The sequence below is a fragment of the Acomys russatus genome, chromosome 16, assembly GCF_903995435.1.
Source record: "Acomys russatus chromosome 16, mAcoRus1.1, whole genome shotgun sequence".
NCBI lineage: Eukaryota > Metazoa > Chordata > Mammalia > Rodentia > Muridae > Acomys > Acomys russatus.
In genome coordinates, this window is record NC_067152.1 from 33,923,407 (window position 1) to 33,995,268 (window position 71,862).

Here is a 71,862-nt window from a genome sequence, read left to right on the forward strand (position 1 = left end):
TCCTCTTTTGCATGCCTCAGGTCCAGTTGGACAGGGGAGTCCATGTTGCTGAAGATGCCACACACTTTGGATACAGGATGGTGTTGGAACAGGCCTGGAAGCCTCCTGCCTGAGGACTGTCCCTCAATTGTAGTGGAAAGCGCTGTGCAAGCTGCCCAAAGAAAAAAACAATCAATAGTCTTGCCTACCTGTGAAGCCTGCGAACTACAATGCCAGCACAGGAAGGTGTCCACAAATGTGGAATATTGGTATTTGTATTTCGGGGTTAACCAATTGATGGGGTGTGTTTCAATCAATCAATTAGTTCATTTATCTATCCTATCTATCTAGTCTCTATCTCTATCTACCTATCTATCATCTATCTATCTATCTATCTATCTATCTATCTATCTATCTATCTATCTATCTATCTGTCTATCTATCTTCTTATTGAGATGGGGTCTCTATTAGTCCTGGTTGTTCTGGAACTCACTATGTAGGCAAAGCTGGCCTTGAACTCACAGAGCTCCACACGTCTCTGACCTCACCATCCCAAGTTCTAGTATTAAAGGCATACACCACCACGCCCCTCCTGGGTGTATTTTTAAAGGAACCCATGCCTCTCCTGTATTTTGTGGCTGTTGAATGAACCCCAGCTTAATTTCTGTGGGCTTAGTTCCATGCAGTTGCTACATTTGGCCACTAGATGGGGCTTCTCCCTTTGCTTCTGAGCAGGCTCCTGGCACTTTTCTCTACACATGATGTCATCATTTTCTGGACTTAATCAAACCTTTATTGTTAATAGGTCCCACAAATGCTCCTCAACATTTGGGTCTCAACCTAAACATCACCTCCTGAGAGAAATGTTTCCCCATTTTCCTCTACCCGATCCTATTTGATCTGTGTCACTGCACCTACGGCAGGTGTGTGTTGATATGGCTCAGTGCCCCAGACTTCCTACACTGGGCAGTCAAGGATTCTGCCCAAGCCAGACTCTAGCTCACAGCAAGAACTCAGGAAGATTGCATGGGGTGGGAGGGAAGATCTCTCAGCATCAGTGTAGCTGAAAAGTCCAGTGAGGGTGCGCAGACCAGACTCCAAGCATCAGTCCCCTAGCCCCACCAGCCAGGTGGTTTGGAGTGAGTAATTGGGAGTATCCAGAAGTCTGTCTCTTAATGTGTGTGATAGGGAAAATTGCCATTATTTTTCTGTGTGTGTGTGTGTGTGTGTGTGTGTGTGTGTGCACATGAGTGAATGTGTGTGGGCATATGTGTGTATGAGTGTGTGTGCGTGTGCACATGAGTGAATGTGTGTGGGCATATGTGTGTGTGAGCGCATATGCGGAAGGCCCAAAGCTGATGTCAAGTGTTTTCATAGCTCACGCTCCACCTTATTCACTGAGCTGGGGGTCCCTCAATCACTGATCCAGTGCTCACCAATACGACCAGTGTAGCTGATTAGCCTGCTTGTGGGATCTTTTGCCTCTGCCTTCCAAGGAGTGGAATTACAGGTGGGCCACCATGCCTACCTGGCATGTACATGGGTGCTGGGCAATCGGAACTGCAGTCCTCACACTTGGACACACATGCTTTAGGTCATCGTCTCGCTTTCTCCGAGCTCATCAATTCAGCTAGGCTGGCGGCGCACAGAGCCCGGAGCCTCTGCTTGTCTCTACCTTCCTAGCAGTGGGATTGCAGGCCTGCACCACTGGGCCAGCTTGCTCTGGGGTTTGAACTCAGGTCCTCATGCTTGCAAGGTTTGCAGCTTACCAACTGAGATGCCTCCCTGGTCCCTCCTCTCTGGTTGTCCTGAAAACCAACTGTGAGACGACTCACATGAAGTGCCCACTCTGCCACCTGGCACACGGCTGGCGTTCACTCAGCATGGTGGCTTCCCAACCTTTCCGGAGAACATGTTGAAACAAACGCAGAGTGCACACTAAAAACTTGACCTAAGGCTGGCGAGATGGCTGAGTGGTCCAGAGCACAGGCTGCTCTTCCAGAGGACCTGGGTTCAATTCTTAGCAGCCACATGGAGACTGATAACTGCCTGAACTCTAGTTCCAGGGGATCCGACGCTGCCTTCTTGCCTCGGTGGGTACCAGGTGGCAAGTGGTGGTGCATAGACATATGTGTAGACAAAGCTCCCTGCACAGTAAATAAATAACAAACAAACGACTCCCGTTTCTTGCTGAGAGCTCTGCTGAGTGTTCAGAAGTAGATTATTGGCTGGGAACGCTGGGCAGGAGCAGGGCAGACATGTGTCTGTATGAATATGGGAGAAGCTGTACTTGAACGCTTCTATGTAAAAATAACTCCCTGAAACTCGCTTTTCTATCACTGAAAAAAATGCTGAGCAATGAGTACAACAGTTATTTTCTGGACCCTTCGCCCACCTCATAGCCTTTGCATACACCTGTCCCCCCAGAAGAAAACTGCCCAAGGCCTTTGCTGGGGCAATCACTCAGTGCTCAGCGTTGCTTGTGAACACCTCTTCCTCTGGGAACACTTCCCAGGTTACAGAGCCCTGCTTCTAGTAGTTTCCCATAAGCTCCCTTGCTCATTTGTCACTTTTTTGCTTATGTGATGGAGTCTGTGTGTGCCTGCTCATCTGTGTGTGCACTGCTTGTGTGCAGTTACACTCAGATGGCAGAAGAGGGTGTCAGAAGCCCTGGAATTACAGGTAGTTGCGAGTTGCCTAATGTGCAAGAGCTGTATACAGTACCCACTCTTAGCCCCTGAGCCGGCTCTCATCTCCTTCCTGTGTCCATGTGTATCCACCCACGGTCTGGCGCCCCCATCATTTGCTGACTGAGAAGTCATTAGGGGACAATAGCTGCAGATGAAGCCATTTGCACTCCAGCCACAGTCAGATAATCCAGAGAAGAAAGATGACCGTGCCGAAGCAGCAGGCTAGACACACTCTGCCCAGAATGTGCCAGAACTTGCTAGAAGAGCATCTGCACTCCGTGCGTTTCCATGCCAACCAGCTGAGTCCTGGCAAGGGGTACTTGTTTCCCTAAATGACGCTCCAGGTCAATTGAAGATGGGTTTCTGCGAAGCCAGAAAACCTGTTTTGAAGTCGAGGAGCCCAACTCCATGGAGCCGTTTAGAAACATGTCCTGGAAGAAGGCTGCGTCTAGGAAGTAAGTGGCAGCCTTCCAGGATCTGTGAGGACCGAAGATGAGAAAGTCCGCCTCCCGACCACTGCTGTAGAAGCCCCAGGGTGGCCGAGAGGCTGGAGACCTAGCTTCTGCTTCTGTGACCACCCTTCCCTGGTAGTCAGTTGACAGTGAAAGTTTTTGAAAGTGGTTGTTAGAGTCTCCATATTGTTTCTTCTCCTTGGCTGGCAGCGATGCGATTTTAGAGCAATGTGCCATGTTCTCTGGCCAAATAAGAGCCTCTGTGCAACTTTTCAGCTTAATTATGACAGCGGTATCTTTCCATCAGGGCGTATCAGCTCTGCTCTAAGAAGCTTGGTGGTAAGTGTGCATGTGTATGTGCATGTGTGTGTCATGACATTTGTCTGTGTATGTACATGCACGTGCATGCACATGCATGTGTGCCTTGTGTGTTTGTGTGCATATGCATGTGTGTGTTATGTTTGCAAGTGCATGTGTGTCATGTGCATTTGAATGTGTGTACAAGTATGTTCATGTGCATGCATATGCATGTATGTGTCCAGTACGTGTGTGTACATATGCATGTGTGCATTGTGCTCATGTGTGTGTTGCAGTTATTTAGTTTTTAAAAAAAATTATTTGGGATTTACAATCCTCCTGCTTCAGTCTGCCTAAGTAAAAGAATTACAAGCTTGTACTATCATGCTTGGCTTGTCAGTAGGGTATTTTATTTTAGCTGATTTTGGAAACAGGGTCTCATATAGATCAAGCTGGCCTCAATCTTGCCATACAGATAAGGATGGTCTTGAAATTTCTATCTTGCTCCCTCTGACTCCTGAATGCTGTGGTTACAGATGTGCACCACCACATCTGGTTTATGTGGCGCTGGGGATAGAATCTAGAACCACATTTGTGCTAGGCAATTGTGCTATGAACTGAGCTTCAACCCAGTCCTTTAGGATGTCAAGAAAAAGTTGCATTTATTTATTTTGTGTGTGCATGTGTGTGGGCTCACAGGTATCATGGCACACATGTGGAGTTCAGAAGACAAGTATGTGGGTTTCGATAATTGAAACCCAGATTTTCAGGTTTGGTGCCAATTCCCTTTGCCAGCTGAACCATCTTGCTGTCCCCACATAGAGGTTTTATTTTTTTTAATGTTTTGAGAGAAAGCACAGAAACGTCTATCAGATTTCCATGATTAAATTATTCTCCGAGTACAGCCATCTAAGGCTTGCTATGGGTCTCTCTAAAATGTGGCAAAGATGTGGACCAGGACAGACCATCTCAGTTGCCGTTCTATTGCTGCAAGGAGACATCAGCATCATGGCAACTCTTATAAGGAAGACATGAATTGGTACTGGCTTACAGTTCCAGAGGCTTAGCTCATGATCATCATGGCAGGGAGTGTGGTCACACGCAGGCAGATGTGGGGCTGGAGAGCAGCTGAGAGCTCTACATCCAGATCCGCGAGCAGCAGGCAGAGAGTACACCGGGCTTGGCTCGAGCATTTAAAACCCCAGAGCCCACCCTCAGTGACACACTTCCTCCAACAAGGCCATACCTCCTAGTCCTAAGTAGTGCCCCTCCCTGATGACTAACTCCCACAAGGGTCTTCATATGCTTGGAGCACAGGGAATGCACACAGGGGCTCAGAAAGAACAATATGAATATTGAAACTTCTACCTGGGTATGTCAAAGATGAAGACAAGGCTGAGAATGGCTCCTGTGGTAGGGATGGAGGAATGTCACTAGTGCATATTATTATTATTGTCCCTCCAGGGAAATGGGAGCATCCATCCCACTCGGCAGGTACAGCTCCAAAATGAAATGGCCACTGGAATCCATAAACTTAACTGCCTAAGTATGTCTTTGGTCTTAGGAGCGATGTGAAACAACAGCAACAACAGCAACAACCACAACAACAAACAACCCACCAAAGCCCTACAGGTGCCATTTGCCATAGGGAGCCTCTAGGAAAGAAACAAGGCCTATGTTTGAAATGTGAAGCTTTTCTGGATGTTTCAGATTGCTTCAAGATAGGATAGAAAGCCTTGGGTATTACACTTGGTCCCAGGCCTTTGTTAGACAGAGCTCTCTTGGCCTCTTTAGGCTGCCGTAAACGCCAAACACAGCAGGTGGGTGTCTTGGGTTGGGATCAAGCTATTGAAATGACCACATTTTCCGCTGTTGCCGAGAACATCCTTGCCTTATTCCAAAGGAAACTGCTCCACAATGCCAGGGCTATGAAGGGAATAGGCCTACATCACCCCAGATTAATGACAGACGAAAGAACACAGCAACAAAGAACTGGCCATAAGAGGGCAGAATTGACACGCTCTTTCTTATAGAACTGGGGAAGAATTTGCATTTTGGAGAAAGGAAGGATTCTTGGATGGGGCTCAGGCTCTGTTGAATGTGCACACGCAGAGTGGATGAGGAATGAATGCAGAGTACTGGCTTCAGGTTCCAAAAACCGACTTCCAAAGTGCCTGTACATGTTGGGTCACAATTTACTCGTTATGTATGTGTGTGTGTAGGCGTACATGCGCGGGCATGCATGTGCCATGGTGTGTGTGTGGAGGTCAGAGGACAACACACCGAAGTTTGCTTTGTAGCACCGAAGATTAAAACCAGGGCCCCTGAGCATGCCAGGCAAGAGCTGTACTACTGAGCTACACTCCCAGCCTCCAAAGATAGACTCTATATTCTTAGAGTCAGAGCAAAGACAGGAGAAACAATAGCAGGTGTTGGAGGTACCTGACCTGAGCCATCCCCGCATGAAAAGATCAATGGGATAATGGGGACATCAATCACTGGCTGCCTGGGACACAGGCACACAGAGCATCACCTGGCATGTGGACTCCATAGAGATTGAGCTGTGGCCATTGAAGTGGGATGGGCCGGGGGGCGGGGGGAGCACAATCTACTTAGCTTCATTCACCTCCCTTTCCATGCCTTCACTTTTCTAGGGACCCCTTAAGAATATCCCAGGATACCCAGAGTCCCTGTGGCAAAATTGAATTGGTCACATATCCACAATCTACCATCTTTTAGCTGTGTGGCCTTGGATAAGTCACTCAATTAGTCCTTCCGCAAGACAAAAGACAACGACGTGCATAGTTAGGTCAGTCATGGACACAAGGGGCCTGTCTAGTGCCCGGCTCCCCACCCTAACCATGCAGCCCACGTCGGGGCTGTAGCCACTCTTATCTGTGTCCCTTGTCGTCTCTGTGGCCGGAAGACAGTGAGAAGGACTGAATGATGCAGCCTGTGGTCCTTTTTGTGGCTGCAGTCAGTTGTGGAAGCAAGCCTGTTGGTCTCATAAGAGGTCCCACAGTTCTAGTGACAATGTGTTGCGGGTGGGATTCCTCCGGAAGCAAGCAGTGATGACTAAATGTCAAGCTGACAGGTCTTGGGACAAGCTCAGTGCCCAAGAGGGGAGCCTAGCTCTAGTACAGACTCAATCCCTATGGGCACCATGGGCTGGGGGACCCTTAGTGTCACTGTGAGTTGCTCTGTCTTCTGCACCTTTGTATTCCCCAATTGTCTGTCATTGATGAAGACTGCCCAGGGAGGACTGCAGTTCCCAAAGGAAGGAGCTGCTGGCGGAGGGTTGTCTACTGACAGCCCTCTCAGCAGTCAGCTAGAAGTTGGGGTGCCATGACACTCCAGAGGGGTTCCTGGTGGGGCTCATGGTGTCTGCCCAACCATGACAATAGTCATTAGCATCATCACCATAGGGTCCCTGCTTGGCTCCGAACATCCTAGGGGGCAAAAGGTGAGCTTAATTGCTGTTGTCTTTACCTGTGACCCCAGCTGGGAGCAGGGGCTTGGGAAGGCCCTGTTTACTGGCTACCTAATGGACTAATGGCCCCCTTTGATGCACAGCTTCTAAGTAACGTGTTACATGTGTAGTATCTAAAACAGAGGCATCACGGAAGATGGAGACTCAGAGAGATCACTGACCAGCTGAGGCAGAGGGAGAAGCAGTCTGCTGTTGTGAGCACAGGACCCTGTGAGCTATCCTGAGCTGCCCATGGAGTGCTGGGGTGCGACAATCCAATCTGTTACTTAAGTTACCTCTTCTTGCCCCCCCTCCCATCTCCTGGCCGGAACCTCCTGTTCTGACTTCAACTTGCCAGGAAGCTAGCTTGTGTTTGAGGGCCCCTCATCACAGACTCCACCTGCCCTGTTCTCCTTCAGATAGTGGGCCCATGCAGGCCCAGGGTGGGGGTGGGAGTGGGGGTTGGAGGGCAAGTCAGGATGAACAGGAGGCAGAGAGCTCCCTGGAGCGGTCAGGGTCTCACGGGCAGGTACAGCTTGAGAACCAGTAATCTGGAAATTAAAAAAAAAAAAAAGTGTGTGTGGTGTTTCAAATTGTGAGCAGGACAGAAAATTCCATGCCTGCCCTTATGTGGCAGTGCCCAGTCAAAACACAGGTTTCTTTACTACCACGGGGGTGGGGGTGTGGAGGGGTGGCAATAAAATGACAGGAGTGACACCTGGATGGGACACCAGCAGGCTTTCAATTGTGTTCCACCCAGGACCAAGGCCTTTGAGTGTCACCCACTGTGCTTTTTTCTGACCTTTGCTTGTGGTATAAAAATATTGCTGCAAATGTCCATAAGGCCTTTGAGTTTTATATAGGTCACAGTGATAATAAAAAGTGTGTTTATCCATAGCCTAGGAAGCCAAGCTACTTGGGGAAGCTGGGAGTCTTTAGAGTGTTTTTAAACTGATTAATTGCATGTGGAGGGGTGGGTGGGTGGGTGTGTATGTGTGCCACAGCATCCGTGTGGTTGTGAGGACGTCTTGTGGGAGTTGGTTCTCTCCTACCATGTGGGCCCTGGGTTTGGTTACTAACCCGTGAGCCGTGTCACTGGCGGGATTGTGGAGTGCTTCAGAGGTATGACGGACCCGCCAGGTGTGGCCCAAGGAACAGCAGGGCATCCTTGTGAGGTCTGGGCTGAAAAAAGGGAGGGGCTGAAGTTAGTGGAATATATGAGAACCCCAAATCTTGACAGAACTACGTTTGGGCTATGAGTATAAGACAATATATAAAATACAAGTGGATTTTGTGTTTAGGCTTGGATCTCATCCTTGAGGTATCTTGTCATGTCCACGTGAATATTCCAAAATCTAAAATTAAATCTGAGATCCCAAACACTTCTGTCCCTGAGCATCGCAGAGTAGAGATATCGGACTGTACGTTGATTGGACAGCTTTCCCTAGGGGAGGAGTTTGAGGGAGGTCAGTCAGAGGATCAAGGACAAAGGGCAAAGAGCAAAGGTCAGACAAGCCCAGGCCTCCGTATCTCTGAGTAGAAAGACGGAGTCAAACAGCCTCTCTTGGACTCAGCGTGCAAACGAGTTGAATCAAGCTCTATTTGCATTTAGTAGGTGTTGAAGACATTGTATTGTCCCCCCGTCATGTTTCCCAAGGGGATGGGGGTTATGGGAGTTTGCCTCGGAAAGAAGGAAGACTCCAAAGGAGCAGGGACGGCGACAGCCCTGTATTTAGGGGGTGAGCAAAAAAACGCACGGAAAGCTACAGATTGAGCTACTGTACGGGGCTAATTATGGCTGCTATTTTTGCGCGTTTGTTTAACAATGTTAATTCGGCGACAGCCTGGTATTATAACATCTCTCCCACTCAGCAGTGACTTTAGCTCCCAGTCACCAGATTCCATTTGCATTTTCTCTGTAAGGTTTGGGGCTGGGAAGCTGGTGACTCACAGCTGTGGTGGCTCCAGGAAAGGCTCTTCTCCCTGTGGGAATGGGGCTGGGGGTGGGGGTATCTCATTGCAGTGTCACCCTGTGACAGGGAGAACCTGACCCGTTCACAGCCTCCCTCAGAACGGTTTTCTAGCCTCACTTGAGGCCTCTTCTATCCTAGCAAAGGATTGATTGTTTTTCAGTCGTTCCACTGAAGCAGCCTTTGGAGAACTTGAGCAGTGGTTGTTTAATGACCCCGGAGCAGTGGGCCAGAAAGAAGAACATGCATATTCATGAACTGAAGACAAGGTCGAAGAACGGGTTTCTGGGGAGGAACCTGCTCAAATGCCTCACCACTGGGCACCACATATCATCACATGGGGGTACAAAACAGGTTGGGGACCAAGACAGAGACGCCAGAGTTTAGACAGGAGCTTCTCAGACAGCAGTAGCCCACCTTATCAATAAAGGAAGAATGCTATTGAAACATCACCATTTAAAAACCACTACAGAGTGAACCTGGGCTCTGCTGGCTAATCATAGGTAGATATGTCATTGGCCCATGAAAAAGTATTAGTACTTGGATCTGTGTCCAAGTAAGTGTCTAGGTTCACATATTAATTCACAGGAGATAGAAGGAACAGAGAGCCAAAGTCACCAACAGAATGGGCATCAAGTCACAAAGTCCCAAGCTGTGGGACACTCTGCAGACAGACAGACAGACAGACAGACAGACAGACAGACAGTAAAGAGGATGAAGCCAGTGATAAGAAGAAATACAAAAAGCATGGCCAGGTATGGTTAATGGGAGACTCAGTCACAAATGCATATTTTAACTAACTGAGAAAGCCAAACATTAACATGGATATTTGGTGAATTATCCACGTATCTATAGCAAGATCTCATTATAGCGTAAAGTCACATGGCTACCATGCATAAACCCGTGGTGCTACTTCTAGCGCTCCCCTGAAATATTCTCACTATTTTCTGTGTATTGTGGGCATTTAGAGGTTGAAAGAGTCCACAATTTTTATAGACATACAGTAAACTAGTCATAGGGGAAATGACCTGATTTTAAAGATTTACTTCTAAACAACCTGGAGTTGAACACACTTGGTCTTCATTGAGGCTAAATGTGGGACAGAGAACATCATGGCATCACTTTTGCTACCAGTTAACTTTTGTGTGTGTTTGCTTGTGTGCACACATGTGTGCAAGTTTGTGTGCACCTGTGCATGCACGTTTGTATGCACATGTGTGGCTCTGTATGTGGAGGTCAGAGGTTGACACTGGGTATCTTCTTCTGTATATTTTGAGACAGAGTCTCTCACTGAGTCCAGTGACTGGCTAGGTTGGCTGGCGAGAGTCTTCTGAAGAGGCTCCTGTCTTTGACTCGCTTTCCCCAGCACTAGGGTTATTGAGGTATACCACTGTGTCTGGCTTTTTTCATGAGTGCTGGGGATCTGAACTCAGGTCTCTGTGCTTGTGTGGCAGACATTTGACTGACTAAGCTACCTCCACAGGTTGTCTCTTCTATTTTTGTATAGGGTTTGAAGGCATCATAGAGAACAGCACTTTTAAAATATTAGATCTGTGTGTGTGTGTGTGTGTGTGTGTGTGTGTGTGTGTGTGTGTGTACACCTCAGGCTTTGGTGTCCCACCAAAGTAGCCTTCTGTTCTTGGGCTCTGAGGATTAGCTGAAGGACATTCTGCTTCATATTATCCCTTACCAGTTCATTCCATCTGTCTTTCCTTCCGTCCCCAGGTCACAGGGTTGACATGCCACAGCAGCTCAGATGTCACAGGTCTTCTGTGGTCATCTATGAGCTCTCTGAAGGATGAAGGGTTCCAACTACTTGATACAGTACATGGCATACCCTCCCTGTGTGTCCTCTGCTATGAGACAGGCAGAATAATGCTTCTGTCATGAAGTTGCTACAGGTACAGAATGCAGCCTGTTGGATGGACACAGAGAGTATGCTGGGCAAAGCCAGGTGCTTCTATGTTGGGTATACTGCCCTTGGACAGCTGGTAGCATCTAAATATTTGGACCGTTACAGTGAAGGATGGGTGTACTACTGGCATATGGTGGATTGAGACGTTGCTGAATATGCTGCCATACACACAGAGAATTTTCAGGCCAAAGTATCTGTGTTCCTATGTTGAGGAATTCTTAGCTGTTGGGGCATGCGCAAGGCCTGCTTGCAGGATTAGAAACCAGAGTGTGTGGACTTGGATGCATGTAGCTCAGTGTTGTGGCATTTGCCGTGATGCAAGGCCCTAGGTTCAATCCCAAGTGCAAACAATAAGTGAAATAGCATCCCCATCTCCCAAGCTTCCATTCTGAAGGTTAGGTGGGGAGCTGCCTGCTCACACCAAGTCCATACAGGGCTTGTGATCTGTTCATTCTTCTCTTTGGTCTTGTGCAAAGATATGATTGATCATCGGGTCTGCAAGGAGAGACAGAGGCTGCGACATAACCAGAGCTTTGTTCAAGGTGAATTGGAACCCAGCAGAATGCTGAATATGGTATTAAATAACAGATCCTGGGAGGTGAGCCACATCAGCAGCTGGCCTCTGGATTTCACTGTCTTGGTGTCTTCAATGGGGTTTTCACTAGGACTTGGGTATAAGGCAGCGATGTGAACTGTGGACAGTGGACCAGAGGGTCACAGAGCCAATCAAAGCATTATCAAAGCACTGCTGACTGAAGAGCACACAGGTGATGAATAACATAAGCGCACATCACTTATGGAACTTAAGATCTACTTGGCCAAGAAACCATAGTACTCACCTTAAAGAGCATATACCCCAACGTGTTATATTAAACACATTTGCATGATGCTCTTGGGCAGTGGCTGGGAAGGAAGGAAGGAACGAAACACTGAGAGCCAGGTCTTGCGAGGACCGCCAGTGGATGTGTACTGTGTTCTGGAGGGCATGCTTAGGTCAGCTTCTGCACTGGCAGTTGGAGCCAACAAGTAAAATGCAGCCATGGAGGACAAGTACTCCATGACGGAAGTTCCCTCTAGGAGGTGATAAGCAAACGGGTACAATGACCAAAATGGTGTATTAGTACTGATTTCATGATTATGAATAGAAATGGGGTAAATTACTACAAATTCTACAGACCATTAAAAAAAATCATCTCTCTCCTTTTCCTTCCAAATGTGGACAGAGTTCATGACCCAGCTTCATGTTTATCGAGACAGGGTCTCATCATGTAGCCCAGGCTGGCCCGGAACTTGCTGTGTAGCCCCGGCTGGTCTCACACCACACCAACTCTTGTGTCTCACTCAGCCTCCCCAGTTCTGGGATTACATATGTGCCCCAAACCAGACCTGTCTCCACGAATAAGAGCATGGAGCATTCTCCCAAGGGACGAAGCTGGGAGAAATTCCTGGGGTGGGCCAAGGAGAGAAGCAGGTCTATAGTGTTGTCACCATAGAAGGGGAATGACTGACAGTGTTTCTGTGGACTCTGACCACAGACATTGGCGCTCTATCTCTGTGAAGGTCCTGACACCTACATTCTGAGGACTGACTATCCAGCCACCGAATAGCTGCTTCTATCCTCTCCCTTTAGGACTCCTGGGTACCCCTTGGGAATTTCCCATCATCCAACTGAGCGGGGGGCGGGGATCCAATTCAGATTGAATTTGATTTGGAAAGCAAAGATGATGCTTTTTACATTTTAGAGTGGTCGGGCCAAGTTCATTCTTACCGTATGAAGTTTAACTTCCTTCCTTTTTTACTCTCTTTTGTTCTTTTGTTTTCTCCCCCCTGCCTCTCTTCCTCCCACCTCTCTCTTTCACGGAAATATTCCTTCCTCCTGTCCAGTCGAGGATCTGCTGACACACTAGCCTGACCAGGAGCCACAAGTCTTCTTCCAGTTGTCAGTATGCAAGAGTGGGCAAGCCTCCAGCCCTGAGCGGCTTCAGCCTGGAAAATGCCGGATTGCACCACGGCCCTTTCAGTATGGGTTGACGTCATGAGTAGAGATGACACACAAGGAGTTGGGAGGCTATTGGGGAACAGTGTGTCAGTGATGTGTCACCATTCCTTTCCACTTAGTGAGAGCTTTCCCTCCCTCTCAGGTTATGGAGATGATACATTTGCCAAGCTGGGCATTTGGAATCCCAGATGCCACACTCTCTCGGGAGTGTGGCATCCCTCAAATTTGTACTCTGAGATCCCAGTCTCCAGTAACTCAGAATGTGAGGATATTTGTACATAGGTACTTAAATGATTATATTAATAGTGATTGAATTTATTGGAAAGATCTCTAATCCATACTTGATGTTTTTTAAACATTCTTTAAATAAATAAATAGAAATAAAACTTGCAGAGCCTTGCAATTATTATCAGCTTTGAATAAGTCTATAAACACCTCACCTCCTGGTGTGTGTGTGTGTGTGTGTGTGTGTGTGTGTGTGTGTGTGTGTGTAGATCAGAGGTCTCTATGTCCAGTGTCTTATGTAGTCATAAGACTTTTTTGAGACTGGATCTCTGACTGAACCTGGCGTGTTGGCATAATATTTTTGTGGACTATGTATGGTTTACCCTTGTTCAATCAAATGCTGATTTCTCTACCCCACTATCTGGTTTCAGTCTGGACATGGCATTATAATGTTTATTCTAAGAATCTCCTACTTCAAGTTTGTGTAAACATGCCCATCATTTGTTCTCTGTTCTGCTAATAAAAATGCCAACCAGCCAATACTGAGCAATACAGAGAATAGGGTGGGACATCCTAGTGCAGGGAAGGGTGGGGAGAGAGAGAGAGGAAGTAGGAGATTGAGGCATGAGGAGGGGACCAAGAAGCATCAGGAGAAATAAACTGGAGTTATGAGATGATTAAAATGCAAGAATGACTGGGAAATTTGGCTGGGAGGAAGTTAGACCAGCTTGGAGATTTAGGATGGAGTAATTATTGCTCAGTATTATGCTCTAGGCTAATTAAATAAATCATAGTTTCCATGTGTCATTACTTGGGTAAATAGCTGGGCTAAAGATAAACTGCCGCCTTACCAAATTTATGATTTATATCATATTAATAATACTTCTACATTAGGGAGCACCAAGGTAGTTAGAATGCTTGGCTACCCAGCAAGCCCAAGGGATCCTTCTACCTCTGCCTTCCCAGTACTAGGGTTACAGATATGTGACACCAGGTCTGGCTTCTTGTGTGGGTTTTGGGGATCAAGCTCAGGTCTTCACGCTTGATCCACAAGCACTTGATTGAGCTGTCTCCCCAGCTACCAAGTTTCTAAATCTGTCTAGAAACGTCCTTAGGTCTCAGGATCCTTCCATGCATAGGATGAAGAGGGTTAAATGTGAGCACGCTGACAAAAACCTACCATGCAATATACACTTTGGTGAAGGCTTTAGGTGGATGCTGGTGATAGAGCCTGATGATGTCCACTTGTGGGGGTGGATGCTGAAGCCGCGGGGGTCTTAACTGACACTCACAAGAGCTTGTATTTGAGTTCACAAAATTCAACCTCACAAAATTAAAGCTCGACTTCCGCAGAGATTTTGAGCAAGAACCACTTTTCTGAGGCCCAGCCACCTGCTCAAATGCTTGTGACATGACTCCTGTCACCCTTTATCGGGTGAATGCCAAGCCTGAGAGCTGACCTTGATAGTGAGAGCATCGAGACTTTCTGTGGATTTCATAGATGACACTCACCTGGAATCTCTCATAGGGCAGAGACTTAATTTAGCCTCTATCATTCTCTTAATATAAGACAACTTAATTTGAGGAGGCTGGGTTTTTTGTTTTGTTTTACCATTTTTGCTGTGTTTGGATTTTAAAATAAATATGTACTTATATTTGTTTGATATGTTTGAGTGTTTTGTCTGTAACTGCACTACATGTGTGCAGTGCCCATGGAGACCAGTAGAGGGCATTGCATCCTCTGGAACTTAAGTTAGACCAGAGTGAGCCAAGACTTCGGTGCTGGGTACGAAACCCAGGTCTTCTGCAAGAGCAGCAACTGCTCTTACCCACCGAGCCATCTTGTCAGCCCTCATGATTGAGTTTGGAAAACAGTAGATTAGAGAGCATTCTCTTACTGGCTGTACTGAATCAGAAATGGTTGGGAGGTATATGAGTGTGGGTGGATTTAAAATAACATTTGACTGAAGCTCTGTTTATTCTGGACCTGGTGATGCACGGTCTCTTTATGGCCCCGAAGCCCTCAAGCCTGGTTAATTCATAATGGATGAGTACAAAATGAATTATTCATAAGGCAGCAGTGAAGACTGGCTGAAGTCCTACAGTTGGAGCTCTGAGACTACAAGGTCACCTTGGAAGATCTGCTGGCCCTCCCCAGGACTTGGTGTCCATTCTTGGCCCTGGCCACAGGAAGAAGAGCATCTTGGCTCCGGAATGCCTAGCTCTTGCCATCCTGGTCCTCAAGGGCAAGCTGCTGTTGCATCCTAATGGACGTCAGCTTGAGGGATGGCTCTGGAGCCAAAGTCCTGGCCTTGAACTTGACACCTTGCCCATAGACACAGCCTGTCTGAGCAAGTGAGGCCAGTGAAGGCAGTGAGGGAGCAAGGATGCTACTGGGACCTTTGGCCTCCTTGGTGGCCCACCTAGCACTCTTTTATCCTTTCTTTCCTGCATTTTGTAAGAAGCCAGTAATCCCGAAATGGACTGTAAGAAGATAGTTCTATTCCCATTTCTGGTGGTAAATTCCAACAGATCCAGGCTCAAGTTCTTGACCCTGTGGTCAGAACTCTCTGTGGGGGGGTAAGGGGGGAGCTTAAAAATATCCAGATATTTAGAACCTCATCCTTGAAGCCTAGAGTATGTCATGACCTTGACATAATCTGAAAGTTGGTTAGAGACACAGCCCACACCCAGGAATAGCATCTGGATCTTGGGGCTGGGAGACCATGGGCAAAACCAATCATGACATGATATGTTTTATTTCCAAGGTGCTTGGGCACTATAGCAGATTCCAACTTGTGCTACAACGGAAGGCTGTGTTCCTGCACTTAAATCTGGGTGGTTTGATTGTGACTTTGGGCCACTTCCAAGGCTTCTTCAAAACCAGCAATATGGCACCTGGCCATCTCGTGGGATATTCCTTCTTAGCTCCCAGCTGTCAGGCTGTGAGGAAACTCCCATCTGTACATGGGTGTTCCAGCCAACAACCTCAACTACCACCTGCCAGTGAATCTCAGTGGCCAGACTAGTTAACAAGCAAGCCTTTACAATAACAACAGCCACTGCTCAAGTTAACTTCCTGGGAGACCCTAGGCAAGAACCACCTTTCTAAGGCTCAGTCACCCCTTCAAATATTTGTGACATGACTCCTGTCACCTTAAGTTTTGAGGGATATCAATAGGTTGACATCCTATTCCCCTGACCAGAAAGTGGCTCAGGAGTGGGTGTGTGACCCAGAATTGGCCAGTGGGATGTGAGGTGAGTCAGTGGGGCTTGCTACTGGGGACAAAAGAAAGGGTACCCCATACCTCTGCTGGAGCTGTTACATCTTCCGTATGGTACTTTCTGCCACCCTGTTGCTGCCAACCCAAGGATAAAGTTAACTCCAGAAAGAACAAGGAAGGGATGACAAGAGATGGGTTTATACACTTGCATATGTGATACAAATATCTTGATCAAGAAAGATTATGAGTAGATTCTGAAATCGGTTTATAGGTGAACAAGAAATTATGATAGTGGGTGTGGTGTTGATACATTCATCCATCCCGTCATGGGAAAAGAAAGGGACCAGACCCATTGTGACGTCAGTGCACATGGCCCATTCCAGGGTGGGAACGCCCCCTTTGACTTGACAGCTCAGCCTTAGGCTAAGGATGGCTCACTCTCCCAATACCACGGTCAATGGTCAGCTTGCTGGTAGGAGTAGACTCTGTTTTTCTCCCCATGTGTACAAAGACCAAGCCTGGCAGTGACAGAGAAGTGTTTGAGAGAGAGAGAAAAGTGCATCGCAGGTGCTAAATAATATTGACAAAAATTGGAGTCAAGCACATCTAAACACTTGTCCAGCTTGAAAATGCCACTCAACCGTCTCCAAACAGACTCTGGCAAACAGCAGTGAAAGCGACTCAGTGCTCATTGGGAGGTGCTGACAGAGTGGGAAGCAGGGGCCTGCCAGTCACTCTCAGTTCACAGGCAGATACGGAAACTGGCAGACAAGAGCAACGTGGACCGAATCATGGGAGGTGTGGGTGTGGAAGTGGTCGTGGAAACCGTTTCAGCTGAGCTTCTCAGAATAGAAATGGGTTGCCCAAGGTTCTGCAGTGAGTCAGTCAGTGACTGAACCGAGAGGGGAAAAAAAAAAAAAAAAAAAAAGAAAGAAAGAAAGAAAGAAAGAAAGAAAGAAAGAAAGAAACTCCTTCTCCTTCCACTGTCTGTGAAACCCATGGAGGAATCAGCACATTAGGGGCTGAGCTGTGCCCTCTTCCAAACTTGTGCCCTGAGATCCCACTCTCTCCAGTAACTCACAATGTGAGTATTTTGTACATGGTTGCTTAGATGATTCTATTAATAGTGATCATTGAATTTACTGGAATGAGCTCTAATCCATACTTGATGTCTTTACCTTTTTTTTTTTTTTTTTGAAACACAGTCTCATGTAGCCCAGGTTGGCCCCAAACTAGGCAAGTAGGTAAGAGTGACTCTGAACTTCTGATCTTCCTGCCTCTACATCCTATGTGTCAGGATTACAGATGTGTACCGCCACATCTGGATTATGGAGTGTTGGGACCAATTCCAGGGCTCCATGCATGTTAGACAAGCACTCTGCCAACTGAGTTATACCCCAGCCCCTGGCGTCCTTTCAAGAGGTAAACTGGATATACAAAAATAAATAAATAAATAAATAAAAGTCTCAGGGGCACATGGGCACATGGGCACACAGCAAGATGGTGGCCGTCTGTAAGCCAGGAGTGGACTCCTCGGAGATCGGTCATCTGACAACTCATCTTGGACTTATGGCCTCCTCCAAGCTGACTGACACAGTGTCCTTCTGTGGCCAACAGCTGTGTTGTTTTCTGTGCCGCTTGCCAGAGCTTGCAAGTTACCCACTGTGGCTTTGTATGTTCAGGGACGTTTGGCATCTTAAAAGAGAGTGCGGGCAAAAGTGGGCACAGCAAAAAGACACAGCACAGAGAAAATTGCCTCAGAATGAACAATGGCCTGGCTCAGATGACAGCTGGAGAACTCTAGGGGTTTTACAGACTTCCCAGAAGCACTTGCAGCCTCCCAGCTCAGCTTCCCCAGCAGGAACGCAGTTGTCACGTTGTCTGGCCTTCTGGAGGCATGCAATTTGCCCACATATGTCATGTAACTGGGAAGCAGATGCTTCTCCATATTAGGATTAAGTTGGCAACCCCCAAATGTTCACGGGCATCCTTGGCAAGGCAGCTGGATCATCTGGAATCTGGCTTGTTTGGGCTCAAAATGCACTGTGTCACCAAATCTGCCTCACAACTACAGTGTCCTTAGGTGGTACACACACCTGTCTACATGATTAGATCTCAGAGCCTAAGGTGGAAATAAGGTCCTTGAAGTCAGGGACAATGACCGCAGGGTTGGACATGATGCTTGGCGCTCTGAATACACAACTGTCAAACTCTTGAGTTTTCATCATCAGTCACTTCTTCGGGTTAAGGCATCAAAAGCCCCCATGAAACAGCTTATCAAGGGGCCATGTATTTAAGACATCTTCAGCCATTAACACCTTTGTGACGTCATTGGCACCGCTGAATACTTACCTTAGTCCCTGACCAGGGCAGCTGTGTTCTGGAACGGTGAGAGTCGGGACTGGTCCAGAGCCTTGAGGGCAGTGTTACACAGAGAGATGTGTTTTGTAGAGTGAGGCCAGCAACATGAAAGGATCTGTTTGTTTGAGAGTTCTGAGCCAGCCAGCCCCACTGGGGCAGAGTCACCTTTTGGCTTCACAGTCCAGTTCACGGAGGGAGAGCCAGGCCTGTTGGCAAGCACTCAAGTCTGGCTTTGTCTGTATCAGAAACTCGGCAACTCCAGCCTGGCCTTGGCTGACCCGGAAGTGCAGGAAGAAAACACAACTAGAATATAGGCATCTTCCGGCACAGCACAGCACGGGGTGCTGCTGGCTTCCTAGGAGCCCATGGCTATGATTGGCACTCTAGAGGCAGGACTTCACTCACACTCTCAGCCAATCAGCATGCCTCTGAACTCCAGGCTCTGATGCTCACTGAAGGATGAGTTACTCTGGGAGCAGGGATAGGATGTGGTCAAGTAACAATGGCTAAGCAGGGAATGGCCTGGGCCTTGGCTCAGAGGGAAAGGGGAAAGGCTGTCCAGCCACCCAAAGTTTAGGTGGGGAGAAGGCTAAAGCTCAGCAGGGAGATGATGACATCTGGTCGTAGTCTGGGCACTTGAGCAAAGCTGGGTAGTTGCTGTTCATCTGTAGGGAGGCATCGCTGGAGATGTCCGAGGGGCTGCGGCCACGGATCCAGGCATCTGGGTGCAGAAACTGGCCAGAGTAATCGGAACAGTTGCTCAGCCGTGGCCGGTAGAAGCCTGGGTGAGGTCTATACATGTCCTCAGCAGTATACCTCTTCATGAACAGGTACACAGACATCACTCCAGCACTCTACAGTGAGAGAGAAGCAGAGGAGAGCTCACTGGCAGGGGCCTTGTTGTACTGCCCCTGCTGTGTCTTCATGGGACACAGCCATGGAGCTTTCCAATGGGATGGCCAATGCATGTGTGGACAGGAGTGGGCCCTGAGATCCTCCAGGATAGAAGAGATCCAGGAAAGCCAGGGAGAGGTACATTCTGGGGAAGAGCAGCAGAGTGCGTGGGTGGTCCAGGATGCTGTGGGATGTTTCCCTCCTTCCCTCCAGGTAGGGCAGTACCAACCTGACACAGGGCAGTATGGGGCAGGTTACCTCAGTTAAAAGGAAGGAGATGGCTGCAAAGGCAAATGACCATCCATATCTGTAGTTGAAGTAGGTCTCGGCATCCTTGGTTCTGTTGAGCATCTCGTCGTTGATGCTGGAGATGTAGAGCACCAGGCCCACCACAAGAGAGAGGCCTGTGTGAGGATAGGGGAGGGAAGGGTCCATTCAGCCTGGAAGTCTAGGGAGTTTGCCACTATGGTACCCAGCGAGAACAAAGCCTTCGATTTGGAGTTCAAAGGTGAGCACGAGCTTGCCCCCTGATGACCCTTCTACATCAGCGTCTTCTAGGTAGTGAATAGATGCAGGTAGGAAACCTCCCTGTCCAACGACTCTCCTGAGCCAAGACACAAGCCTAGTGATGGATAAACCCGGCCCTGTCACACATAGCCTCCTGGATATCCCTGTTCACTGGGCCTGCCCTGGGGTCCTGTTACTATAGTGTCCTGAAAGCACTCATGTGACTGTGGGGGTGTGAACCCTGAGATACCAAGAGGGTTTTTTTTTTTTTTTTTTTTTTTTATTAATGTGAGGACCAAAATAAGGCTCAGCAGCAGAACTTCTAATGTCTTCAGCAGTGGGTGGTATATATCTCTCTGGACTCTGCCAGTATAGCCTGGGACCTATGCAGATCACCTGGTCACCCAGTGCGACCTCTCTGAGATCTTCAGCCAGGAACTTTGTTTGGAGCCTGGCCAGCATTGAATCAGGAAGCCACTGGGCCCCCTGAGCTCCAACTGCCATTGTGCACATGACTGCCTCAGGCAGCAGTGTCATCAATTAGTGAGTGTAATTGAGTCAAGACATAATTAATTACTCTACATTGGGCTGTTGAGGTTTCATTCCGTTCACATTGTTTTGTGAAACTGGGGCCTCTCCAAGGACGGGTGCTAGAGGGAGACAGGTGTGATTCAAGCCTTCCTTGGTATTTAACTCAAGTGTGAGTCACTGCTGTCCCCAAATGTCCCTCTTTATCATGAAGCCGCTTCACCTGTCCGAGGCTTGTGATCCCGTGACTCACCCACTTTCATGAACCTCAGGCATCCTGATCTCCAGACATCTTGGCTGCTGCGGTGTTTGCACAAGGACGAGTATCCTGGCCCTGCGTTTGTCCCACCCTGGCCAGGTGGAATACTGCCACAAAATGTTGGGCTGATGGTACTGCAGGTGTTACTGGACTCATTACATGGGGTGAAAGAGTGGAAGGGTGGACTAGGTGGGCAGAACAAAAATGGATGGGCAGAGGAGTGTGTGAGGAAAGAACAAGGAAGAATGGTTCTTACTGCCTCCTGGCTCAAAGGTTATGATGACAGAGAAATGGAGAAAATATCCTAAAGGTCTGGGAAGCCAGTTGGCAATAAGGAAGCCTATGCCAGAGAATCATTTTTTTCTTTATTGTCATTTATCTGTTCACCAACATTTCCATTCACCCACCCACCCATCCATCCATCTATCCATCCACTCACCCATCCACCCATCTATCTATCCATCCATCCATCTATCCATCCACTCACCCATCCACCCATCCATCCATCTATCCATGTACCCACCCATCCATCCATCTATCCATCCATCCACCTACCCATCCATCCATCTATCCATGCACCCACCCATCCATCCATCTATCCATCCACTCACCCATCCACCCACCCATCCATCTATCCATGCACCCACCCACCCATCCATCTATCCATGCACCGTTGTATCTATCCATTCCATTCAAACCACCTTCTACCTGAGCATCAGCTCCTAGACCTCTTTTCTCCAGCCAACCAATTCAGACTGTTTAAAATGCATGCCCTGAAAGCCAATCTCATTATCTTCTAGAGATAAGGTCTCCGTGAGGCCGCCTGGGAGAAGGAACCCATTTAAGTCACCACATTCCTTTGCCTTCTCATATACTTCCCATGTGTAATCTCATCTCACCATGACCTCTGCTTCGTCCTGAAATACCGGAAGAACTAAAATTGGATTTCAGGGTTACCAGGGCAAAGGTTAAGAAACAGACCTACAGGAGATAATCTAGCCAGTGGCAGGAAAGAACCAGCAAGGAGTCTTGTTGCATTCCTTTCCACTCACAGGAGATAAGGTTGCTAGGAAACCAGCCCAGAGAGAGAGAGAGAGAGAGAGAGAGAGAGAGAGAGAGAGAGAGAGAGAGAGAGAGAGAGAGACCATTTTAAAGCACAATATCCCTTTCACATCTCAACCAATAGGCACTTGCCAGATTGGAACTCCCCTGCTTTGGGGCACTGGAAGGGATAGGAACCTATAAATTTACCCTCAGCTCAGAGTTCAAGGCTTTTTCTGGATACCACTGTGTTGGTGACCATCATAGCCTGACTCGAGTCGAAAAATTAAAGGTCCTTGTGTGCATTGCATTGGTATTGAGTCCTGGTGGTCTTTTTGGGGGGTCTCACCATCTGGGTGACTCTATGAGCCCCCGACCCTGATGTCTGGCAGCTTTCTAGATACCTCAAACTCAGTGTTTCCCACACTAATCTTAGCACCTTTGTACAAAGCTGTTCTTGGCTATGATTCCTAAATCATGGATGTGAACGCCACCCACTCCACACCCAAGGAAGAAACAGCACTCATCCCTGATGCCTCTGTTGAGAGCCTAGTCCTGGTCTTGTTGAGTTTACTTTCTGAACGCCACACGAACCTTCCCCTTTCTTTCTGCCCATCTCCTGTAATTCCTATAGCTGCATCTGCCCTAGGTTCCCTGGCTCCTGTCTCACTTCCCTTCCTCACGGTGCTCCTAACAGCACGTGTTCTAGCATCCAAATATAATATCATTACTTGGCTCAAACTCCTCTAAAGGCATCTCATAAAGTTCCCCATCTTCAGCCAATTCAGATGGCTCTGCAGTTTCACATCTCCACACAGCTCCTCAGCCCCCAGAGATTCCATGATAGTCTCCCACACTTCAAGATCTTTCTTCTCTCTAGGCCTTTTTCCTCTCTCTAACCTAATTTCTTTGCCTAGTCCCTATTCACTGTTTAGGTCAACGTCTTCAGTTTTTCCTGACCACTGCCTTGTTCTGAATTTTGGCCATTATTCTTGGTCTCTTTGGTAGTTCCTTGTGGCCTCTATCACAGTCCTTTTCACTCTAACTGGCTGACTGAATGAGTGAATGAATGGATGGATGGATGGATGAATGAACAAATGAAAGTACAACCTGGTGATACTCCATGAAGGGTGTGCTACTCCTATGTTGAAGAGGTCTAGTGAGCTCAGGACATGGGTGTGGCTAGATCATGTAAACAAGGAATCTCTGAGGATAGCTGAGGATTAGGGGAGAAGGAACCACTATTCCAAAGGCTGATGTATTTATTTTCCACAGCCATACCCAAAGATAAACTAGCCCTTTGAGGCACAGGAAGGAATACTGGTCTGTGGGAGCTAGAGAGCAAGTGTGGCGGTGTGTATTGTGAGGGATATCCCAGCTCTGCCAAGGATGAGCCCAGCAGGCCACCCCAACTCTGAAGTCTCACATGCTGTTTTGGAAGCTCACAGGTGGCCTTAAGGACATCAGAAGTCTCCTTATGGCCTGACTCAGTTCGGCCCAGGTGACTGGCTCCACCATTCTAGTCCAGTGTTGACTCACAGTTGTGAGATCTCCCGAAGCAGAATTTCTCAGGAGTTAAAAATAAAAAACGTGGAGATACGACAACACAACTTACCTGAGAGGATGAAGAAGATTCCAGAGACAAAGGCCAGTATGGTCCGGTGAGGACGGATGTGCCCGATATTGCTCAGGATGAAGCCGATGAACATGAAGAAGAGGCTGACCAGTGGGAACGGGGTGGCTGAGCGAATCATCTCTAATGCAGGGGGCAGAGGGGGACAACTTGTCAGGCTACAGTGACCTTCCTTACTCTGCCTCATTCCAAGAAGTGTGTTCCTGCAAAGTCTACCACACTTGTGGCCTGGGGCTTCCTGTTGCTGGCTGAGCTTTTTTTTTTTTTTTTTTGTCCCCAAGGCAAGGCGGGAAGGTCTAACTTCAACTGCCAACCTATTCACAGATTTGTCTCTTCTCCAGGCATAAGCTCCCCCCCTCCCCAGGAATCTACACCACCTGTTTGTAGGAGAGCCTTGAGGTGCCCGGTCATGTCATCTTGCCTCATCTTTGAGAGACATCTGCCATTTCCAAGGGTACGGGGCATGCTCTGAGTGTTACCAAGGACTGGCACTGGCCTCTTTCTTTAGTTCATAATCACTTGGGAAGCTCTATTGCATAATAAAAATTTTTCGCTCTTTGTTTCCTGAAAGGTGACCTAAACCCCTAGATTTCCCATAGGGTATGTTTGTTATTCATGTGGGCTCCTGAGAACACCTGAGTTTATGTGAACAGGTGACTTAGGATGGAGGCAGCAAAAAGCAACCACATTGATTAGGAAATTGGGGTTTGGGTCCATGTGACAGAAGCCTGACCTATGAGGAAGGAAGAGGCTGGACACTGAGTTTAGTCATTCACACTGTAGTAGATATGAGCCATTATTTAGTGATGACCAAAGCCTGCAACCACAAGTGTGTTGGTTATATGCACATCAAATGTTAAACCATTTTGCATAACAGATGCATTCATGGATATTTATACCCAGAGGGTCCTGAAATGGACTCTGCTAACAGACCAGGGGCATGGGTTGTATTGTAACATTGCAAGTTCATGCTGAGGGTTCGAAGCAACTCTGATAAGGTCAAGGCCACAATGTCAGTCTTGCTACAGTCTGGGAATGTGTGCTCCTCCACTTCCTGGGGTCAGAGATATGGGGGCTCCAGCAACCTACCTTCACTGTGGAAAAACAAATCTGCAGCATGAGCTCTGATTAACTCGACCCGTCTAAGCAGCTAAGGCCAAGGGCACTAACTCTTGAGAAGATTCTGGGTGTCTGAGTTTTCCCTCTGCCTGGCTCTCTCTGCCCCACCAGTGGCCCAGGTTAGAGTGTTCTAGGCACCTACTTAGCACATTGACTGTGGATTCTGACGTCATCTGGGAGTTCATGGGCATCACATATTCTATGGTGAAACAACGTCCTCGCTCCTCACCTGTGGGGACAAGAAATTACCGCTACTGTCAGGTCCCGCGCCAACATGGATTTGAGGTTAGTACATTCCCAATGCTTCCTGGATCTCCGGGGCTGTGTCTCTGTACCTGGGCTGGATAAAAACTCCAGAGAAGCTTTCCTCCCTGGCTGGTGGCCCCAGGTAGGAGTAGGGAACATGTCTTGACGTCACTTTCTTTCTGGAGTGAGGACCGAAGCATGGGACAGAAGAGGTCAGCACTATGAGCTCGATGGCCAGCAAGCATCTGCTGCTGTCTGTTGCTTTTGACTGATGATGGTGCGTGCCTGTCTCAGACGCATGAGTGAAACAACTGCCCCCACCCCCCACCCCAAGCCTTGTCAATCAGACTCTGGTGGCCTCAGACTCTGCTTCAGGTTAAGCAGAGATGGATGCCACAGAATCTGGAACAGGGGGAGATGAGGTCAGAGTTGGATGCTGATCCTAAAGCAGACTTGACAAAGTGACACAAGGTAGTCAGGCTGGAGACGGAGGTGTTCTTTCTACTAGTCGTCTCCCCCCCCCCATTCAACCTCTAGCCTATCTGTGAAAGCCCTAGCTTAAAGATGAGAGAAAATGCTGGGTGTGTGTGGGGGGGAACCAAGCTGGGTCTCTTCTACACACACACACACACACACACAAACGCTGGGTGGCGGGGGTGGGGACCAAGCTGGGTCTCTTCTACACACACACACACACACACACACACACACACACACACACACATACACAAACACACACACACACACACACACACACACACACACACACACACATTCCATTCCAGGATCCCACAAAAGAAGCTCAGGGACCAAACTGTGGCTATGCCGGCCAGCACACCCTACACAGGTCTCGCAGGACATGGGGATACTACTCCTGTGTAGGGTGGAGCTAGGCTGTGATAAAAGCCTCAAGGACAGGGCTCCTGGTGTAGCAACTCACTGGGTTCCAGAGAATTCCCAGTGAGCTGGAAGTCCACAACAGGAGGATCAAACTGCCTTCTCCCACAAGACCCAGAAGGACCCACATTTGGTGCTTTCTCCATGTGGCCATCTCCCAGAGGAACAGGAAGCTGCTGAGCATTTCCTGTTCCTTAACCTTGCGGGTGTCAGTGAAGTAAGAGTCCAGATACGCTTAACCTGCCAGAATCTTCCCTTCCTCGTTTGTAAAGTTGCAATAATAAGTCTGCCTTGCAATGCCATTGGGAAGATTATGTGCGACCAATAACTTGAGGAGCTAACGAATAGAAAGGCCTGCAAGAGCGATTTAGATCTGTGAGGTATCATTCAGCGCTGAAAGGTAGAGTGTGGGAAAGCCAGACCTTGCATGCATCTTTTAGGAGGGAAGCAAGCCCCGGAGACCTGAGAGAGCTTTCCCAGGAGGATGTTGTGAATCAGGCTCTGAGCTTGGGTCTGTAGGCTGGTGGCTGCTTGCAGCACTGCTCAGAGTCAGTGGAGTTGGTCTGTGGTGAACTATCCACTGGCACCTCCTGGGTGTCTCTAAGTAGGGAGAAAGCCCCTTGGGGGCAGGACTGTACTTACCAGCGAGGAAGCAGACCCGCCAGAGGCCTGAGTGCAGGGACATCTTGACCTCCGTGCTCTGGTTCTGGGGAAGAATGATGCCCTCCTCCAGGTAGAGCCAGTAGTCGGTGCTGACCGCAATGCCCAGCAGGCCCAGGCCACAGACAGCAAAGACGCTGCTCAGCAGGGTCAGGGCCTTCCTCCCACAGGCGCTCATCTTCCTGGATGATCACTGGGCAGCCAGCAGCGCTGTCTCACGGGGGCAGGATGAGCTATGGAGACAGGGAGAGAGTGTGAGCTGGAGGTGGTGAGCAGTAACTGAAGTCAGTGTGTTCTGGGTCAGTGGATGAATAAGAGCAACAAGGTCAGTTGCTGGTTTCCAGACCATCTCTACTTAAGGGTGACCATCTCCCTCTGCCCTTCAGGAACTCAGAGCTTCCTCTTAAGGCTACTGCAACTATGTCCTCGTCTTCTGCGTTCTCCTTACTACACATGACCATCCATCCATCATCTGCCCATCTATCCACTCATTTGTCCATCCATCTATTCATCTACTCATTTGTCCATCCGTCCGTCCATCCATCCATCCATCCATCTGTCTGTCCGTCCATCCATCCATCCATCCATCCATCCACCCACCCACTCACCTATGTATCCATGCATCCCTGCATCCACCCATTTGTCCACCTTCTCATGCATCCATGCATTAATCTGTCCATCCATCCACCCACCCATCTATCCATCCATCAATTCGTCCTGTCAGATATGGGAGACACAAAGATGAACATTCTGCCCTTGCCCTTGAAGAACCTGCCTATCTAGAACAACAGTGCCTAGAGCAGTCCAATGCAACTCACTGAGGTCCATGGCTGAAACACCAGACAGGAAGAAGTGGGGGACTGAGCTCTCCCGGATGGGTTCCTCTTAGTTGTGAGAGACTCCAAGGGTCACCTGCTGCCTAACAGCATACTCTGGAAGCAGGAGAGAGGGCAGGGCAGCAGCCTTGGGGGCAGAGAAGGCTGCTTGGGGAAAATCTTCCTCTTGGGACTCTGATCCAATGGAAGGCTGGGTCAGCACCTATAAAGCAGCCAGGCCAAAGGTCAACTTCAACAGGCCTCCCAAATCTACCTGAACGGATATGGAATGGCAGTTCCCTGCCTAGAACACCTCACTGTAAGGAGCCAGCTCTGAAGTAGCTAGAGAAAAGCTGAGAGTCCACAAGGTGAGGCGTGAATGGGCTTAGAGTGGGAACGTAGTGGGGAGTAGAGGAGATGCTAGCCCCACAGAGCCATGGCTGCAACCGAGACTCATCCAGGAGTGTCTAAGAATCCCTTATTCTTGACAGGGATCCTGATCCTGGAAGCCGAGTGATGGCGTAGAAAAGGCAGGGATTCTAACGTGAAGCTGAAGTTGAGACAAATCAGTCTTTGCCATTCCAAGTGTTGTCCGTGGTCCAGCAGCATCGGCAGCACTAGGGAGCTGGTCCGAAAGGCAGAGTCTGAACCCTCGGATGCTCTGTCATGGGTTAGGTCTGGAGTAATCCCCATAGGCCTGCGTTTTTGAATACTTGAGTCCTAGCTAATAGTGCTGCTTTGGAGGCGTTATGAAGCCTTTGGGACTGTGGTCCAGCTGGCAGTGGGAGGACTCTGGGTGGGAACAGCCCACGAAATGATAGCTGCCTCTGGTTCTTGCTCACCAAGATGCGAGAAGGCTCTTCCCGTCCCTTTACTGCCACAAATTCCACACCTTCCTTCCTATTACGGATGGATGGACTAGAACCAAATAAATCTTTCATCCATTAAAGATGCTTCTACTGGGTGTTTTGTAACAGTGATGAGAATTGTAGCTAAATCAGAATCTGCATTTGAAGAGGGCCCGGGTGAGTTTGTCTGCCTGCTGACGTCTGAAAAACACTGTGCGAAGTTAACAGGGGAGAGCATCGAGATGTGGCATCTGCCGTGAGAGACTATGATGCCAGCCCGATTAGACTTAGAGTCGCTGTGGAAACACACCTCTGGTACACCATGAGGATGTTTCCAGAAAGCTTTAAGCGAAAGGGGAAGTCCCACTCTGAAAGTGGACAGCAGTGTTTATGGGGTGAGGTTCTAAAGTGAATGAAAAGTGAGCTGAGTGTGCACTTTCACCTCCCCCCCCCCCCCGCAGACACAGCGTGCACACTCACCTCTCTCTTCTTCCTGCAGGCACAGTGTGACCAGCTGTCACACGTTCCCACTACCACCATTTCACTACCTCAATGGACTATCTACCCCTAAACGGCGAGCTAAGACAAACTCTCCCTTTAGTTGCTTTTGTCATGCACTTTGTTACAGAAATGAAAAAAAGTTAATTATATATATATATATATATATATATATATATATATATATATATATATATAGAGAGAGAGAGAGAGAGAGAGAGAGAGAGAGAGTTCAGAATGTGACCTAAGCCCAGAAGAAGGCAGGGAGAGCCACCTCTAAAACATGCAAGCCTAGTGTGACAAGGACAAGGGTTGAACCTATAGCATCCCTGCTGCAAGATTCCCATGCTGTGGGCAATTTGGAGTTAGCAAGTTAGAGACTTTGAAAAGGTGCAGCATTTCCTTGGCAGGGTCCACCAAGCACAGGGCCAGGGTGGTGTCCCGAGGACCCTACCCATGTCATACCTTGGCTGAGACCTAAGCATAGATGGGTGCCATGACATCTGAAAAGCATCCGAAACTTTCTTCTGTGACGTTGAGCTCACTACTGGGTGTCAGGGGAAAGAGTGTTGAAACGGTTTGTTTGGAAGGGGCCATTGTGGCCCTGATCCCATGACAGCAGCCCTACCCCAGCAGCTGATGGTGGGAGAACTAGCGGATGGGCAGCATGCCGGCACTCTGAGGTGTTGTAAAGGCAGTGAGTGGCCTGCCGGGCAGGGGAGTGTGGAACCGTATTGACTTTGACAAGGAATGGAAAAATGAAGTGCCAAGTCATTCCCTACACAATGTGGCGAGGGCAATAGTTGCAGGGGATAGTGTAGGTACCAGGAGGCACTGTGTCTTGGTTTTGAGGAACTTCATTGCATGGCTGACAAGCCAGCGTCGTTTCACTTGTTCCCTATTTCCCCAGACTTATTTGGCCACAAAACGAAGGATCTGGTAAACCCACTCTGGGGCCCATGCTGCTCCTCTGAAAAATAAGAGCTGCTCCCTCCTGCCCCTGAATTGCTGGGTGGCTAACTGCCACAGTGGATAGCACCGCAGCCTGCAAAAGCCTGGTGTAGGGTATTATTACCCACTAACAATGGGCTAAAACTCTTGCTTTTCTCAGAGCAGACAGAGCAGGGTGCCTGAAATACGACAGCTGTTGGCCAGCCGAAGCTGAGCAGCCAATTTTAATGTTAAGCTTGGCAGAGATGAGAAAGATTTGGGTCTTAGAGATTTGGAAAGATGAAAGTGGGGAGGAGATTGGATCCGAATCAGTAAAGCAAAGCATAAAAGAGGAGGCTGGAGGTGACCTTGCCTGCAAACTCTGCAAGAACAGGCCCTGACGTCTGGAGTGTGCTCAGGCAAACCCCAAAAAGTTCCTTCCCCTCACACCCCACGCCCCTGCCCTGCCACCTTTCCGGAGAATGGGACAATTGCACAAGGGATGAAAAGCAACAATTTTACTAATCCATTGCAAACATTATTCATGTGCTTATCATGGTATCATATTCATTTATAAAGTATTGGCTAACTCTCAATTACTGCACAAAGCCCCCACCAAACCTTCACGGTAAGTAGTATTAACTTTATCTTGCAGATGGGGAAACTGAGGCCCAGAGGTGTCAATCAGCTTACAGGATCATCCGTGGCAGACTGGATTGAAACCAGGTCTAAGCCCAAACTCTGTGCCCAAGACCGGATGGTTTTCTCTTGGAGAAATGAATGGGTTCAAGGAATGTTGGGGGTGGAGAAACGTGAAAAGAGGTTGCTCAGAAATCTGGAAATGTGTGAGACACTGGTCTGTAGGGAATGTTCCAAGTGACCAAGTATTACATAAGGACTGGAGTAACAAATGTCTTGGGGCTTCCTATGGGTTGCCGTTGCCCCCGGGGCATCATTTCTATGGTGGACCACCGTGACTCAGCATTTACGATTCCAAAAAGCACATTGTAAGCAATGAGACTAATATTTTTCCTCCACCCACGTGTCTGGCAATCAATCAGGCTCTAGAAGGTGGGGGTGCCTGAGGTGACCCAGGCTGTTAATTCCGAGGCACAAAGGTGAAAAATATCAGTACACAGACAGATCCTTTATGGGAGTTCTGGGGATCCAGGTCAGTTTCTCAGCTTGTTCTGTAAACTCCTTACTCCTCGAGCCATCTCCCTTGCCCTGGGTCACAGCATCTTTTTTTTTTTCTTCCTCATGAGACAGGTGGACAATTTGTACAAGTTGCTGCCACATGAGAGATGTTTAATTCAGAATGTTCGATGAACCAAGCAGACTGTAAAGCCACACATTTAACAGAAGCTTGACTGTGTGAACATTTCACAGACTCGGAAGATGCTCCGGGTAATAAGGTTGTGGGTATTTTATGTTCTTTATACTCTTCTGTGCTCCACGAGGGTTCTGAAAGAACACACATTATTTTTCTAGCCGGAGAACATGAAGTGAAAGATGAGGGACATGGGTTCTCAGACCACTATTGTCAGAAACAAAAAGGAGGGGGCGCCAGTTCACTCCTGGGTTTAAGATATCGAGGTGCCATGTCATCCTTTGGAAACCGGGGCCCAGGAGCATGGCGGTTTTGCACGGTTTATGATGATTGCCGGTGCCGTTACCTCTAAGTATTAGCTTGTTAATGATCAGGAATTAACGGCTGCTAATTATCATCCATGACTAGCAATTAGAGAGAAATGTCTTGTGGAGATTAAATCACTAATGGTACATTTCCCTGCCCGAGCCAGTCCTGAAAGGACTTTGGGATGAAGTGCACAGGGACTCAGGGGTGGATGAGGTCATAGGTATAAAGGATTGTGGAGAAAATGGCTGGGGTTCAACAGGAGAACAGTGGAAAGACAGTCAAGTGAAGACATCCAGCAGAGCTTTGATGGAATGTTTGGGGAGTAGGGACTGTTGACAAGGGCTTTGGAGCTGGTGACAGCTGCTCTCTGAACCTATCCACTGACTCAGCACTGGTGTAGCCAGCAGCCAGCAGGAAAAGGTGACCAGACGACAGCCCCATGGGTCCTGCTTTCTACCAGGGTATCCTTATTATCTCTCAGGGGAGTTAAAATTGACCACAGGGGATGGAGAGATGGCTTGGTGTTCAGAGTACTTGCTGCTTTTGCAGAGGACCTGGGTTCTGTTCCCAGCACCTACATGGTAACTCAAAACCATCTATAACTCCAGGTTTGGGGGACCCTACATCTTATATCTTCAGATCTCAGACGTACATGTGGTATACATACATACATGCAAGCAAAACACTCATACACATAAGATTAAAAATAAAATCTTTTTAAAAATGGTCATAAATTATTTGATATTTGGTTTTTTGTGGGTTTTTTTTTTGTTTTTGTTTTTGTTTTTGTTTTTTTGAGACAAGTTTTCTCTGTGTCCTGGAATTCCTCTATAGACCAGACTGGGCTCGAATTCACAGAGATCTATCTGCCTTTGCCTCCTACATGCTGTGATTAAATAGCCACCACCGCCAAGCTAAGTATTTGATAATTCTTTGCATTGAGAGAAGTGGGATCTAGATCTGTGTCAGTTTCCCTCGGCTCTAGACATGTTTGTGGCTGTTCTGATTAAGAAAGCACACAGGAATGATGCCATGGGTCTTCTTGGCCATGGAAAGATGCTGGCTTTTCTCAGAGGCTGCCTCAGGGAAAGTAGCCCTCCTTCTGGTGACCAACCAGAGATTGTCATCCTTTAGAGTGGGATTTCTCAACCTACTGACCTTCATGGCTGGGAAATGATTTGTTGTGAGGGCCAATCGTGTATGTTGTAGGATTCCTAGGAGTGGCCTGTCCTTCAATCACCAGATGCCAGCAGTGCCCCACCCCCGACACATGAAAATACTTCTCTATAGAAAAATGAAAACTTAAAACACCTGACTGGGACCCACATACAGGCTAGTACAGAGGCTGCGGTTGACACCATGCCAGCATGTGCTACCAGCCAACAGAAGAGATGTTAGGCTTTATCCTACGAGGTACTAAACTGTTCTGTGTAGTGATATAGGATGCCTTCTAAGTGGGGAAAGTGGCGTCTCTGGAGACACAGATGAAACACACCCAAATGTGTGTGGAGCGCTGTGTACCAAACACATAGGGGCTCAGGAGGGACTGTGTCCTGAAGCTGGAGACCTCTGTACCATCCTATGCTTCTCTCTTTAACTTGTTCTGTCTTGGTTGGAGGCCCTTCCTTCTACCAAACGGTAATGATGTAGCTGCGGGCTGGGAGCTGCTGCACGCCCCCCCCCCTCTCATCCCTCTCTACCAATCTCTCTCTGCTATGTTGCTGATGTTCTTGTTAAGGCAAAGATGATGCACTGTCCCTCAACAAAAGAAGGACCCAAAGAATATGTTTTCCACATTTTAACACACTCTGTTCTAAGACTAAGCCACAACCAGCACGTCTGTCAGGAATTTGGGCTATCAAGCAGGGGGTACAGAGAGCGCCCTGGCAAACCCCACTGCCATTGGTCCCCAAACCTGGAACAGAGGTCAATGTCTTACCAACCTTGTTTGGCAAGAGGTAGTCGATTAACGAGTTCTCTTAGAAGCCAAGAGGCGCTGTGGGCAAGCAGCAAGGGCCGATGGTTGTGGCCAATAGCCATCCAGCTTGTGACAGACTACCATGGCTTTCTGAAGGTCCAACAGGATGCCTTGAGATGGTTAATCTTTACTGTAGCCCGACGGAGTTGGTAATTGTTTAGGGGACACACCTCTCGGCACTGTCTGTGAGGGAGTTTCCAGAAATGTTTCACTGAAGGGAAATGTGGGTATTAGTGTCGTAAGGGCTGGGCCCCAAGACCGAAAAAAAAGAGGAAAAGGAGAGAGTAGAGGACCAGTATGCATCTCTCTCCACTTCCCAAGAGTCACTACTGCATCTTCTCTGCCACAACAGACTGTACCCCACATTGTGAGTCAAAATAAGCCCTCCCTCCCTTCAGGTGTTTTTGTCACAACAATGAGAAAGGTTTGGCTAATGCATGCCATTGTGTTATTGCTTTTGCAGAATTTTTCTGTGAAGCTTAAATTTTTCTATGCATTAAAAATGAGACAGAATTACATACACCATATGTATGCACAGTGTAGCTTGACGTTGCTTTAGTTAATATTATCAACACTTTGCATATTTTAATAGCTTTGGAAAGTACATTCTCTGATTTGCATATTCTCAAAGTGCGATAGCCATTTCTTTACTGCAGAACAGTTGTTTTCAAATATGTCTTTATTACAAAAGCCAATGAATAAATTTACTTATCTCTAAATATCAAAGGGGCATGTGCAAGTATTTTCTCAGGATAAATTTCTACAAGTGGGATTTTGGAAGGAAAGAAATTAACTATTTTAGCAATCCCAAAAGGACCATCAGACGTACTCTGAAAGCTTCCAACAGCCCTGCTACTGGAGGCACAGCAGAGGCCCCACTGTGCATACACAAAGAGTTCCACAGGTCCCCAGTGTGAAGAGACCTAGAACTTGGCCCCCTTTGCTCAGCATTGACAAGACGTGTCAGAGTAAGAGTTCTATACTACCCTAGATGCTCTGGGAAGTTTCTAGGCTTCCCATGTAATAAGCAACATATCTCCCATCGGCGCTAATACATTACCTAAATGCCCAGATGTTGAGGGTGGAATCCTCTGGGTGGTGCGACTAGGAAGTGGCAGGACTTTTAAGATGTGGGGCCTAGAGAGAAGACTTTAGATGATTGGCAGGTGTGGTTCTGAAGGGACTACGGGACCTAAGTCCCTTCTTTTTTTTCCCCATAATATGTGGCTTCACAACAGGCCCAGAGCAATGAGGGCAAGTCTCCAGACTGAAGTCTCTGCAATTGTGAGCTAAAATAAGCCTTTCTAAAGAGGAAAAGGTTGATCAACTCAGGTATTTGTAATAGTGACAAAAACTGACAATCAATGACCTGAAACTTTCTGGATACATCATCACCTATGGACACAATATCTTTGTCAATCAGCTGGAAAAGGAAATATTAAAAATGACCCAATCAGGGTCATGTCTGAAGTCCTAGCACTTGAGAAAATGAGGCAGGAGGATCAGTATGGGTTTGATGCTACCCTGTACTACACAGTGAGTTCTAGGCTAGCCTGGGCTACAGTATGAGACCCTATCACAAAAGCAAACTTGTTTAAAACAAGAAAATTCAAGGGCTAATAATAAGTGATTGGATGCAAAAGTAGCTACACAGGAATAGCAGCCAAATAGAGAGAATAATAATAAATGTATCTATGCAGCAACAAAATGGTCAACTGTTGGAACTAAACAGTAAGTTATGTGCTGGTGCCAAGAAAAGAGATATAGGACTCAATGCATACACTAATTTGCTTCCCTGTTGCTGTGATAAATTCGATGACCAGTAGAAACTTGGAGAGGAAAGAGTTTAGTTCTGCTTACAACTCTCAGGTCACCCTCTATCACTGAGGGAAGTCCGGGGTCGGAGCTCAAGGCAGGAACCTGGAGGCAGGAACTGAATCACAGGCCATGAAAGGGTGCTGCTTACTGGCTCGCTCAGTCTGCTTTCTTATACCATCCAGGACCACCTGCCCAGGAGTGGCGCTACAATGGCCTAGACCCTCCCACATCAATGATTAATCAAGAAAATGCCCTACAGACATGCCCAAAGGACAATCATATGGAAGCATATCCTCAGTTGAGATTTCCCCTTCTAAGATGTGTCTTGTTGGCCAAGCACAGTGAATAAAGCACTCATGTGAGCAGAAGGACTTGAGTCTGGATCCCCAGGCACCACACCAAGTCAGATGTGCTTGCTCATCTGTAATCTCTGCTACTGCTATTGTGAGATAGGAAACAAAGACAAGAGAATTCCCAGAAGCCAGCTGGCCAGCTAGCCTGGCATACCCAGTAGTCATGAAGCCCTGTAGCAAACAAGGTGGACGAGAGGATTAATCCTCAAGGCTCTCTGTCATGTGAATACTCACTCTCTCACATCTTTACCCACACTCACACATATTCACACACACACACACACACACACACACACACACACACACACACACACACACACTAACTTTATTGATAGACATAAAGCAATATCGATAAATGGGATATTTTATATTTTTATATAGGAATAAAACATCATAAAAAGTCTCCCTTAATCTATGAATTCAATGGAATGAGTTATTTTTATTATCACTTCAAAATGCATTTTAAAATTTTATGTGTACAAGTTCATGTATGTGCACTGCATATATGGTGTGTCTGCAGAGGCCAGAAAAGGGTGTGTGTCCCCGTGAAGTCACAGGTGGTTGTGAGGTGTCACTGGGTGCTAGGAGCTGGGTCTGAGTCCTCTTCAAGAATGGCAGGTATCACAGGGGAGGGAAAAATGGGAGGGAGGGAGGAATGGGAGGATACAAGGGATGGGATAACAATTGAGATGTAATATGAATAAATTAATAAAATATATTTTTAAAAAAAGAAAAAAAAAAAAAAAGAATGGCATGTATTCCTAACTGCTGAGTCATCTCTCCAACACTGAGCTCTTCAGAGGTTGCCATGACTCTAGGGTTAGCCTAGAGAGAAAACACTTGGCAAATAGCTGGGGACGAAGACAAATGAGTAGGAAATACCAGACAATTATTCTTGGGTTGCTGCTACAATAATGAAGACACTTTGATTCTGATGAGGTGGCGGGGAGGGGGGGGGAACATCAATGGAAAATTTAAAAGCTATTTTGGGCTGTGATTAAGTAGTGTGTTAAAAATAGCCATTTGTAGCTATGAATAACTAGCATATGTTAGGCAAATCCTCCTGCTGAAAATAACTAGAAGAGTTGATTTAAACGTAAAATAAAAAAAATCAGTTTGAGGCTGTTGAGTAGTAATGGAGAAAACTAAGGTTTCAGAGGTGAAGATAAAGACAAAGGAGCCGTGCTGAGGTGAGCCTGGTGTTCTGGGCAGTTTGCGCTGCGCTTGAACTCAGGCCTCATGCCTGGTAGGCAAGCACTTGGCCAACCGAACCGTCTCCTCAGGAGATTTACCTGGTACTAAAGCACAGAAATGTGGTATCAAAATAGGACAATGAAAAAGGGTGTGTGTGTGTGTGTGTGTGTGTGTGTGTGTGTGTGTACAAGAAATAATGCTGTCTCAAATAGAGAATTAATTGAAATCAACATGCCGTTTACCCTATGACTAGTTTAAAGATTTTTTTTCCTTTTCATTGGTTGTGCTAAATGATGATCAAAATATCCCTTGTCAGAACTTGCCAAGTGACAAAGAACTTAGGAAAGTCACTGCCTGAAGAGCAAATATCAGGAAGGGCGGGGGAGATGTCTCAGTCAGGACGATGGCTGCCATGCAAGCATGAGGAGCTGAGGTCAGATCCCCAGGGCACACAGAAAAGCCAGGTGCGGTGGCATGTGCCTGTGGCCCCAGCATGGGCGTGAGACAGAGACACATCCCTGGTGTTCTCTGACCAGGCTGCCTGGTCAATCTGCGATCTCCAGGTTCAGTGAGAGACCATCTCTTTAAAAACAGAAAACAAACAAACAAACAAACAAAAAAATCAAAACAGCATAGAGAGTGATAAAGAAAGACATTAACCTCTGGCTTCCACATGTGTATGCACAGAAAAATAAAACAAAAACCTCAAAAAACAAAACAAGACATGAGTATCTAATTACATATAGCAGTTAAAATACAAATTTTCTCCCTAAAGCAGAAAGGAAAGGGAAAGTGATGACAGAAAATTAATGTGCAGTGCAACACAAGAGACTATTGTGAGAGAGAAAATGAAAAGAGAAGAGAGGAGAAGAGGATGAGGGACACTGAGAAGAGGAGGAGAAGGAAAAGTAAAGAGGAGGGGGAGAAAAGAACAGGAAAGAAACAGGGAAGAGGAAGGGATGGAGGAAGAGAGAGGAAGAGAGAAGAGAAGAGGAAGAAAGAGGGAGAAAGAAGAAACAGAGCGGTGGAGAGAGACAGGGAGGAAGAGGAAGAGAAAAGGAAAGGAGAGATAGAAGGAGAGGAGCGAGAGGGAAAAGATGAGGAAGAGAGGAGGGAAGCCGGTGGGGGTGGGGCTGAGACTGAGTCCAGGGTCTGCTTGCTTCTGCCTCTACCTGTGAAAACCGTGCATCTCTCTCCTGTCCTCGGTGACACACAAGTGCGTTTTTAGACATATACATCTAGCCCGGGGGGTTTTCCACTTTAACGGATGCCTCCCAGCACTACCATCCTTGAAGTCGCCCCACAGACCCTCCTAAGGCTCCGCCACAGGGCACATCAGGCCAGCACGAGAGACCCAGCCCCCCAAAGCCACCATCCAATCTTCTGAAGCAAAATAAATGGAGTTTTATCTTATAGCTGTTTCAGAAAAGCCCCACACCCTTCAGGGGGAGGCGGCATCACACACCATCTCCCTTCCTGAAATTAAACATGGTGGTGGCGGCTGCAGGCTCCATAAGACATGAAGTCTTAATTGTCGCCAATTAGAAGCCAGCTCCCGGGATCTCGCCTGCTTGCACGTCCAGCAACTCTGAGCAGCATCTAACACCCGCTCCCCCCCTCCCACCCCCGTGGCTACAGGGTGTGATAAAAGCCAGTGAGAAATGGAAAACAGTTTTTTCGTACCCTGTGACTTAATAGATGTAGACAGAAAAATGTGCAGACTTGATCTAATTCTGGTGACAGTAGCCATCCATCAGACCCAGGCTGCCACAGCCTGCTGAGATGGCCAGGCCCCACCTTTCACCCTTCCTCGGAACCCCAGGGGTGGGCTTGCAACCCTCTCCGCTGTGTGCAGCTCTGCCTCCCACTAGCTGATGTTTATTGGACGAGGACACATGCCAAGCTCTGTTCCATATAATTTGCAAGATTAACTCTCTGGACCCTCCAATAACCCTTTGCAGTACAATAAAGGGCTGATGATGACAGTGGTACTTCATAGGTTGTTCAGAGCTAATGTGCACAGTCCAGGTCAATGAGAGACCTTGTCCCAAAACCAAGGGGAACAGTGCCTGCAAAAGGACACGGGGGTTGACCTTTGACCTCCACATGGACACACACACACACATGTACACACACACAAACACAAAGACATGTGCATCTGCGTGCATATAACATGCACACACACATACAAATACACACAGAATATTGCACTCCAGTTCAGCAACATAATTATAAACATATTGTCTAGTATCTTTTAAAACTACTGTCAGGAGAGGAAATAGGCAATGATGCTGTTCTTTTGTAATTATCTACATAATTACTTCTGGTATATTTAAAATTATTGTACGGGACTTAATATCCTTATCTAGTTTCATTTGCTTTGAGCATCTAGGAAGGTGAGGGTCAGGTGGTTCCTATAACAATAAATTCTCAGCTTTTGTTTGGCTGGTTTATTTTTACCTTTCTCCCATGTTCATTTCCCACAGGTAGTTTTGCTGGCTCTGAGATTCTCAGTGCCTAGCATCCGCACTCCATCTTCTAGCCTTTCAAAGAAGCAGCCTTCCTGCCTTTTCCACTCAGGGTGTTTGAGAGGCATTCAGCTCTGTGGCTTATTGTTGGCGTGCGGTGGGGCGAGAGGGCCTCCTCCTGTGTATATGATTCCCCTTGCTGTTTTCACAACGCCCCTCCCTCACTTTATGTGCATTGGTGTTCTGCCTGCATGGCTGTGTGAGGATGTCAGATCCCCTGGAGCTGGAATTAGAGACAGCTGTGAGCTGGACCTGTGAGCTGTGGGTGCTGGAAATTGAACCTGGGTCCTCTGGAAGAGCAGCCAGTGCTCTTAGCTGAGCCGTCTCTCCAGCTCCGTCACGACACCCTTTTTGTTTTTGCCTGTGTTGTCTGGATGTGGTTGCACATTTCACCTTCATGATGGCTGTCCCCACTTCCCTTTTAGGTGCAGAGATTGGAAACAGAGGAAGTCCCTTGCCCGGATAAAGTGTGGGTGACCCAGGATTTGAAACCAGCCCTGCGGTCCCACCAACATCTGTGTTCTTCTCTGCCGACCTCTGTTCATCCCCAGCCTGGCTCCCGGCAGGGCTAGAGAGGTCAGTTGCCATGTTCAGCTTGGGGCCCCTGCTTGGGAACCCAGAGACTCTCCTGAAAGGCAGAGATTGCCTGTTGACAAGCAGAAACCTTGACCTAATTTTCCTCAACACCGTCAGCTTCTTGCTTGGCATAAAAGCAAGGCTTCATTTTTTTTCTCCCTTAGTGTGAGTGTCACTCAGGTGGACGGGCAAGTCAGATACCTTCCTTATAAAATAGTGACTGTAAAAGAGGGAAAGGAGGAGAAAGGGAAGAATTGGATGAAGATGAAGGAAAGAGGAGAAGATAGAGGGGAATGTCCGTGGGTAGAGGGAGGAGGAAGAAAAAGAGGAGAGAGGGACAGGAAGAGAAGGAGAAAGAGGAAGAGGGAAAATGAGGATCATGGGGGGGGGAAAGCAGGAAGAGGAGGGAGAAAGGAAGAGAAGGTGACAGAGGAAAAGAAAGGAGGGCGAAGAAGGAGACAGCTGAACGTTTCTGCTGGATATGAAGTTATTCTCGATCATTCCTGGGCCTCCTGGAATAATTACAGTCAATATTTGTTCCAAGAGAAATCTCTGTCTCTGTCTCTCTGTCTCTGTCTGTCTCTTTGTCTCTGTCTCTGTGTGTATGTCTGTGTCTGTGTCTCTGTCTGTCTCTCTTTGTGTGTGTCTCTGTCTCTTTTGTCTCTCTCTGTCTCTGTCTGTCTGTCTATCTCTCTCTGTGTATGTCTGTGTCTGTGTCTCTGTCTGTGTGTGTGTCTGTGTCTCTGTCTGCCTGTCTCTGTGTGTGTGTGTCTCTGTCTCTTCTGTCTGTCTGTCTGTCTTTCTCTCTCTCTCCCCTCTCCCCCACATTGTGCCAATTCTCTCCTCTGCGGAGACAGAGGAGCAAGGAGGGAACCCAGCCTGGCTTTACAGAAGCTCCCAGCCCAGCATGGTGTCCTTCTGAGGACCTGTGTTCCTGAGATCAAGGCCCTGTGTGCTGAAGGACTTCCCAGACTATCAAGTGTGGCCTTGCCTGCTACAAAGCACAGCCATACTGCTAAAAATACCTCCTTCCGGGTCACCCTCCCGCCTCCAGCCTATTTGACTATAAGTCAGCAGTCTACGGTATGTAGGACACACACGCGCGAGCCTCCCCTTCTCTCCTCCCGCCGTGCATCCCCACCTTTCTCCCTCATGGCCCAGCTTTGCTCAGGTGTCAAACAGAAAAAGCTGGACTGGTTTCTAGGGGTCCAGCAACAACTCTCAAACCTCTGTTTCCAGCCCCTTGAGGGTTGGTGCAAAAAGAAAAACGATGTTCCAGCCCCTCAGGGTGAGAGCTTTGATGGATGAACAAAGACAGAGAAAGCTTCAGGAAGGTGCTGGGTTTCTCTAAGGAGTAGGTTCTTGTCTTGATTTTTCTCCCCCTTTCCCATGCCTGTAACTTAAGATAAAGGGATGCCTGAATAAACCTGGGGCCTCTGATGGCCTGGTGTGAAGCCTGTCCCCACGAGAAAGGAAACCCAGGCCCACAATGGGGCAAAACAAGCCCATTGACTTCCATGGTCCCAGAAAGTGGCTCCATAGCCCTTGGGAGGCCTTGCCTGTGACCCACCTCCCCAGTCTGTGCGCTTGGCAGGTGCCTTACACCTCTTCAGAGATGCATCCAATTGCTTAGAGTCTTTTAAAATAAATCTTTATCTCTCTTGACTGGGTGACAAAATTAAAGGCCTGGGGAGGTGAGGGGGGTGCAGAGCCAAGATAGAGGTGGAGTTCAGAGCTCACTGGGTCCCTGGATGACACCCAATGACAAGGTGGAGGAAGGCAGGGGACTGCCCTCTTCCTCCGCTGACAACATCATCTCACAGGCCTCGGAGCTGCTGGGCGTCTGAGGGAATTGGTCTGGAAGAGCCTGCACGAAGGCAGGCAAGCGTGAAGCTCTGCCTCTGCCGCAGCCCCAGGCTGGCCGGCGTCTGGCTTCTACTTCTGTCCTTAGCCGAGCCCCTCGGGCATCCTGCTCAGCCCCTCCGACTCATCGATAATTCAGGAGTGACTTTCTGCACGGAGTCGGCATGAGATGCCCTCAGCAAATGGCAGCCTTCACTCCTGCATACATAAGGATGTAGATGTTGACCCTTGAGGTCGCTAAGCCCAGAAGGTGGTGGCAGGAGACGAGCGGGGTACAGCGGTACAGCATCTGACTCAGCATGGAACAAGCCAGAAGCCAGAGTAAGACAGGGCAGCTCAAGACTTTGCGGAGTGGAACCGCACAGAAATTGCCAGAAGGAAAAGTATGCTTTCCGAGGAGTCGTTGTGTCCCTGGCCTTCCCCAGAGGCCATGGCCCAGCTGGATGGGACAGGACAGAGCTTCACAGCAGTGGCCCTGAGAAGACAGACTCAGTGGGCGAAGTGTTGGCCGTGCAAGCACGAAGACCTGACTTGGGGTTCCCAGAACACATGTAAAGATGGCCATGGCTGCTTGCATCTCTGATCCCAGCATTCATTCCTACTGCGAGATGGGAAGTGGAGTCAGCCTGCCGGCCAGCTAGCCTAGCTGACATGGCATCAAGCAAAGACTCCATCTCAAACAAGGTGGAAAGCAAGGACCAATGCCCTAGGTTGCCTCTCGTCTCCATATGCATGCTGTGGCACACCTATGTGGAGACACACATACCATCCACACATGTACTATTACATTTTTAAATGTGTGTGATGTCTAATCCTGTCAACTCGACAGGGTCTAGAGTCTAGAGAATAATCTTCTTTGGGAGTGTCTGTGAGGGGGTTTCTATACTGGGTTAACTGAGGTGGGAAGACGCACCCTAAAAGTGGGCAGCACCAGAGTGTAGATTGGGATTCTGGGCTGAATGACAGAGAGAAAACAAGCAGACCACGGGATCACTGCATTCACCTCTCTGCTTCCTGACTGCCTCACGCTCCTCCCAGTGCCCTGCTGCAGTGCCTCCTCGCCACAACAAACTGCAAGTTCAAATAAATCTTCCCTCCCTCCTCCCCTCCCTCCCTCCTTCCCTTCCTCCTCCTCTCTTTCCTTCCCTCCCTCCCTCTTTCTCTCCTTCCTTCCCTCCCTCCCTCTCTCCTTCCTTTCCTCTTTCTCTCTCTCCCTCCCTCCTTCCTTCCTTTCCTCTTTCCCTCCCTTTCTCCTTCCCTCCCTCCCTTCTTCCCTCCCTTTCTCCTTCCCTTCCTCCCTTCTTCCCTCCCTCCCTTCTTCCCTCTCTCCCTCCTTCACTTCCTCTCTCCTTCCTCCCCTCCCCTTTCTCTCCCTCCTTCCCTCCCTCCCTCCTTCCTTCCTTCCCTCCTTCTTTCCCTCCCCTTTCCCTCCCCTCCCTTCTTCCCATTGTGGATGTTTTGTCCCAGCACTGAAAAAAGTAACTGATACAATATGGTCATGTGAAAAGTTTTGAATTCACTTCTGCTGGCCTAGAGACAAGCCAATCAAGGATGTGTCCTCTATCTCTCTAGCAATAAACTCATTTCTTCTGATTTTGACATAAATTTAGCTTATGAATCCATTTATTTGATAGCATTGAAATGATAAAAAAAATAGAGAATGAGAGAATTAGATCAGTGGTTGCTAGGGTTGGAGGGGGTGGGGTGAGGTGGGGACAGGCAGGGTGTGGTCAGAAAAGAACAGCCAGCACCCCTGTGATGAGGTGACAGTTTGTATCTTGACCGTATTGATGCCAAAGTCTTGGTGATGATGTACTGTAATTCTGCAAAATGTTGACAGGAACAAAGCACACAGAATCTCTACGTGTTTACTGTAGTTGTATGTGATCCACAGTTACCTCAGAACAAAAGGTTTAGGTGCTAAGAAGGTGGCTCAGTGGTTAGCACTTGCTGTACTAGTTGAGGACCAGTGCTTGGATCCACAGAGCCCTGGCATGGCCGCCTCAGAATGCAGGCATAGATGATCCCAGAGCAAGATGGCTAGGGCGAACAGTCATGAGTGAACTCTCGGGCTGACTGAGAGACACTGCTTCAATGAACAAGGTGGGAAAAGCTAAGAGAACAATTGAGGATAGCATCCGCCTCAGCTGTCTACATGTGCTCTCTCACCCTCCCTATCTCCTTCCCCACCCCCCGCCCGCCTCTCTCTCACACACACACAGAGACACACAACACACACACACACACACCTAAATATGCAAACAGTACACACACACACATACACACACACACATGCACACACACACACGTGCAGGTGCACACACACACATTTGCAAACGGAAAGGAAATACATGGAAAAGTTTAACTCTGAAAAAGTCACCTTCCAAATGATAACTTTGACACAGACAGGGACATAAAAAGCAGACCTCATTTGGAAAGCAGTTTGGTCAAGCATTAAGCATTTTCATTTCTCCTGCTTCCAACAGCGCTACCCCATGGGAACTGCTGCCAGGGAAATAAATGTAAATGTAAGTGCAAAGCACACAAAGATGTTGGCTCACTCTCCTTCATTCCAGCCAAGTGCTCAAGCCCTGCAACGTGCTTTTCTCTAAGGAAAGTTACAAGGCATATGGCGTGGCCATTCGGTGGGCTATTCAGTAGCTACGGCTAATGCTGCCTACAAGCAAACAGGCTGGGCATGCCTTTAATCCCAACATTGAAGAGGCAGATGTATCTCTGTGAGGCCAGCCTAGTCTATATAATGAGTTCCAGGCTAGCCAGGGCTACATAACAAACGGATAACTGAAACAAAAACTAAAACCCACCACCAACAAAAAGAGTAATACTAAGTATTAATAGTTTGCTTGCTATGTCTTAAGACTCTCTTTTAGTGTGGGATGATGGGCATAGGACTAAGAATAGTGGTTATCTTGATATTGTTACCATGAATTTATTTTTCTACTTTTGTTTAATAAATGTTCATTTTATTTTATTTTATTATTTCTTTTTTACACCCTAGGAGACAGATGCCTTTCCAGAGATATGGGCAAACAGCTGCCTTGCCCCCCTGCTGGCTAATCATGGTGGTGCCATTTGACTACCTGAGTTGCCTGGAAGCACAGATTAGACGGAGAGGGCCCACGTTTATTATGGACAGATCTGGGGGTCCATTCCCACCCCCGCAACAATTGGAGAGTCACTGACTATTTGGCTGTAAAAAGGAATCCGAATCTTCATAGCTTATGGCAACTCTGTCAAGATATTTAAGTTCTCTCAGCCTCCTTCAGGAAGGATAGAAAAAAGGGACAATGTAATCTTTGTGTGCAAAGGGGTGTTACAGTGACCCTGGAGGTGTCTAATTGTTTTCCAGAGTAGTTATAGCACCTGAATCTTACGAGTTAGAAGTGCATGCCATCCACGCCGGCGTTTGTTAGACTTCACTCTTCTCAGAGATGGTGAGAATGACATGGTACCCGGTTTCTCATCTGTGTTTCCATGGTTACCAATTACACAAGGCATCTTCTCATTTATAGTCATTACTGTTCCCCCCGTTTTGTGAAATGACTTCATTTGTTTATTTTCCTGATTTTATTTACTTTTTTAGAGGGTTATATATAAGTACTGTATTTATATCTCCCTGCTCCCCGAAACTCCGTCTATGTCTCCCCTGCTCCCTCTCAATTTCATGCCCTCGATGACGGTTGGGTGCATTTAGTGTTGCTCTCATGTGCATGTGTGCAGAGCTGGCCACTTGGGATTGGATAGCCTATCGGGAGGCTCCTCCCCATAGAAGAATGGGTCTCCTCTCTGTACCCATTAATCTTGGGGTGATGCCTTGCGAGATTGCTCCCATTCATGTGGACATGTCAGCTGGTGCTGCCTCTGAGCAGGTTTTGTTTAGCCAGCCCTATGGTTAATTATTTTATGGGTGCAGCTTCTTTTACACACACACACACACACACACACACACATACACATGTCTGTGCAGGCACCCATAGAGGCCAGAAGAGGGTATCAGATCCCCCGGAGCTGGAGTTACAGGCATGCGTGAAGTGTCCCGCGTGGGTGCTGGGATCTGAACTCCCATGCTTATGATTAGGCAGCATGTGGTGTAACTGTTGAACTGTCTCTCCAGTCCCTACTGGCTTTGTTTTTACCAAGTTCGCCAGCTTTTTTCATTCATTCATGGGAGTTCTCAAAATAGCCCAGATATGGTATTTGAGATATTTATGTGGATTTTGTACAACTCCACAGCTTTCTCCCACCTTTTTGTGGTATTTTGTGGGAGCTTTTTAGATTCCAGCGTACTATACTATTATTGATTTTTGTGTGTTGATCTTGTATTGATCAATTTTGTTAAACCTGGCCCTCTTAGATTTTCTGTGTAGATTATAGCATCCCTGAGAACACTTTGTAGTTTTGATTCCAATTCTTTTTTTTTTTTTTTCCCAAGACAGGGTTTCTCTGTGTAGGCCTGGCTGGCCTGGGCTGGCTTTGTAGACCAGGCTGGCCTCGAACTCACAGCGATCCGCCTGCCTCTGCCTCCCGAGTGCTGGGATTACAGGCATGCGCCACCACGCCCGGCTTTGATTCCAATTCTTATACCTCACATTTCTTTCTCTTTGTGAATTGTGTAGCATCTCTGAGACATACAAGAAATGATACTTGTCTGATTTGAAAAAGATTGACCATAATATTTGTTTAAAATATAGCTCATGGAGGGCAAAGGCTTTCTTGATCATTGCTAGTTAGCTAATATAAAAATGATTTATAAAATGTTGGGTTTTAAAAAAATTTTATTTAATTTTATTTTATGTGCATTAGTTGGTGTAAGGGTGTCAGATTCGTTGGAACTGGAGTTACAGACAGTTGTGAGCTGCCACGTGGGAGCTGGGAATCAAACCTGGGTCCTTTCGAAGAGCAGACAGTGCTCTTAACCACTGAGTCATCTCTCCAGCCCTTATGATGGGTTTTTAGAATAAATTTCTGCATTTCTTGAGAGAATATGTTTATTTTTTTAGCATTAAGCCATCCTTACACTCTGGGGATCTGGCTTTATGTCCTTATTTCATACTTACACACGTATATACACACACATATGACATAATTAACTTTAGTGACATTTGTATTTATATTGATAAGCAAGGTTGAGCTATAACTGTTGGTGTTATAAAAGCCATAGGAGAACCACGAAGAGATGCTGTAATATACAGATGTGGTTAAAGCTAAAAACACTGACAATATTAAGTGTTGATGAAGACATGGAACAGGAGAGGACGGCAAGTTGTGTGAGTATTTCAGAAAGCAGTTTGGTAGGGGTTTTTTTTTGTTTTTTTTTTTTTTGTAGTTTTTTTTTAAAAAATTTAATTTAATTTAATTTTCATGCAGCCAACCAGTTCCACTTCAGGATAGGACTCTGGGAGAAATGTACAGCCTTAAAAAACTCCTCCCAAGTACATATTAGTTCAAAAGAGTCCCAATTATTAAAGTCTAAATATCCCTTATTTGGTAAATGGATAAACAACTGAACAAGGTGGGTGTGATCGCACCGGCCTTTAGTCCTAGCACTTAAGAGGAGACAAAGGCAGGGGAAGGAGGATTTCTGTGAGTTCAAGGTTGGCCAGCTCTAAATAGCGAATTCCAGGCCAGCCAAGTCTACATAGTGAGACCCTGTCTAAAAAACAAGGCATTACGCTAAGTTAGAATCGAGACACAAAGGCTCACATGCTGTCTGAGTCCCCTTTCACATGCCACTGCAGAAGAGGCAAAGCCTTAGGAGAGAGCAGAGTACTGAGGGCAGAAGATTACTTGTGAAGTGGACAGAGAGCTGATGGCAAAGGGACACATGAGGACCTTGTCTGTTCATTGACTGGACACGAGTAATTGAAAATTTTCGTTACTCATAGACTGCACCTTCTTCACAGGACATCTTAGCTTCCTAAAGAGGCTTATTCAGCAATAACCAGATCCTTACAGGTTTGGTAAAGCTTGCCAGTAAAGCCTCGTGGAGGGATGCTAGCTCAGTACGTAAGGCATGAGGACCTTGGGTCAATTCTCAGGATACACGCAAAACCAGCCGGGCTTTGTGGTGCACGTTCATAATTTCAGCATTGGGGATATAGAGACAGGGGGGATCCCTGGGGCTCACTGACACCGGCCTATTTTGTTTTGTTTGTTTGTTTGTTTGTTTGTTTGTTTTTGAGACAGGGTTTCTCTGTGTAGCCTTGGCTGTCCTGGACTCTCTCTGTAGACCAGGCTGGCCTCAAACTCACAGTGATCCACCTGCCTCTGCCTCCCGCGTGCTGGGATTAAAGGTGTGCGCTACCATGCCTGGCTGACCAGCCTGTTTTTTAATGTGGCTGCATTTGAATTCCTCTCGGTTTCTTTAATGACTACAACCTGTTCAGTTTCTGTTTCTTCTTACATTACTTTTAGGAAAATCACCCATTTTAATGTAAGTTTGTGATGATATTCTCTTGTATGTTAAAAATTTCCTACTGGTACATAGCTTTACCCGTAATATCACTCCTAATATTTTTTTATAAGTCTTTCATGTTAATTGTCTAATATTGCCACAGGTATGTTATTTTATTTAACCTTTGGATTTTAAATCACTTTCTATTGTGTGTATGCATGATGGGTGTGTGTGTGGGAGCACTAGAGTCACTGTGTGAGTGTGTTTCTATGGTCCATATCTGAATCCAGTACACACATACACATTTCTACACTCACACTGGGACCCTTCTTGGTGTCAGTTTAAATGTCACTTTCAAGGCTCCGAGGTTGAGGTCACAGACGAGTCTTTGTTATAAGTCAGCTGTGCACTTTGAGACTCTCTCAGGCAGCTGGCGGTTGGGTGGGTGGGTGGGCTTAGCTGAGCTTACTCCCCACCCAAACCTACTTCACATCCCTTTCTCTTTCCTAGGGGTGTACCAGACTTCTCTGTCATGTTCACCCTGTATTATGGGATGGAGAGGAGCAGGGAAGTTGCTAGCCTTGTGCATTTTCAATGTGCTGCTAAGAGCACAAATGACTTATTTCTCCAGTGGGTTGTGCATACATGGGCATGTGTGTGTGCATATCTATGTGTGCACATGCACGTACACATGTGTATATGTATATATTTATGTGTGTGACTGTATACATGTGTATACATGTGTGCATGTATATTGCAATTTTAAAATGAACAAATGTTGCCAGGTGTGGTGGGACACACCTTTAGTCCCAGCACTACAGAGGCAGAGGTAGGCAGAGCTCTGTGAGTTCAACAGCAGCCTGGCTTACACACAGTGGTTTCCAGGCCAGCCAGGGTTACATAGTGAGGCTCTGTCTCAAAAAGAAAAAAAAATTAACAGATGTTTACTTTTTTTATTCATTTAAGATTTAATTTAAAAAACTAAACAATGATGGAGACAAATAGGGAGCCATATGGCCAGCCCTCATGGCCATGAATTCCAACAACCAGGACCTGAAAATGTTCTTTAAACTGTGTCGGCAGTGAACACATACAGGCTTTCTGAGTTTCTCCTCAGTAAAGGACAGAGTGGTTTATAGTGTTTGCTGTGGAGGGGTTATATCAATGACGTAGGCAGGCTTGTTCATACGCAGGAGGAAGTATGTGTAGCTTTGGATACGCCACCCCTCTAGGGCCTGGGCCTTCTGGGACTTGGGTATTTCTGAGGACCCTGGAAGTATGACCCCCCGCCGCCCCCATAGTGGGTTACAGCTGGATATACAGTCTGAAGCATAGCAGCCCCGTGCCCTCAGCATCAAGGTGAGCAGTGAGTGCCCTCCCCTCTCCCTGGGACAGCTCTTCTCCCTCCTTCCTGCCCCAGGCTTTGCTGTGTTCTACTTTTGTTTGCCCAGTTCACAGTGGCCCACATACTCTGCAAGCCGAGTGTAGTGTTTATGGACAACGGACCTCGGACCGAGATGCCCAGGTCACGTGGAGACTCTGCAGGCCGTGACATGAACAGGGTCGGCAGCACCCCACCCCCACTTCAGCTTCAGCACAAGACCCGCCCCCCCACCGACAGAAGCAGAGGAGAGGGGGCTAGCTGCAGCAGGGGAAGCCAGAAGACGCCTGCCCAGTGGGCAGGGCCTGCTTGCAGCCGGCTTGCTTTCTCAGGCCTCCTGCCTTGTTTCTGACCAACTAACTCAGCTCTGGGCTAGGCTAGGCTAAGATCTCCAGCTGGTCTAGCCTCCTCCATGGATGGGTTTTAAATTGTTGTTACTGGGGGATTGAACTCTGGGTCTTGTGCATGCTATGAAAGTGCTCTGCCATTGGCCACATCCCCACATAATTAATAAATAATAAACAAGTTACTTAATTAATGCATGTATTTGAGACACGATCTCATGGAGCGCAGGCTGCCTCAAACTGGATATACAGCTGCAATGACCTTGGACCGGATCTTCCTTCCTCCATCTTTAAGTCACTGACTTTAGGGATATGTACCATCGTGCGCTCAGCTTCCTACAGCACTGGGGATAGAACCCAGGGCTTTTTGCGTGTCGGGCAAGTTCTCTACCAACTGACTAAGCTGTATCCTCAGCCTCATGCTCAAAATGTCATTTCTTCACGTCCACTGTGATCTAAACTGTGTGTTCTGACCATCTGGAACACCCTAGAGTTTATACCCACAGGAGCCTGGAAGAGCTGTCAGACAAGCGGAGGAAAACACAGAGCAGGGTTTGTTGATTGGCTGTACTGACCTTTCTTTTTTTTTTTTTTTAAAAAAACCAAACACTTGTGTTGCCTCACCGGCTCTCCCTTTGATCAAGCCTACAGTGATGACATTGTAGGTGATTACGATTCATCTTATGAAGTGTAAAATACAAGCCAAGGGAGGTACACTGCTCTGGGAAAGCTAGGGCAGGATTTAAACTCAGGGGTAGTCCTCTGAATAGACAGGGGTTTTCCCAGGCAGACCCCAGAATACAGCCTTAAGAGGCCACTCAGCCTGTAGGTATCATCCTCTGGGGGGTGGGAGGGAGAGGGAAGGGAGGGAAGAAGGTGAGACCAGGCAGCTGCTACCTCCTGGCATCCCCCACCTGGGCCAGCTCACAGCCACTGCCTCTGCCTGCCTGTGCATGACTCCCCAGGCAACTAAGATGATGAGTGGCCCCGTCCTGCCCATAACGACGCGTTTATCAGGAGGGAGACAGACGTTCCTATCCGGAGGGAAGAGAGAGGGAGCAGAGGAAATCAATATCAGAGAATGAAGGGTCTATTCTGCGCCTCCCCACTGCAGGCAGCAGATAAAATAACTCTAGTTTTGATATTAATTGATCTTGAAGCCGGGTGAACCTAGCAGTGTCCCTTTAATAGCTGGCCACCACCTGCTGGCACTGGGGTTGACAGTGAGTTCTCAATCAATGTGCACAAGTGCCCCTGTCAGACTCTATCCTCTGCTTCTCCCTGATCCAGCTCTGCTGTCCAACTGCAGGGGTCTCAGGGTGGCGAAGGAGGGTCTCCAGGAGGGATGGTGGCATCACTACCATAACTTCCAACCCAGCTCACTGCCACATAAAATTCCTCCCCGCCCGAGGTTCACATGGCTTCATAGCTAAGCTGAAATCCCAGGGGTTCAGACAGTATTACCAAGCCCCTGATGCTCTAGTCAGGATGTTCCCAGCCTGTTCTCGGGAGGATAACCACAGAGCCCACTTCAGGAACGTGGCAAGGGTCATATAAGGTGATTGACACTTGGGGCCCCAGCCTACATCTGGCACTCTTGTCAGCTGCTCTGGCCTTGGTCCTCCACTTCCCAGCTGGTTTCCCAGCTGGGTGCTCTGGCTGGAGTTAGCTTCTTAGGAACTCTATTTCCTCCTAAAGCAACTCTCACTAGTACACTGAGGTGGGATGGTATGTCCTTGTAGAAGTGCCATGACCATGCAATATGGCATCATAAGTGGGTCTTGGCATAGTGCCTGGCACACAGTGCCAACTCCTCCCCTCCCCCATCAAGCTTCTGGAATTTTCTAGAAATAGAAGGATGAAGGAAGAAGAACACAGAGACACTCATGAATGAAGGGGCATCTGTAGGAAAACTTCAGAGAGGGCAGTATAGCTGTTTTGGCTACTTTGTGGGTTCTTCCTTTTTCCACCCTTTATCCCCCTGATTTTACTCCCTATCACAGGTAGAAGAGAAAGGATAAAGAGGAGAGGCAGAAACCCCTGAATCAATTTCTTTCCTTTTGTTTTCTCTTTGACTGCAGGTACTAACAAACCACAAACCACCCCCCTGAACACCACCAACCACCAACTTTTCCTCTTGGGTCACTAGCATTTATATACCCTCGTTCCCAGAATTCCAAACATCATAGAGCCACAGAAACTATCTGCAGCTAGCAAAACCATGCCTCCGCTAGAGCATGTGGCAAATTAGTCAGCTGCTGCAGACAGTCTGATCAAGCCCTATATCCTCACACCTGGGATTAAAATGAAAGCACATTTTCTTATAATATTTCTGTTTTTTTTTTAAGAAACCCAAATTCCAGAATTCTCACTACAGGGCAGAGGAGGGTGTAGAGGCCACACAAAAGCCAGCCACACCACCTTGTTCCTGGTGCTGAACTTGGAGATAGAGACACAGGATCAGGGGGGTCACAACCAGCTCTGACCCTCTGAGAACCGACACCCCCAGCCTAGGGCCCTGTCCTCCATGTTTTTGAAAGCAGATAGGTTGGAAGGATCTTCCCAGTGTACATTTATTTCTAGGGTTATATCCCAAGAAGCTACAAAGTTTGTTTGTTTCTTTGTTTCTTTCTTTCTTTCAAGATTTGCCCCTTCAATTGCTCTGTCAGTTCTGATCCTGGCTCCAGCCCTTACCAGCAGAGTGACCCTGGGTAAGATGTTCTATCTTACTTTCTGCATCTGTACAAGGGTGATAAAAACAGAACTTTTTTCATGGAGTCGTGTGCAGGTGGATAGAAAGAGTGCAGACCGGGTCCCAGCACAGACACCCCTGTTGGGCATGCTCTAATTACGACTATAGGCTTTCTACCATCATGCACCTGTGTTGCGACCAAGTTGGGCATTAGGTGACAGTCACATCTGCCACAGGGCAGGACTCCTGTTCCAAACATCTGCTGAAGTTGTAAGGGGGCCGTAGTCATTGACCCCCATAACTCTGGTAGTTTAGAATGGATCTTCTTAGAACTCAGGCCCTTGACTTTGGCTTGAAACTCATGGTAACTGGGCTTGGCAGGTGTGACGAGGTGGCAATATGGGACCAGGGGCCCTTGTGCCTGGTTACCATCCTATAGGTATCTGAGACCAGACAGTTGACCCTGGTGAGGAGGTCAGTAGAGAGGAGCCTGTGGCTGTGAACCTGTCCTTAATAGACAGAGGTCTAGGTTGTTTTCTTATCAAGTTCTCAGTCGTCCTATAGTGTGGCTGAGGGAACAACACCTGTCACTCCCCAGATGTCCATCATCCAGGGACACCAGGGCAAGAACACAAGCAGGAGCCTGGAAGAATGCTTCTTGCTTACAGATGTCCACAGCAGTATGGTCCACAACACAGTGAGGTATTCAGCCATTAAAGGGGGTGGGGGGGCTCTCTTGGGCTGATGAACTTGCTCAGTGGGTAAGAGTGCTTGCTATAAAAGCATTCTCATCCAGCACCCACATGAAAAGCTGGGTGTGGTCACCTGTGCCTGTACCACCAGGGCTGTGAGGGGGAAGAATGGTGGGGAGTAACAGGACGATTGCTGAGGCTTGTCAGACTCTAGCTTAGCTCCAGGTTTCAGCGTGAGACCCTGCCTCAAGGGAATACGGCAGAGTGTGATAGGGCAGGACACCCAGTGCCCTCCTCAGGCCTCCCACACTGTGCATGGGTGTGCACACTACACACATCTGTGCTTGTATGCTACACACACACACACACACACACACACACACACAGAGAGAGAGAGAGAGAGAGAGAGAGAGAGAGAGAGAGAGAGAGAGTCTCAACACATGTTTTAGCTTGAAAATGTGTGAAATGAAAGAAGCCAGACACAGTCACACATCACATGTTTACATAAAGTAGCCTGAAGGTGAAGTCACAGAGATGGGAGTCAGGCTGATGGTTGGCCAAATCTCTGGGGAAGGGGGGAATATAGGGAGGATGGATATGGGAAACATCCCCGTTTAGGGTGATGATGTTCTAGGCAGCAGGACTAGCTTCACCACACTGGATGATGAAATGTCACTGAACTAGACATTGAAGATGGCAAAGGCTGGCAAGACTGGTTATCAGGTGAAGCGTCTGCCATGCCAATGGGAGGACATGAGGTGGATCTCCAGAACCCACATAAAAGCTAGAAAGTATGGCGCCCACCTGTCATTTCAGTGCTCAGAACATAGAGGCAGAGAGCTGGTGTGCTGGAGCAGCCGCATCAGCAAGCCCTGGGTTCATAGACCCTGCTCCAGTGACTAAGGAGCAGAGGGACTGAGGAAGCCATGTGATGGCACTCTCAGGCCTCCATATGCACTTCCTCCCACACATGTGAACCTAAATACATGTACAACACACACACACACACACACACACACACACACACACACACACAGACAGAGAGAGAGACAGAGAGACAGAGAGACAGAGAGAGACAGAGACCGACAGACAGACAGACAGAGCTATCTAAAATGGTAGACTTGCTGCTACGTATTATTATTATATAGCCATTTTGCTACACTCCCTCCAGGAGAGAAGAGAAAGATTCATAAGTCTGGGGAAGCTAACAAAACTTAAAAAGGCCCAGAAAACTCATAAAAATTACTAAGCTTAGGAAACTCAAAAAGTAACAAGACTTACAGGGTGGTTTCCCAAGGTGACAGCAGCCGCAAACAGTTGCAGGTGGGAGGGGCCTTCAGTGGAGCTGCATGTAAGTTGTGCAGCTTTCCAGAGCCACCCCTTGCACTAGAGTGGATGAAACTGCCTTGAAGTCACCCACCTCTTGTAAGGAACCCCAATCTGCTCATTGGTTCATTGAGAGACATTGGGACGAAGACTGTTCTTTGGTTTGTTGTTTGTGCCCTATCTGGGGAGAATAGACATCTGTCCACATCTTACACACACACACACACACACACACACACACACACACACACACACACTCATGCGCACACATGCATGCACACATACACACAATTGAATGCATTTCTTTGAAAGAGTACAATTCGTATCAGTTTAGGTGTGTATACTACAAGTGCAGTCACTCACTTTTCCCATCTTCTTCTCATCATTGCTTACGTTGAGATCTCTGTCACCCCCACCCCCACCCCGACCCCTGACAACCACATGGCCCTGCAGCCCCAGGGGGCAGGAGTGTCTTGCAGATCAAAGTCCTCCCAGACCTATTGCTCCTGGGAGCAGCTGAGGACCAGACCCTAGAGATGGAATCTGCATAAAGGCTCTGGTCACTGACCTCTGGAAGCTCATAATTAGATTTGGGCACACACATCTTGGGCATTGGCAGAGCCACAGTGTGCACAGATTTCTATGACACTGGAGTGGCTACTCTTTGGTAGGCAGTCTGGAAACACTGCCTGGTGTTCTTGGTCTTGAGGAACAGCACTGGGGGAAGCTGGCTGCTACCATGCACCAAGGATGCTCCCAAGGCACACAAGGCCCCAGCTAGGACCATCTTGGAAGGCTTCCTTAAGAAGGTAACACCTGGCTGAGTCTCTTGCATCACACGGTCTCCATTTGGTGGTTTCATTTCAGATGAAAAGAAAATTTTATAAGAGTCGACCCCTAGGTTAGATGTTTTGGTTATATTGTTGTTGTGTGTTTTTGTTTTTGTTTTTCTTTGGCAAATTTCACTGGTTCATAAAGCATAGAATATCTTTTGGATTCAAGCCCCGACTCTACTATTTTTCAGCCAGGGTGACTTGATATTGCTTAATAGTTCTCTTGGTGCCTTGGTTTCTTCTTCTATACAATGTGGCTCATCTTATAGGTGCTTGGGAGACAGCTCAGTTTGTAAAGTTCTTGCCTTGCAAAAATGGGGACTGGAGCTCAATCCCTGAAACCTACATTTAAAAAGCCAGGTGTGGTGGTATACACTGGTAACCTAGCAGATCTTTGGGGCTTGCTGGTCATCAGCCAAGTCTCTTTGGTGAGCTCTAGGCCCGTGAGAGACCCTATCTAAAAATAAAACAAAATAAAATAAAATAAAAGTAGCTAATTCCTGAGGAACAACACCTGAGATATTTGTTGTCCTCTGGCCATGGCATGCCTGTGTACAATGGTACACATGCATCTGCACATACATGTATACTTGCACATCTCTCTCACACACATGCATGTGCACACAGGGCTCATGGTAACAGCCTCACAAATTCATTGTACAGCTGGACAAGGTTGGCAAGAGCATGGGCACAGGAAACCCAGAGTAGGAAATACAGCACCATCATTACCATTGTGTCCACTTCTTGGCAGATGGTGGCTTGGAGACCAGGGTCACTAACATGGTGGTTTCTAAGAACACACCGGTGTCACTCTTTCCAGAAACACACTTCAGCCAATCTGGGTCTAGACATCATGTCTACAGCACTGAGAGGGTGAGTGGGTGTATCAAGGACCTCTGGCCACCTTAAGCTGGTCACCCCAGTAGCAACTGCTCGCCACTTTATTTCAGAGTCAGCAAAACTGGGCCTCAAGGAGGTCACGTGACTCTTCAAGGCACACAAAGGGGTTGAGCTCTAGCCCACGTGCCCATGTGTCCACTGCATAGGTCGGGGAGGGGATCATGATTGACTGCCTGGGTTTGCATTTCTAAGGGACTGTTCCATTGGCACGGCAATAAGGTGCATTGCCAAAGACTGAGCAGCCAGGACACTTGCCAGACTTTGTAGCAGGTGCTAGCTCCCAGGATGCCCCATTCTATATTCCCTCCTCCTAATGGAACCACGAGGGATCCATGCTCCCACACAGTCCTGGAAGGGACAATGCATCGGTCAGGCAACTCTATAGCCCATGGCTTTTCCACCCAGGTCAAGGATGTCCTTCGTATCCATGGAGGTGAATTCCTGGTACAAGGGTCCCTCATTAGTTTGGATGTCCCTCAAGCAGGCTGGCAGATGGCTTTCTTCCAGGCACTTTGTTTGTTTTGTAGCCACTGTGAGCTGCTTTTCTTTTTCCAGTTCTGAGCTATTTTTTTTAAGGCATGATTTTAGGAAGGAACCGACTTCCCATATATACCGCTTGACCAATAAATAAGGGCCTGCAGGGGGGCTAATTGATACTCTGACTTCTACATGGGCCAAGAGAGTCTTGGGGAGGGAGAAGGTCTCAGCCATTCTGCTCAGCTGTGGACCTGTCCACTTTGACTCTAGCCTCAGGCCAGCATCAGCAGAGGGAGATGCAAGGCAGCCCTGAAGGCATGGGGAGATGCTGGATCATAAAGCTCAGCTTCTTCTTGCTTCTCTGAGTCTTGAGTTCACGTCCCTTGACCTCCTGGGATACTGGTCCCAACCTCAGCAGATAGCCCAAGTCTAGTTCAATGAATACACGGCAAGGTCAAACACAAGAAGAGATTTGCCTAGGGACAGGAGGTGATATTTGCCTCCTAGCTCCTGGCTGGTTCCTGGTGACAGGCACGGGGCATATGAGCACTAAGGATAAACACCATCACCAAAGTGCACCATCCTCAGAACCAGCACAAGCACTGGGAGATTTTTAGTAAGGGCTAGAACTGGGGCTAGGAAAGACAAACCTGTGCAGGAGACAAGAGTGGGCTGTCCATGCTCACGGCCCCACTGCACCATCCAGGTTCCTCTACCCTTCTGGACCTCACCCTTCACGACCGAAAGGCCGAGGAAAGAAACAGTACTTACCTCTGTCAACATTAGCTAAAGGCAGTCAAGATGGCGTTGGCACCCAGCAGGCTGTGGAGTGCTCAGAGTGAAATTGAAAAGTCCTCAGGGGTAAGAGCATCAGCGCCAGCCACCTGTCCCTTCCCCCATCCACTCCATCCAGCCCCAGCTTTTTCTCCCAGTGCTGCAACTTGACAGGTGGGCCCCCAGATTTCAGCACATCGTGCTCTCTCCCCTCCTCTCCCCTCTCTGTTGAAATGTCACCTACTCAGGCAGGCAGGCCTTTCTGGAGTCTCTTTTGGAAATGGCAGCCCACCCCACCCACACTCTCTAGCCTTTTACCCTCTCACCCCCCCCCAATCTTGCCAGCTCTTTCACAGTGCAGCTGACTGCTTTTTTTCTTTTTTGCTGCTTTTGCATTAAGCTGCTCCTGAGGGAACAGGGACTGGTTTTTTTTTTTTTTTTTCCTCCCCTGGTTTATTCTTAGTTGGATCCCCAATGATTCTTAACACCAGGCTGCCTTGCTTCCTGGGGAATATCAGGCAATGTCTGAGGACAACCAGGTGTGTAGCTGGGTGCTTGCTACTGGTATCTAATTGGTGGAAACTGGGGACGCCTTGCAATATGCAGGTCAGCCTGCTTGCCGCTAGACACAAGAAGACCCATCCCCCCAAAGTCGAGGATACCACAGCACCTCTGTTGTTTAGCTTAGTGGTTGGCACAAGCACTAGGAACTCACTGTGGAGGAGTGTGCCGCCACCATCGGCATTACATTTAAAAGTGGTTGTCCCTCGGGCTGGGGTGGTAGCTCAGCTCAGTTGGTAATGGGCTTGTCTACCATGGAGGAGGCCCAGAATTTGAACCCCGGCACTGCATAAACCAAGCATGGTGGCACACGGCTATAATCCCAGAATTTGAGAGGTAGAGACAGGATGAAGGAGTTCAGAGTCATCCTCAGCTACATGGAGAGTTCGAGGCCAGCCTGAGGTACATGAGACCTGGGGCTTTATTAGAAAATGAAAACAACAAAACAAACAAAAAGATGTCCATTGGGGATGCCAGGCCATAAAGACATATTGGTGACCCATTGTGTCTCTTTTCTGGTAGTGACTCGACCTTCTGGAGCACCAAAGATGGGCTGCAAACACTCATCTTTGGACTGTCATAAGCCAGGACTGGTCAACAGTGGCAGTGGTGTCCATGAATCTAAGTGATGCTCATCTGCCCCTCCCCCATGTGCTTTATCAGCGGGGACCTCCCCGCCCTGCCCCCCATTCTCCAGAATGCCACACATTGGGACACTCAGGACCCCACAAACCACTCAGGCTGACTCAGTGGGATCCCCCCGTTCCTCCAGCCTCCATCACCCCGGAGCCCTGTTGGGTGTGGATGAATGACCCTGTTTCTGCTTCTCTTCAGAAAGGTGATGTGAGAAGCAGAGGGTGTGTGCATGTCAGGAAGGCACTGCTGTCCTTATTCTGTGCCCTAACTAATTATTTAAAAAGCCAGAGCCACGGCCTAAGTTCCTAATTCAAAGAATGCTGCGGGCGGCTGCTGTGTGGGGCTGGGGCTGTGTGCTGGGAGAAGAAATATGCTGAATGGCTGGGTGGTGCTTTGCTTTGGGGCTGCCTTGCCTCCCACAGGGCCCTGCAGCTCACTCCTAGTTGATCAGCACTATTTAACACAGGCTTTCTCAGCAGGTGCCCACCTCCTGTCCCCACAGAGAATTACCAGCGAGGTTCAGTCCTTCCTTGCTCATCCATCACCTGCCACCTGCCTCCCCAGCTCTTCTTCCTCCCAGGCTACTCCTGGGTCTGTTCCTGGGGAGCCTAAGGTTGGCAAAGTCCCAACCTTTTTTCTCCTGCACCCCCCAAACCGGTCTTTTTCCCTCTTCTCTCCTCACCCTCTTTTCTTAAAGGTCCCGAAAGTTTCTAAACAAGCCATTGCTGTGAAGGTTTAGTAGCTGACATAGGATACAAGGCAGGGACACCAAAGGAATGAATCTCTCACGGTGGAATATTAGATACGAGACAGCTATACTCAGGGAGAAATGATATTTGCTGAGGAGGGACTTTACTGGTGCCTCTGAACTCACATGCAGCTGTCCCCAGTTCTGCCAACATGTGAGACTGCCACCAAACTCAGGATGGGATGACAGGCACGTGGTGAAGAAGCAGCTGGCAACGACCCAGGAGTCTGCAAATGGACCAGAAGCCTCGGGAGGCAGTGCTAGCGCCCCCTAGAGGCAGTGCTTCCATAATTACAGCTCCTTCATCCTCACTCCAGGACTCTACACTCAACTTGAGCTCTCTCAAGCTCTCACAGGCACACACACTCACACAGTGCTCTCCCTCTTGGAAAACTGATTGGGCTTCCTCACTACGTGGTCACTATTCTCAAGTCCAGTGTCTGAGGAGGCTGAGGCTGCCGTGGACATTTTGGTGAATGGATACTGTCACTTGTGACCTTACTTTGTTCTCAAAACGGACAGCCCGGCTTTACAAAAGGAGGAATTGGAGCCTCCAAGAGGTTCTGGGAAAAAGCTGATGCCACACCGTTAGGGGGGCTTGGAGTCCATGTTTCCTGTCACAAATTAAAGCCAGCCTCTTCCAGCTGTATGTGACCAGTTCAGCTAGCGTGTCCCCAAGCCCTCTCTCCCAAGGCCACGAAACCCTGATGCCTCCAGTCTGAGAATGGTTGGGATTCTCGCCTTCTGTGTGACAAGACCAAACCCAAAGCTAACCATTTCTAAGCACCCTGGGGGCAAGCCTGGAGACGGGGGAGGGGGGGGACTCCCCCAGCAACTGCAGAACCTCTCAGCAGGTCACCCTGTATGGTTTTTCACATCCTTTCTCAGCCCCAGGATTTGATTTCATGTTGAAACGGTTAACATACTGCAGCTTCAGTTGCCAAGATAGGACGCCAGTAAAGAGATCAATCAAATCATTAAACAAGGCACTTTGGAGTGGCTTGGGGGGTGGGGTAGGGGAGGTATAGAGGGTTGATATCTGGGGTTGATATCTCACACAAACCATAGAGGGGAATCCCCGGTGTCTTATGCTTTCCCATCACAGGTCTTTATCAGCTCTGGGGCTTTCAGCAAAGCCCCTTTCTCCTACCAGCCTTCCCACAGCATCCTCCTGTCGCCTACAGCAGGTAGGATGACCAGATGTTCTAATACGGACAGGTAACTTGCAGATGGGTGAGACCCATGGGAAGTGAGTCCAGTCATAGACTCTAACAACCTGGGGAATTTGGTCTTGAGAGACCCGCAGCCCAGCTCAACAGGTGGCAGAAGGGCTTTACTATACCGCATCCAGGTCATTTCTTCCAGTCCCACGCAAGTCTGTGCTGGGAAAGTGTGGCTTTGTGTTTGGAGTGGACAAATTGCTGGGAAGCATTTACAAAGGGGGAGGGGGGTCATGATCCCCAACCGCGCGGGGGGTGGGGGAGGGAGGGGTAGAGAAAGAGAGGGGGGCAAGCCCCACCCTACCTCTGACTACTCAGTAGGGAGGCCAGTCCGACGCGGTGGCGGTGGCATTACCAAAGATCATCGCTTTCCGAACCCCCGACGAGGGGAGAGTCTGTCCCTCCCACTCATCTTGGCTCTTACCTCGTGGCTACGATCCCAGATTGGTGTGGAAGCGCGCAGTGGAAGGTACTCCGTTGCCTGCCGGGCGCCCGCCCCGTCCGATCCGCCTGAGCCGCTCTGCGCCAGCGACTGTGCGGGTGGCTGCCGCTGTAGGCACCAACTCGAAGAGGGCGGGGTCTGGGGCGGGGCCTGGGCGGGGATGCTGCCTTACGCTGTCGCTTGCGGGTGGGCTTTGGGACTGAAGGATGCAACCTTCTACCGAGAGGAGAGCCCCTAGAGTCGGGGAAGCACTCTTGTAGACGCTGTAGGTGAAGAGTTTGGGGGCTGTCGTGGAACAGGGAAGACTTTCCAAACCAAGACCACCTGACCTGAGTCAGACCCACCTTGCTATGCCGGCTGCTGAGGCTGATGGTGGCGAGAACACTCCTGGCGCCAGCCAGTTGTTTATTGAGTCGTGAGGGCCAGGCACTAGCCAAAGCCTTTTCAGGTCTCCAGTCATTTGGCCCTCACAACATTTCCAATTCACGGAGGCTCAGACCCAAGGGTGTGCCTGAAGGCACACCATAGAACCACGTCTGCAGCTCACAGCTGCTTTCCTGTGCCGTTATGCTTTTTTTTCTACTCTAAATTGTTAAGTGGAATACAGGGCTTCCATGGTTACGCCTAGCAACATCAAACTTCATTTCACAGGCTTATAGGGCCCTGGACAATTTGCAGCTGGAGACATGGTGTGCTGAAAGGCTATCTAGCCAGGCTGGCCGGGGAAAACACAAGGGGTCACTTTCTGGCCAGAACATCCACACATCTTCTTGCCTCTGAAATGGCAGCTGGTACCTTTGTCCACAGGTTTGTCAGCTTTGCACGAAGCACCTTTTGCTACAAGCTGGAAGGTTGCCCTGCAGGGATGCAGGCTTGTCCAGTCTGGCCACAGGGAGTTTCCAACAGCAGCTCTGTCAAGTATCCTACAGGCCATGAGATGGGACAAGATGGGGAGTGATCTTGTCTCTCTCTCTCTCTCTCTCTCTCTCTCTCTCTCTCTCTCTCTCTCTCTCTGTGTGTGTGTGTGTGTGTGTGTGTGTGTGCAGTTGGAGTCTTGTATTGGAACTCTGATTAGACTTGGCTGGATGGCTCAGGAGTCATCCAGTCATTGGTGTGGCAACGGTGAGTTTACTGGCAGTCTCCTTGATTATACTGTGTGCTTTGTGAGGGAGGTGCTTGTTGAATGAATAACTAAAAGTGGGATACATTTTCCAGAGACTAAAGCTGCCAAGGAGATAACCACTAAACAAACTACACTACGGGTGTGGTGGATCTGTACCATGAAAAGAGAAAGAAGATCTGAGTTTTGAGGCCAGCCTGGTCTACACAGTGAGTGCCAGGACATCCAGGGCTACGCAGTGAGACCAGACTGACCTCAAACTCACAGATAACTGCCTGCCTCTGTCCCTGTACTGAGATTAAAGGTGTGTACCAGTACGTTTAATTAACCTTTTCTCTCTCCTATGAAACTCTTTACAAAGGGCATGTCCAGAGATGCTTGCAGCTTCCTTCCCAGTCCTTCTGTCCAAGGCAGTGTGCCCCAAGACTTAAGGATGTGTGTGTGTGAATGAGAGAGAGAGAGAGAGAGAGAGAGAGAGAGAGAGAGAGAGAGAGAGAGAGAGAGAAAATATGAATGTGGGGTTTGTTGGAATGTGGTCTTCAACCCGTTTCTGCCACCTAGCTAGCTGTGTGACCTCAGACAAATCACTTACCTTCTCTGAGCTTCACTTCTGTGTAACCAGGATATGGCTTGGGCAACACAGAGCCCTCTCTTAGGAAGGTCTGTCCTTGGTGTATTTACTGATAAGATTTCCTGCCTTGCAATTCTTAGTGGTTTTGGCTGAGAGGCTCTGTTAAGTTTCATACAAGCTTGCTCCTTGCTCGGCAGCCAGAGCTGGTGAGAAGTTTGAATGTCCTGGGCCTCTGGGATGCTTCTGAGGCCTCGTTGGTGAAGAGATGTGACACCTGATATGGTCTGTATGAAAGTTACTTCCTGGTCTGGAGATCTGGACATGCCGCTGGATGAAGAGCACTTCAGTAGTGAGGCAGAGAGAGGGCTGAGAGGGAGTTTGCAGCCAAAAGAAGTGGTCAGCATGGACCAAGGTCTGAGAGTAGGAGAGGGGCTGGGGTGGGTGGGCGTGGCTAGCATGGAAGCTACAGCTGTGGACACAGACAGGAGTTGTGTGTAAATGCCCTCCTGGGATTTAAAGGAGCCTTGCCTTCCGGCTGGAAGACCCCTGAGCTGGAGCCAGGAAGGGAAAGGAAGACACTCAGCACTAAGCAGAGCCTCCATCCCTAGCTCTGCAGGGCTGACTGCAGATGGGGGACAGGCCTTGAATGGCGGGAGAGGAAGCCTGCTCAGAGGCTGCCAATACAGCGGGCTGGAAACGCTCCTGTCTCCATAATGGGAAAATGCTGTAGGTGTGAAAGCCAGCAGCTGTGCTTGGGGACTTGGGGACTCCGGGCCTGATGAATAATGGAACAGATCTCCCTCCCTGGCTCTCTTTTTTTCGATCCTTTCAATAATTCATGCAATCCCTGTTGGGAGAGGAGTTTCATGAAACACCAGCTTTCTCTGAATCCACAGCTGAGTGGAGCGAGTCTGAGGCTCCACACGTTAGTGAGATCTTAATTAGGAAACACCCTGCCACACTCCACATGTGCATGCCGGCTTTGCCCAGTGAGCTCTGCATGCATGTGGAAGAAAATGCCCAGTTATGTCCCCGGACGGAAGGGAGGGAAGAGGAGGGAGGGGGCTTCCTGGCTCTAGGGACAGGGAGGTGGTGATGGGTGTCACTTTCAGGTGTCTGCTTTGTCAGCCAATTCTCCCTGCCTTTGGGATCATGAAGACAGGTGACATGATCATCTGTCACCTGAGTTCTTGTGTGTGATAATGAGCAGCAGGACTTCCTGGATGACTTTTGATAGACACATGTCACGAACAAGAAAAGGCAAGCCGGCAGTGAGCGCCACAGAATGTTTCCTGGCGCCTCCGCCTTGCCTTGAGAGCTGATTGCTGCATAGTGAGCCACGAGGAGATGGGCTCAGAACCCAAACTCCAGGCCATGGTGGTGTGAGCCTGTCAATGATGGACAGGTGGTGATACCTTTTGGTGTCAAAGACAGAGGGGATCAACACTTCTCTGCTAGGTTTGTATCTGCGTGACTCGAGGCTGCATGGACATGTCTAAATCTGTGGAGACAAGGAGAGGAAAGATGGCCCAGGGGAGGTGCGAGCAGGAGGGCAGGTTGGAAGGAGTTGGGTGTAATGTCTAGCTGTCCTCTTGGAGGGGTGATTGATAACACCGTTACTCCCTATCATTACTCAAGGCAATCACATACTGTATTCTGTAGGTTAGCCTAGTTGATTCTTAAAACAAGGCTGCCAGCTCAGACATCACCACTGCCTGCAGGGAACTGAAGCCTTGAAGAGGTAAATCTCCCCCTCCCCCCAGAGACAGCCAGATTCCAATGCCCAAAGGAAAATGGCAAGTTCACGCTCTGCTTACCCAGGCATTACCCAAGCTGAAGGTGAGAGCAAAAGCCACAATCTTCAGGCTGCTCTGAGACAAGGCCCTGGGTCCCAGGAGCTGGTCATAACAGCAGAGCCAGGGAGCTGCGCTGAGGCACACAGCTCAGACTGGGCAAGCAGGGAAGGCCCGGATGACAGGATGATTGGCCACAGGGCTTAAGGAGCAGTAGGCTTCAAGAAGCAAAGAGATGGGGCTTGTGAGGAGGCCTGGTTGGTGGAGTGCTTGACTGCCATGCGCAGTCACGGGTTTGATTTCTAACACCACACAAATCAGGTGAATATCAATAGTCCGACCACCTAGGAAGTGGAGGCAGGGAGATTGGTTCAGGGGTTTGAGGTCATCCTTGGGCACCTAGTAAATTTGAGACCATCCTGAACTACAGGAGGCTCATGAAGACAAAAAGATTAAGGAGTAAGAGTAGGGGGGGAAAGAGGAAGGAGAAGGACAAGGAAAGGGGGGAGGAGGAAGGGGAGGAGGAGGAGGAAAAGGTGGAGGAGGCTGGCGGATGGGGATTTAGAAGGTAAGGCCATCCTGTGTTGCTCACCGATTCTTTTTAGCCCATGGAGTCTGCTCTGTACATGGCTCCCCTCTCCTCCTGTGCTTAACTTTGCTGGGCCAGGCATGACGTGTGTCCAACAGAGCCACTAGTATAATCCCCGCCTGCCTCCTGCTCTTTCAGACCCAGCCGCACCCCTCCATTTTCTGTCAGTCAGCCTGAGCTGTTTTCCAAGCTCCCTCCCAGCTGCCCACCCCTCTCCTTCCCACAGCCCAGTAAGGCTCTGGGCCCCAGCAGGAAAAGAAGTGATTTCCTTTCTTGCACAGGAACACGCTCTCCCTTCTTCTCAAGGCAGCATTCTGTGGTTCCCGGGCAGTGACACTGCCGCCTGCATTCCCACCTGGTGACTCTTGTTCCCAGCATGGCTGTTCTCCATGTTCTCAGTGCTGTGCTCCCTGCTCACTCAAAGGCCAGCCGTTGAGCTTCCGCTCTCCTGCGTCGTCCCCTTGGTAACTAGACGAGATTGCTTCTAAAACCGTTTCAAGGTCAGGGGAGCCCAGCCACAAAATAAAGATGTCTCTGGATTCTGATTACGGAGAAGGTTACAAGGAATAGCTTTGAATACAGGCCCTGGGTAAGAGTAGAGTATGCCTGGGGCCAGGAAGAAAGAAATGGTCAGCTGGACGGTGAGGAGAGCTGTCCAGTCAGCACCTGGACAGCTCCTGGCAGGGTGAAGGAGCCAGGCAATCGGTGGATAGCTCTGCAGGAAGTCATAAACTCCACACCAGTGGTTCTTAACACAGTTCCTCATGTCATGGTGGTCCCCAGCCATAAGACTATTTCATTCCTACTTCATAACTGTAATTTTGCTACTCGTATCTAATATGCAGCCCCCCACAGGTTGAGAACCTCTGTTCCAGATGCCTCCTTGTTCTCAACTGGCCCTATAAAACTTCTCTGGTGACTCAAACCTTGGGTCTTCAGGAGACACAAGCCTCATCTGATAAGATAAAGATACTGAGCTGGAGAGAAGGCCCAGCCAATGAAGTGCTTGGCATGCAAGCACAAGAGCTTTCCTGCAGCCACTACAGTTCTGGGCGTGGTGGTGATGAGGTGCATGTAATCCCAGCACTGGGGAGATAGGGGGAATCCCTGGGGCTCTTTGCCAGGTGGCAGAGCTGAGACTGGGAGCTCCAGGTTCAGTGCATATAGGCCAAGTCTCAACAACAACAACAACAGTGGAAGTCAATAGAAGACACCTGACACTAACCTATGTTCTCCACAAATGCACACACACGCACACACACACATATAGATAGACACACCTGTCTACACAAGAACATGTATATGCTTATATACCTGGAGAGAAAGAGAGAGAGAGAGAGAGAGAGAGAGAGAGAGAGAGAGAGAGAGAGAGAAGAGGGAGACACAGAGAGGAAGACACACACAGAGAGATACAGAGGGGAAAGAGAGAAAGGAGACAGAGAGACAGAGACAGACAGACAGACAGACAGACAGACAGACACACACACACACACAGAGAGAGAGAGAGAGAGAGAGAGAGAGAGAGAGAGAGAGAGAGAGAGAGAGAGAGAGAGATCACAGCTAGGCATTGAGACACATGCCTTTAGTCCCAGCACTTAGGAAGCAGAGTCAGGCAGACCTCTGTGAGTTCAAGGTCAGCCCAATCTACAAATTGAGCTCTGAGACATCTAGGGCTACACAGACAAACCCTGTCTCAACAAAACAAGACAGACATCAGCATGGACTCACACCTACCAACCATAAGGGGTTAAACAAGCCTGGCAACAGGTGTGCAGGGCTTTAGAAAACATTCCACAACAACAAGAAGAGTGACCTCATGGTCACAGGCTCTGAGAGATTGTCAAGGGCTCCAGGCTCCATGAATGGGGAAAGCATCTCAGCTCTCCTAATATGGGGTCAGACGGTGGTCACCTCCCAGCAGGTCTGCTGGGCACAACAGACCTCATCAGCCTAGGGGAGAGGCTGGACTCCCAAGGCAAAGGCAAGAACCCATGGGAGTGCAGAGAAAAGGGGGCGGGGTCAGAAAATGAGAGCATTTCCATTTCTTTCAGAACAAAGAAAGTAGTGCCAGGCTCATGTCACCTGCCCAATTACCTGGCTCTCAGGATGACAGGAAATAGTATCTTTAGTAGCTGCTTCCTAGCTTTGAAGTTAATGAAAAAAAGCTTTGAAACAAATGAGTGAAAGAGGTTGCTAGAAGACCAGCCGAGGAGCTGGATGAACCCCTTCTGGCCAGGGCAGCCTTCCACCCCAGGTCTTTTCAAGGGACCTGCCAGCTTCCATTGTGGGCTGCACCACACGGTGCCTCATCTGTTTCACATAAGGCACTTTAGCACTGCTGTGGATCCTGGTGTCCTTGGATACCCCAAGGGTGCTGTCCTTGTTTGGTTTCTGTTGCTGTGACAGAGATCATGACCAAAACCAATTTGGGGAGGAAAAGGTTTACTTGGTTTACAGGCCACAGTCCGCCATTGTGGGACACCAAGGCAGGGACTGAGGCAAAGACTGTGGAGGAAACTGTTTCCTGATTTGCTCTTCATGCCTTTGCTCTTCAGTTTGCTTCCTTAATACAACCCAGGGCCACCTGCTTAGAGGCGACAAGACCTACAGTGGGCTGAACACTCCCGAATCAATCATCTATCAAGAAAATGTCCCATAGACATATCCATAGGCCAATCTGATGGAGGCAGTTCCTCAGTTGAAGGTCCTCTTTCCCAGGTGGCGTCAGTTTATGTCCCAGTGACAAACACTTCACAGAGCAGACACCAAGGGACAGCTTCCTACGTTTAGCACAATGTTTCTGATGAGCTATAATGTCCTGGTTTGGGTGTTTAGTTACATAGTTACCTGCATGTGTTCTGGTGTGTGTGTGTGTGTGTGTGTGTGTGTGTGTGTGTGTGTGTGTGTGTGTGTGTCTGTGTGTGAGGCTATGTGTAGGTATGAGGCTGTGTGTGTGAGGCTGTGTGTGTGTGTGTGTGTGACTTCCTGACTTAAGCTAGCCTTCTAGTTCTGCTCCACAAGGAGCCTGGAGACAGGTGCTGTGATGCAGCTTGGGGAGGGCACAAGAACTTTCCCAGTCACTGGGAATGAGAGTGGGATGATCTATCTGCCTAGCTCACAAAATCATTACACTGCAGTTTTCAGTCTAATAAAATTTCCAGTATCTCCTCTCTGGCCTTTAATCTTTTTTTTTTTCCACCCTTAGTTTATTGTTTTGGGTTCTGTTTTGTTGAGCCATAAATTGTTCTTGCTGCAGCTACAGCCTTCTGGGGCAGTGCTCCCTGCATAAGGATGTCTGGAGAAGCCTCACAGGGGCTAGAGAAGTGATTTGGTGAATAAAACCCTTTCTGTTCAAGTGTGAGGACCAGGCTTCAGATCCCTGGCACTCACATAAAAGCTGTGCAGGTGTATTGGATGACTGTAATCCTAGCACTCCCGAAGTGGGCATGAGAATTTCTTGGGACAAATTGGTTAGCTAACAGAGCCAAACCAGGCAGCTGTAGCTTAGTGAGAGACCTGGCCTCTACAAACAAGGTGGAGAAGTATTGGAAATGCTAGCTAAGGCCAAGCTTTGGCCGCCATATGCATTCGCTCTGATGTGTACGCATTTCCTGCAAACAGATGAGTCCTCATACACTTGGGCACAGCACACACTCATATACATTTTTTTTTTAAAAGAAAGGAACTGTACAAGAAGCTGCTTTCTTCAGGAGTTCTTGCTTATTAACCTGCTGTCTCTGGACCTGGCCCTAAATTAGAAAAATCTCATGGACTAAGAGTAGGCCATAGGAGTTCCCACTGGGGTCTCATGCCACAGACACTCACCTAACTCCCCTTAGGCATGGCAAACGAAATCCCTAGGATTGGCTTATTCCAATGAATGTGTATCTCCTGGGACCCAGGAGAACCCAAGGAACACATGGTTACCCCCCCCCCCCACATCAGCCTTGACTTGCCTAGGATTATATGGCTGGCTATGGACCTTGAGGCTGTTTCCAATGAGCTGGGTGTGGTGAGTGGTTACCGTATGCAACCCTGCCCTTCTCAGCTGAACTTCCCCGTGTCTTCCTCAATGGTGGGGTGTTCTGCCCTGGCCGTGTTTTGTGCTAAGCAGCCTGTTCCCTTCAGCCACTGGTGAATGGGTCTGAAGTGGGATCTGACGTGGACATGACACAATATTTTCATGGGTTTGTTGGTGCACAGTGACGTGGCTCCATTCAAAAGCTCACGGGGCCACCTTTCTGTCTTCAGGATTATGAATGAGGAAGCAGAAAGAGTGACTAGAAGCTAAGGAGGGGCAAGGGAAAAGCATGGCTGGATGAAGCTTTGGAGGGGGGGGAAGAACAGAAGCTAAGGAAGATAAAACATACATAGGCTATGTCCCATGTGATGCCATTTTTAAAAATTTATGAGTGTGCAGGTACACATGTATGCATGTACTCATGTTTTGTGAAGGCCAGAGTCAACATTGGCTAGCTTCCTTTGTTACTTACCGCCTTAGTTTTGAGACAGGGTGTCTCATTGAACATGGAGCTCACGTCCTTCTGTCTTCTCTCCCCACAGCTGAGACTGTAGGCACGGCGCAACCACACCCAGCTGTTCCCAGGTGTGCTGGGGACCTGCATTCAGGTCCTCAGGGTCATGCATCAAACGCCGTCACTAGCTGAGCCATCTCTCCAGACGTGTGTTCTTTCATTTCTACAATACTAAAAATGACAGACGACAGTGAGGCAGGGTGCAGCAGTGGTTGGTAGGGGCTCTGGTGAGTCAGGAGTCTGGCTGAAAAGGGCCAACAGAGCGAGTTTCTTGCAGAATAGAACAAGTTTAAAATCCTGATGATGGTGGTGGCTACTTGAGCCTGCCCATGTGGTAGAATTTCATAGCGGCTGATCTCCCACACTGCGTGTTTGTGTGTGTGTGTGGAGTGAAAACACTGGTGAACTCTGTAGGAGGTCTCCAATGGGGCAGCCATTCTCTGGCTCTGTTCACAGACTTGTCTGTGTAGATAAAATCAAAGGGGAAGAGTCTGCACTATTTTGAGTATTAAATTATTTCAAAATTAACAAGTTTTTAAAGGGGGACAAGAGAGGGAGCTGAGATGACTGTCAGCAAAGTGCTTGCCATGCAAACATGAGGACTTGGGTTGATCTCGAACACCTAAGTAAAAATCCAGTCATGGCAGCACGTGCTTGTAATCCCAACACTGGGGAAACATAGATAGGCACAGGCCCCAGGCTGTGAGACCTTGTATCAAAAAAGCAAAGTGGAAAACCCTGGGGTGGCTCTCTGGCTCCCACAAGCACACACACGCCTGTGTGCCTGCTTACACGAACCCACACCCACATCTGCACAAAATAAATAAATGGGTGAATGACTACATGGATGGATGGATATATGAGAGACCTGATAAGCTTCAGGGAGTGACTGCAAAGGTCTGGCTGCACCTCCAGTTCTGTACATGGCTGTGCTGATCAGCGTAAGGGGGAATGAAGCCTCACCAGCCAAGGCTTTGTGTGCTTTTTTTTTGTTTTTCCTTTGAAAAAGTCTCCTAAAGTAGAATAGCTGTGTGCAAGCACATTTTTAAGGCTATTGTTACCAAATTGCCCTCCAAAATTATTGCACCAATTTCTATTCCCACCCACAGGGTAGGCGAGGGCTGGTTTCCCCGACTCCTGCCAAAATTGGGTTTTAATCTTTAACGCAGGCTTTTAACTTTTGCCAAGTTGACAGATAAAACATGGCATCTCGTTGTTCTTTTTCCTCCAGGAATTCTAAATTCTTCTCTTGGACTGAACTGGACCATGTCATTGGCTACTTTTCCAGACACTGGCTCGAACATCCCCGTCGGTCACCTTCATGAAATTTCATTTTTATATTATGCCGAGTAGTTGATGCAGATCACTAAAGACAGACTAGGGGAGATACACCATTGAATTGATTGTCTTAAATTAAAAAAAGAAAAAGACAGAGCAAAACCATTCCAATGTGTCAGCCATTTTTTAGTGGTGCAGGCCTGACATCCCAGTATCAGGGAGGTGGAGGCAGGAGGATCAGGAGTTGAAAGTCAGTCTCAGCTATAGCATTTGAGGCCAGCTTTTCTTGTCTCAAAAAGAAAAACGAAACCCTCCAAAATGCCACTCAAGACAAATTTTATGTTAACTAAATAAAATTGCATCTTTGATGCAATAAAATCATTCCTAGGAATTTCTTTTGGAATTCAGTGCTAGGAAAGGTTTTCTTTCCCGGAGGCACAAGGTTCCAGGAAAGAGAGTCATCTGACTGACCATCACGGCTCCCATTTTATTTGGCTTCTAGGAAATGCACAGATAACTTTAAGATCAGTGACAGGGGGTTTATTGATTCTTGTGGAAAATATACAGTTTTATTTTCTTTGGGCCTGATGGTCTATTTCTATTTAATTATTTGTTTGAAATATTTCAGACTGCTTCAAAGCACTTCAAACTCCTTCAGATGCTGCAGAAAGAGGCGAAAGGCAAACATGCTCTTAATTAAGAGCTTGATAACCACTGTACACCCAGTACATAGCCTGGTCCTGTTGCATTGTTCAGGGTGTACATAAGTGTTTGTTGAATGAATAAGTGATCGAATTGACTTTTGATAGTGACTCAGTGGCAAACGATCTAGAAACAGTATGGCATTAAAAAAAAAAAAAATCCCACTATGGGACTGGAGAGATGGCTCAGAGGTTAAGAGCACTATCTGCTTTTCCAGAGGTCCTGAGTTCAGTTCCCAGCAACTACTTGGTAGCTCACAACCATCTATAATGTGATCTAATGCTCTCTTCTGGCATGCAGGTGTACATGCAGGCAGAACTCTGTAGACATAATAAATAAATAAATAAATAAATAAATAAATAAATAAACAAATCCCACCAGTTTTTAGTTGATCTCAGGGCAAGGAAATGTCATTACAGAAAACAAAG

General features: G+C 48.2%; 1 protein-coding gene across 1 annotated transcript; it reads right to left on the reverse strand.

Moving 5' to 3' along the window:
• Nucleotides 1-18,411: 18,411 nt before the first annotated feature.
• Cacng5 (calcium voltage-gated channel auxiliary subunit gamma 5) lies at nt 18,412-26,576 on the reverse strand. Its single transcript, XM_051158939.1, has 5 exons — nt 26,348-26,576; nt 24,705-24,791; nt 23,426-23,566; nt 19,734-19,879; nt 18,412-19,435 (listed from the first exon to the last, which is right to left on the reverse strand). Exons 1-5 carry the CDS (start codon nt 26,541-26,543, stop codon nt 19,178-19,180), a joined length of 828 nt encoding a protein of 275 aa, XP_051014896.1. The 5' UTR covers nt 26,544-26,576; the 3' UTR covers nt 18,412-19,177.
• Nucleotides 26,577-71,862: the final 45,286 nt, after the last annotated feature.

Bases quoted from the DNA above. Each gene is read 5' to 3' on its own strand.
- Cacng5 (XM_051158939.1), bottom strand. From the start codon at position 26,543: ATGAGCGCCTGTGGGAGGAAGGCCCTGACCCTGCTGAGCAGCGTCTTT. The intron at 24,792-26,347 runs GTAAGTACAGTC...TTGTCCCCACAG, and splicing joins GCGGGTCTGCTTCCTCGCTG to GTGAGGAGCGAGGACGTTGT. The intron at 19,436-19,733 runs GTAACCTGCCCC...CTCTCACTGTAG, and splicing joins TCTCCTTCCTTTTAACTGAG to AGTGCTGGAGTGATGTCTGT.